Raw genomic sequence first — 72,089 nt, 5'->3', positions numbered from 1 at the left:
TACGGAGATAATGGGGAATCCCTAGAGATTATTGAAGGGTTGTATAGGGAACACTATGGACAGAGTGCCAGGACGGGAGTCAGGAAGATTCATCTTACAAAGTTCAAATCCAATCTCAGAAATTTACTACCTATGAGACCCTGGGAAAGTCACTTAACCCTGCTTGCCTCAATTTTCTAATCTATAAAATGAGGAAATATCAAACCACTCCAATGCCTTTGCTAAGAAAATCCCAAAGGCAGAGTTAAACATGACTGAAAATTGACCAAATAACAACAGAGATTATTGAGCTGGTTGGTGTCAGGGGTAAAGTTTGATATAACTATGCCTGTTCCTTAGGAAGGCAGCTGAGTGGAAGGAGTAGAGGAAGTGATAGGGCAGGAAGACCAATCAGAAGGCTGTAACATTAGTCTAGGCATGATTGATGATGAGAGCCTGGCTCTCGTAAGAGTGATGCCTTTGTAAATAGAGAGAATATATATATATATATATATATATATATATATATATATATATATATATATATAACAGATATTTTGAAGGTAGAAATGACAAGACTTGAAAAAACATTAGATAGGAAGGGTGAGTGTACATTAGTAGAGATGGATGATAGAGGAAGGTTGTTCCAATAGGAAAACTGGAAAAATGGAATTGGGGAAATAAATCCCAAGTTTTGCTTTGGACATGATAAGTTTGAAATGCCTAGAGATTACCCAGTGTAAAATGTTTGAAAGGTATTGTTAAGACAAGGTTGGTGCTCAGGAAAGAGTTTAAGAATATGTATTTGGATCTGAGAATAATCTATAAAGATGATGATTGAACCTAAGAAGAGCTTATGTGATCTCCAAAGGAGATTGTATAGAGAAGAAATTTTAGAAAATCATTTTGGCTGGTGTATGAAGAATGGGTTTGGGTAGAGGGAGAGACTTGATTAGAATACCAGATCAAAGACTAAAATAGCCTTTATGGGTTGCCCTACCTGAAGCTTTAATAACCTAAGTAATAAACCTTTTGAGACAAAGATTGGTTCTTGGATGAGAAGACATATATTTTGTCACAGAAGCCTTTCTATCTAGGTGCGATCTGCTAGTGTTTAGCACCCCTTCAAATACTCAGTTAATTCTATGCCAAGATGAGGCATCAGAAGCAGTTAGGGGATATCATACATACCAATTCTCTAAATGCTTCAAAGGTTTAACATTTTTGTCTCTTTAATCAGGCTGGGACCTGAGGTCACATTTAATATTATTTTAGTATAACCCACAATATCTAAAACAGTGTCAGATTTGAAATAACTGCTTAATATATACTTATTGATTGATTCACATTAAGAAAAGAAAGCTTAAATTCTCAGTTAATGAGATTTTGTAAGATATCTAGAGATTATTCTAAGAATAATCAATGGGTCTAAAAATGGGAGATTTGAACTGAAGATAGATAGGAAGAGTAGAAAATAAAAATTCCTGAAAGGGAGGATATAAGGTATTTAATTCTAAAAAAGAGGCGAGAAATTGAGAAAAATGATTGTTTTATACATACATAGCATATGTATATGTATATATATGCTGTATGTATGTTATATACATATGTATATTACACACACACATATATATATATATGTATATATGGACCCACAGAATTTAAAAATAAGAAAAGACTTTATCAACCACTTAGTTTAACTCAGACAGAAAATTATGTGTGCCTTGTGACACATTTGACTAGTGGTCATTCAGTTTCTGCTTGAAGACTTCTAGGGGAGATAAGGTGGAATCACTCCTCTAGCCAACAAGCATTTATTAAGCAATTACTACATACAAGGCACTGTGCTAAGTGCAAAGCAGCCAATTCCATTTCCTAATACCAAGCCAAAATTGGCCTATTTATACCTTCTACCAATTGCTTCTGATTCTCTCCTCTGGGACCTGACCAAACTAATACATTCCTTCTTCCCCATGGCAGGTCTTTAAATAGTTGAAGACAGCTATCCCCCTAGGTCTTCTCTTCTCCAGGCTAAACATATCCAGTTCCTGTACATGATAAAGGATTTCCCTCCTTTGGGTGGGACAGGGCTGTGGGAAAGGGAGAGTGTAAGAACCACTAGGTTTGTAGCACACTCTCTCTTTTCTAGTAGAAACACCATCATCTATCACAGAACTTCCACAAATATAAAATAAAGAAGAAATACAAAAATGCAGAAATTCTACTACTTTTTCCTTACCATTTACATATGCTATACACAGTGTTATTATCCTCAGTTGAAAGTACACTCAAAAAATGCACCAAAGGTTTACTAATGCGAGGTAAAAGGGGGTCAATTATTTCTCCTGCCCCCAGTGACTTCATCGGTTCACATATCACAGCACAAGAAAGGTAATTGCCATTATTTTAGCAAGCCAAAACTTGATAGATTATAAGAGCCTTCCAGTAGAAGTCTTAGTCACCCATTTGCAGTAATAAATCTATGGAGGCAATCCAAGCTAAGAATCTCTTCATTATTGAATTTGTGTTGAGAAAGTGACTTTATATATTAGCATTGCTTATGTTAGCACAGCTAATGGATATTACTACCTTATTAAAGAAAGAGCTTCTTAAGAATAATGCCAAATTCATTCAATTTGTGTTTGGCATGTTTAAAAAATAGAATGCCTTTGACCCATATGCGAGGATCCTTTATGCTTGAATATGCTGTTGTTAATCTTATGGAGTGTGATATGCCAAGCCCAATGTATGACCTTCATGACTAGGCAAGGAGAAAACATAGACTTCACTCTCTTTGCAATTTTGTCTTGATTGGATCTGCTTTACGCATGGGGCTAAATTTAAGCATTGAGGAATTACAAAGAGACAGAGAGCCTCAGAACACAGGCATAAAGGGAGAATTGATCTCTCATCTAGATATGGCACAGTAGAGCTAAAAAGAGTGCTAGACAAAGTCAGGAGGAAGTGGGGAATGTCTCTGATTTACAGCCTACCTTCCTTTGATGAAAGTTCTTCTTGGGAGAGATTAGGACTTCTCTCTGGGTAATCAACCAATCAGTGTTTATTAGGTGACTACTTAGTGCCAGGGACTGTGCATGGCCCTGGGGATAAAAGTGCAAAGAATAAAGTAATTTCTCCTAAAAAGGAGCTTCCATTCCAAAGGGGGAGACAGGTAAATATAAAATATATATACATATATACCATAAAAATAAAGTTAGTAAATATAAATATATACATAATAGTTCAATACAAAGTGGTTTGAAAAGAAGGGCATGAGGACTTTGGAGCATCAAGAAAAGCTTTCTGCAGAATGTCGTACTTGACCTATCTATTAAAAGAGAGAGAAACTTTATGAGCAAGAAGTAATGAAGGAGTAAATTCAAAGAATGTGGGAAAGGCAGGGCAAAGGCATGGTAATGGAAAATGAAAGGTCAAATGTAAGAACTAGAGAGAAGGCCAGGTTGGCAGGATCATATACTGAAGAAGGGAGACTAATGTCCAATGAGCCTGAAAAGATAGATTAAGGCAAAGTTTGTGTAGGGTTTTAAAAGCTACACAGAGGAGATTCTCATTTGTCCTGCAAGTAATACTATTAACTGCATAGTAGAATCACATGGTCAAATTTGCACACAAAGAAAATTACTTTGGTAATAGTAAATGGACTGAACTGATGAGAGACAGGGGTATATATTTATGAACTTTATATATATATATATATATATACATATATTTAAATTATATATTATATTAATAATATTTAAATATATTCCTGTTCAGGACTTATAACTTCAGTTCCCTCATCTGTGAAATAGAGATAATAATACTTGTCTGATATGATTATTGAGAGTATCAAATCAGATATTTAAAAATTGTTTTGCAAACTTTTATAGTATTATATGAATGTGAGCTATAATTATTCCATGGGATAAATTTTCAGAGATGGGCTCCTTTACTCACCAAAAGCAAAATAATTTTACTCAACCTTTTAGTCATTCATCATGTGTTCATGGGCTAATAAAGTGAGATACTAACTGTAAAACAGTGCAAAACTTAAAATGCTACAAAATTTTGGTGATGATAATGACAGGCAAAAAGTCTGTTCTCTCACAATAACTAACTATCGACTTTACAAATTATTTGTTTTGTTCTTTAACACTTCTCTAAAAATCTATAAGAATGAAATATGATAAAATAATTAAAATTGCCGGTCTTTGATATATTTGAAAGTAATGAGACTGAGTACTCTTCCTACTTTATAAAATAAAATATTCTAGTAAAAGTTTTTGCTGCAAAGTTCTTTTCCTGAACATTAAATCCATGCCTAATGATTTCTTTTTTATTTTAAACCCTTACCTTCCATTTTAGAATCAATACTCTACATTGGTTCCAAGGCAGAAGAGTGGGAAGAGCTAGGCAGTGGAGGTTCCAAGACTTGTCCAGGGTCAAACAACTAGGAAATGACTGAGGCCAGATTTAAACACAGAACCTCCTCTGTCCCTAATCCTCGATCTCAATCCACTGAGCTACCTAGCTGCTCTCTTCCTAAGGACTTCTGATCACTTTAGCAAACATATATTAAGCACCTATTCAGTACTAGGAATATAAAAATAAAAACTAAGGATCTTTGATGATGGCTTCTCTATCATTAATCTTTTGTGCTTATGGTCAATGCTTTATTTGAAACAGATTTTTTAATTGAAAAAAAACATAAATATATGACAATGATTTTGTCTCAAATCACAAACCTATTTGAAAGCTGTTCTAATTGTCTTTGTATAAAAATATTCTGGCACCTAACAATGACTAACAGAGAATCTGTGCAAACACCCCTCTTTGTCCTTGTTTTACACTGAATTTCCCAAAGAACTAACCAATCAAATGAAAACATCATTAACTAGATCTGCTCTATTCTAGGTGTCCTGAAGACCAGGAGATTAATATAACCAGCTGAAATTGAAAATTATTTAGTAGCAACAGATTAACACTGCCTAAGATATCTTTCAAATACATTTACTTGCATGCAAAACTATACAATTGATTGACCCTGGAAGGTGAATCATTCCAGTATGTTTCAGATTCCTTCCTCCTCTCTTTATACATATACATACCTTCCCTCTTTGTGTCAAATACACATATTCTCAATTCAGAACTTCTAGAAAGTTTTTAATCATGAAGAACAATAAGTAAAAAGTTTTATATTCTCAACTACATTTCTAAAGAATGAAAAGATCACCTCTCAGAAGAAAAAAAAGAAGTAAACAAAGTAGATTTCCAATGATTGAGAAAGAACTGAACAAATTGTGTAAATAGATGTAGTGATATATTATTGTAAAATAAGAATGGGTAAACAAGAAGAATTCTGGGTATAATCCAAGTTTCTAGCCAAGTTTGAAGCCCTTTGCCTGAAATACTGCTAACTGGTGGAGAGAATTCTGATACAACCCTATTTGATTGTGTAAAGAGCAGAGTTGAAGAAAGAGATCTAGAATGAAGTGAGACATTCTTCATGTCTTTGTGAGAAACACATGTAATTCCAAACATTTTTTTAAGAGCAACCAACTCTAGAGAAGAAAAAAATATCTTGGAGATAGGGGAAGCCAGACCTTCAAAATGTCCTGGATTTCCAGCTTGGCTTCCTTTGTGGAAATTCCCTCTTGGGTGAAATTGGGGCTTTTCTCTTGGTTGAGTGAGAGTTCATCTCCCTCCCACTTGAAGAACTCTTCACTCCATGCATTTTCTGGTATTTTCCAATTCCCATATATATTTTTTCTGGTATTTTCTAATTCCCAAATATATATGTATATATATATTGTATATATGTGTGTATATGTATACATATATATGTGTGTATATATATATATATATATATATATACACCTACATGTATATATTTATAGCTGAATGTCCTTGGCTTGTCTTTCTTAGTGAAAAGGGGCAAAGACTTTTTTGTGTGACTCTTATATTCCAGGATCTAGCAAAGTACCTAGAACATAGAAGGTCCTTGATAAATACTTGCTGATTGATTGATTGAAGATGTGGGAAAATTTAAATATGAGAGACTTGAAATTGATACAAGGAGAAAGCAATTACTAGATAAAATTTTAAGAGGAGAGTTAATCCTTAAGAGTTATAAAATGAAATTTAGTAGGTAGAATCATCTAGGAGCAGATCAAATATAATTTCAAGCCATTAAATTTTTTATAATTGATTATAACATTCCATGCCTTGGATATTTCTTGGCATGAATTCTGAGTTCTTGGAGTGCAAATTGTATGAAATGACATGATAGAAAATCACTTCAAAATGAGAAATTCAATATTGCCATCATTCCAACTGAAAAATAGGGACTAACAGCTGGCTCTTTACTTTTTGGCAGCTGGTCTTTTATCATTTGACACTTTGATTTCTTTTCTATTTCTACATTGGCTCATAGGTAAATAAAGTGAACTCACTTTTCTCAGTATCAATAAAACACTTAAGACAAGCAGGTAAATAAAATGTTAACTGTATTGTTTATAATCAAATCTTTGAATAAAATCTTGTATGATGATTATATTTGTAACAATTTTACTATATGATATATATTAAAATATATATATATATATATATAAAACATTGCCTGCCTAAATGTTTTCATATGGAGTTGTTTTACAAAATTATAGGAAAAGTATATTATATAAAATAACAGATGATTGGAAAAGCATCACAGAAATAACTGTTAGGACAGTTATTAGAATTACAATCCAGATGCCTTCAGGGGAAGAACAACAGCTACAAAGAAGAAAATCAAACAAGGGATAGTGCTACTACTTTATGAGAATGGGAACAAGATGATAGACAACTAGGAAAAGACAAAGCAACTCAATTTCTATTTTGTCAATATCCTCTATTAACTGTTCCATTTCAGTGTGGTATAGAAGTGTCCCTAAATCAGTGATGGTGAACCTTTTAGAGATGGAGTGCCAGGCCTCACCTCCACCCCACCCTCCCAGACCAATGCTATGCCTGCCCCACCAGAGACCACATGCTGTGCCTCCTCCCCTCCATTGCCACACACAGGGGAGGGAGAAAGCACTCCCATTGAACTGTTGGATGGAGGGGAGAGTGAAGTGAGGAATATCCTCAAAAGAGTGTAGAGAGGGGGAGGGGAGTAGCCTGAGCTCTCTGCTCCCATCCAGCTTTGCTGACTATGAGTCACCCACATCATCCCCTGTGTACTTCTATTGGCCTACTGGGAAGAGGGGAGGGGATGTGAAAAAATGTCCTCAGATACAGTGAAGGGGGGTGGGGAGGAGCAGCCCCATCTGAGTCCCCCTGCCTTTCTAGTAATGAACTGGGTGGGTGGGGTGGTTACATGCCCACAAATAACACTCTGTGTGTCAGCTTTGGCACCCATGCCATAGGTTCACCATCACTGCCCTAGATAGTCAAAGACTTATTTAAGTAGAGCAATAGCTCTAGTTTTTACCCATAAGGAAATTCTTGACTATATTCCTAGGAGAATGAATCTGTTGTCTGATAACCAGTCTAGTCAAGACTATACCCAAGGCATCTAATTTTTGGCCAACACAACTTATGCAACAGAAGAAATACAAAATAATTCTCAATATTATATGGTCCTAATGATTCCACATTGATGTTGATATAGACTGACAAAATATGTGATAGAGTTCTTAAACCAAATTTACTCATAGTAACTGTATTGTCAGTACAAATGTGACTTTTGTCCAAACACCTACAAATGCTTTACTAAAAGAATTGAATCACAAAGTAACATTCTTGTTTCAAGTAAACATAGAAGACATAAAGAAATTAAAGTTATATTTGATGGTGTTTCAAAGGTTCCCCTTGAAAGACAAAGAGCTCATATTGATGTGGAGTTCAAATGGCAGAGAAGAAGCAAATATTCCATCCAACCTCTCCCAACGTTGCTTTTCAAACAACTTTAAAATAATGAATCAAATTGAATTCTGGAGGAGAAAAGCTAAAAAAGGTCAGAATAAAACTTATTTCCAGTCCAAGACAACTTAGGATGTTGGCAAGAGATGTGTGTGACATTGGGGAAGAGGCTGTCCTAGAGCATATACTGCAATAATACCAGCTATAGACCTTAGAGGCAAATGAAGCAGTGGCAGCTTCAAGAACTTAAAAATCTCTGATTAAACAGCAAAAATGAAATCCTGAAAATCAAAGGAGAGATTAAGAGAATTGAAATGGAAAAATAAAATACTATTGAAGTAATAAATGAAACTGGAAGCTGGTTTTTTGAGAAAAAATAAATCTGATAAAACAAGTTACCAATATTAAAAATGAAAAGGGTGAACATACCACCTGGAAGGTGATAATAAAGTAACTTTGGAGCTAATTTATCCTGTTGTATACCAATAAAACTGACAATACTAAGTGAAATTGATTAATCTTTACACAAATATAAACTATCCAGTTTAACGAAATAGAAAATAGAATACTTATATAGCCCCATCTTAGAAATAGAAATTGAACAAGTTTAAATGAGCTCCCTAAGAAAAAACCCTAGGTCCACATGAATTTATAAGAGAATTCTAATAAAATATAAATTATTTGAAAATCTTTTCTGATGCAAATATGTTTTTTAAACCCTTACCTTCTGTCTTAAAATCAATACTAAGTATTTTTCAAAGGTAGAAGAGTGGTAAGGGACAGGCAATTGGGGTTAACTGACTTGTCTAGGATCTCATAGCTAGAGGGAATCTGAGGTCAAATTTGAACCTCTCATCTCTAAACCACCCATCCATTAAGCCACCTATCTGCCCTACAAATGTGATTTTGATACCTAATTTAGGCATAACAAAAACTGAAAAAGAAAACCAAAGACCAATTTCCTAAAAAATGCCAATGCAAAGCCTTTGAAGATAATACCAACAAGCAACATACTACAAAAAGAATATATTTTGATCAAGTGCATTTATGCCAGGAATGTAGGACTGCTTCAATATCATGAGAATTATAAGCATAATTGACCATATCAATAACAAAACAATTAAAATCATATAATTACATCAATAGATGCAAAAAAAAGCTTTGACAAAATACAAAACTTATTCCTATTACATCTCTAGAAAACATAAAAATAAATGGCACTTTGCTTAAAATGATAGGTAATGCCTAAAGCATTCCCAATAAGATTGGGGTGAAGCAAAGATGTATATTATCATGTCTACTGTTCAGTATTGTATTAAAAATGCTACCTATAGCAATAATGAAAAATAAATTGAAATAAGAATAAGCAACAAGAAAACAAAACCATCAGTCTTTGCAGATTATGTGATTGTATTCTTAGAGAACCCTAGAGAATCAATGAAAAATCTAATTAAAACAGTTAACAGCTTTAGCATATTTGCAGGATATAAAATAAGACCATGTAAATTATCAGCATTTTCATAAATTACCAACAAAACTCAGCAGGAAGAGATAAAGAAATTCCATTTGAAATAACTGCAGATAGTATAAATTACTTGAAAGTCTACCTAGAAAGACAAACCCAGGAACTATATGAATAAAATTACAAAACACTTTTCATACATAGACAGATCTAAATAATTGGAGAAATATTGACTGCTCATGAGTAGGCCAAACTAATATAATAAAAAATCACAATTCTTCCCTTGTTAATTTAATAATTTATGACATATCAATTCAACTACCAAAGAATTATTTGACACATATAGAAAAAACAACTAAATTCATCTGAAAGAACAAAAGCTAAGAGCATCAAGAGGAGGAAAAAAAGTGGAGGAAGGTAACCTAGTCATACTAGATTCTATATTTCAAATTATATATTATATGTCACTTATATAATTCAAAGCAGCATATATAACAACTATATTCAAACTATAATTATAATTCAAAGAAGGAACCATCAAAATAATTTATTATTGGCTATGAAATAGAGTTGTGGATCAGTGAAACAGATTAGGTACACAATACACAGCAGCAAATGACTATAGTAATCTAGATTTGATTAAACCAAAAGATTAAAGTTTGATAAAATTTCTGGGAAAACTGTTAAAAATTTTGGCCAAAACTAAACCAATATCTCACTGTACACCAAGATGGGGTCAAAACAGGTACATGATTTAAACATAAAGGGTGATACAATAAGCAAATTATGAGAGCATGGAAAATTTTCCTTTCAGTTCTATGGATAATGAAAGAGTTTAACCAAAGAAGAGATAGAGAGGTTCACAGGAAATAAGATGGTTAATTTTACTTTCTGATATTAAGAAACTTTTGTAAAATAAAACCAATGCAGCTGAAAATAGAAGGAAAGTATGAAATTGAGGAAGGGGAGAATATATCAGATTTCTTTAATATTGACCTGATTTCTCCAATATTGAGTGAATAGACCCAAATGTATAAAAATATGAGGCATTCCCCAATTGACAAATAGTTAATGATATAAATAGGTAGTTTTTAAGAAGAAGAAACCAAAGCTATCAATAGTCAGGGAAAATATTCTAATTCATTAATAAAAAGATAAATGAAAATTAAAACAACTCTAAGGTACTACCTTATGCTTTTCAGATTGGCTAAAATGATTTAAAAAAAAGGAAAATGAAGAATGCTGGAAGGTATGTAGAAAAATAGTACATTCATGTACTATTTGCATATTAGTGAACTGCTCCCACAATTCTGTAGCACAATTTGAAATTATGTCTGAAAGACTATAAAACTGCAAATACTCTCTGAGCAAATCAATACTAGATCTGTTTCCCTAGGAGATCAAAGAAAAGGGAGGGGTGAGAATCTACTTGTACAAAAAATATTTGTAGCAGCTCTTTTTGTGGCAGCAAAGAATTGAAAATTGAGAGAATGTTCATCAACTGGGAATGGCTGAATAAGTAATAGTAGATGATTTTGATAGAATTCTAATATGCTATAAGAAATAATGATCAGAATACTTTCAGAAAAACATGGGACTATATGAACTCATGCAAAGTAAAGTGAGCAGAACTCAGAAAAAATTTACTATACACAGTAATAGCAATAGTGTAATGATAATCATTTGTGAAAGGCTTAATTCTGATCAGCATAATGATCTAAGATAACTCTTAAACATTCATGATGAAAAATATTATCTATATACTGAAATTCTGAGTTCAGACTAAAGAATAACTTTTTTTTAATTTTCCTTTTTTTGCAACATGGTTAATATGAAAATATGTATTACATGTTACATGACTTTATATAACTTCACATATATAATGGTTATCATATTGTTTGCCTTCTCAATGGATGGTACAGGGGCTGAAGAGAGAATTTATAATTAAAATATTTTAAAATGGATGGTAAAAACAAATAAATAGGTATATCAAGTATTTATGTATAGATGAAAAGCATAATCATCTCAGGGGCAGCTAGTGCCAGTTCTGGAGTCAGTAAGATTCATCTTCCTGAGTTCAAATCTGGCCTCAGACTCTTACTAGTTCTGTGACCCTAGGCAAGTTGCCTAATACTGTTTGCCTCAGTTTCCTCACCTATAAAATGGGCTAGCAAAGAAAATTGTAAACCAACCCAAGTTTCTCTGCCCAGAAAATCTCAGAGGGTAATGAAGAAGCCGATAAAATTGAATAATGATTAAATAATGATCATCTCATCATATATTGCTTAAAAGGAACAAAAACTATCATGATGAAGATCATTACAGCTAAGAAAACAATATGTATCTTAAGGGAACAAGACATAGAGTAGATTCTATGAAGAAATTAACAAAATGCTCCAAATTAAGTCAACATTTATGTTGGTAAATGGTGACATCAGTAAGAAATGGACATAAAAGCCTGAGACTTTTCTTTTGGGATGGGGTCAGCATATAGGTTCATAAATTTATATTTTAGATAGATTAAAATCATGGATTTAGAGGGAACTTAGAAATTATAGATACTTATACCTTCATTTTATAGATGAGGAAACAGACAGAATTATCCATTCTGACACCAAAATGGACTGTAAGAGTCTCCCTAAGTCCTATACTATGACTAACTCAAAGAAATTATTCCAGGTTCAGGACATATCCCTTACTGTTGTTGTTCACTTGTTTTCACAATGGGCTCCCTTGATGAACAATATAATGGTAGAATTAAAGAACATTCATAAGCTGTTTTTGATGTTGGAAGGTATATATTCTCTTTAAATATCAGGGAAATGTGAAATTAGTTCTATCCTAGAATTTTATAAAGTATTTTGGGAATTTAGCCAATTAAATGGTACATATAGCCCAGAATTTGCTAAGATGGTTTAGTTTAATGTATTTTGCTCTTCCTTTCTTCTTAGATCTAATGAATATATAAAAAAAAAAACTTCAACATGGATCCAAGGAATGCAACTTTCTATATTCTGTTTATAAAAGGATCTCCTCGGGAGATTTGCTGTGCTTTCAGTAGGCAGAAAGTGAAAATGTGTGTGTGTGTGTGTGTGTATGTATATATATATATATATATATATATATATATATAATGGAGGTAATCAAGAGCTTAACATTCTTTTTTCCAATTTGGCTCATTTAGACTTGAATAAATGTGACCTAACTTCCTGAACTTTAAGGAAATGAGAGCATGTAGAGAACTATGTACATTTTTTTACCTCAAAACTCTGAGATTAGAGGAAAGGTTCAAAGCACTGGTAAATAAAGCTTCTTTGATGCTCTTTAGGAAAGAAAATAAACAGATCGGAAAATGTTGATTTAGCAAACAAAGTCTAACAATACTAAAAAGCAACTGGACTGATTATGAGGCATTTGATGTATTGGAAAATGAAGCAGTATGGGAGAGATTAAAACCATTTTCCCACAGAATGAGGTAACTTCCTCTTTTACCTTATGTAAAAGGTTAACTTGTTGGAGGACTTGATATTATTTAAGTTCTGAAAGAATATGGTAAAATATGGTAAAAAATGAAGAATATGGTTAAAATATGGTAAAAATATGGTTGTCTCTATCAAAAAGAGAAAATTACTGCTTATACCAATGCTAGGAAATACTATAATTCATTTATTGCCGTTTTTTTTCTTTTCAGTATTGCAAAAAAAAAAAATCAAAAACCACTTAATCACAGTGGAACAATTCATGAATTAGTACTAGGATGTGGACTAGGAATAGAATAGTGTTACACACTTCACAAAGTGATACACAATGCCTGTGTTAACATTTTTTGCTCCCAAATAGGATTATCTCAATACTCTAAATTCAATTTATAATAGTTTTCGGTCTTTTTAAATTATCTATCAATTAGGTAGGAAGATCAACAGCTGTGGGTTTCATCTGGATGGCAGAGTACCTTCAGGCTTTCTCTCACCTGAAGGTACTATGAAACCAGTAGCATGATTGGCCACCCTATTATTGAGAGGAATAGTAACAGTTTCAACAATGGCCTCCTCCTCCTTTCAGCTGCTCATCTCCCCACCTTGGCCATTTACATGGTGCCCCTGAATTCAGATGACTGTGCTTTGCCTCTGTTGTTCAGGGTCTTGGAGGAATCTAGGACTCAGCTGAGACCTTGTGAGTTTTGACAGAGAGAGCTGACAGTGGTTCAGAAACTGAAGTTCATGCCAGATTTTGTGGAGAGCCAAGCTGGGTGAGGTGAGAAGCCCTTTGGGACCTGCTTGACCACTTAGCATAGAAGCATGTTGAAGGTATCCAAGAGGGAGTGACTGAGACTCATGGCTGGCTCTGCCAGATTTAGAAGTGAACCTGATTTGAACCCTCTCTCTCTAGGGATCACAGTAGTATAGAGGAACTTGTGCCCTCTGGATAAGGGGAAGAATTTATACTTTTGTTCTTATTGTATCTTCTCAGTAAATAAATAATACTGTTGTGGTTTGTGTTTTTTGTGGGGTTTTTTGGTTTGTTTGTTGTTTTTTATAGAGAGAGAAGATAAGGACAAAGAAAAAAGAGAAACAAAGAGACCAAGTTAAAAAGAGAGAGATTTGAATAAGAACAAACCCTGGCCAAAAAAAAATGGCATAAGGGGATGGAAAAGCCATTAAGATAGTTCATCTGTATAGATGTCTCATATAGAGAGAATATTCATTTGGATGAAATCATGTATCCTCTGAAACATATCTACCAATCAGAAAAATACTGAAATATACTTATATAATATTGAAATAAAAGTATCTCTGTGCTGAAAAGAACTTCAGAAATCATCTTGCCCACCTCCTAAATTGAAAAAAAATTATCTTGTACACCTCAGAGATGTAATTATCCAATTTCAATTGACAAGAACACTAAATATGTATTAATTGTCTATGTTTCAAATATTGTGTTAGACAATGGTGATACAAAAATAAAAAATCAGTCCTTGGCCTCAGAGTACTTACATTATTTAAGTATGCATATGTGGAGGATACAAACTATATATGTATATATATATATGCATATATATGCACATACACATATAAATTCAAAAAAATTTGGTGGAGATGGCAGTAATAGATAAGGGGATCAAGAAAGGTTTCATGTAGAAAGTAGGAATTGAGTTGTTTTGAGGTAAACATGCACTCTTGAGATTAGCATGGGAGAAAATTTGTGAATGATATGATATGGGGAATATAGGAGAAGAGGGATCTCATGGAGAATGGCTTTAATTTTTTGTGTAAAATATGACACAAGTTTCTCAGCTAAGAGAGGAGAGGAAACTGAATGGATGTCCAGCTGAAGGAAGGGCTGAACAAATTGTAGTACATGATTGTACTGGTGGTTTCTAGGACCCACAAGATATTCTCTAATTATATCTTTTTATTCAATTCAGTTCCCCTTTTCTCGTCAGAATGTAAGTACTTTCTTGACCATCTTTAGTCACTTCACTCTTGATTTAAGAACTAAGAATTCAAGCTGTTTTAGAGTGGAATAGGAAGTTTTTAGAAGTAGAGTTGCTCATCACTTAAGGCCTTTAAGTGGAGGTCATGTTTATACATACACACACACACACACACACACACACACACACACACACACACCCCCCAAATTGTTATGGCTACCTCTGGAGGAATCCTCCATTTCTGATATTATGTAATTCATGTATCAGAGTATCAGAGAGCTGCAATTTAGTCTGAATTTAATTAATTTCCTACTAAGAACTTCCACTTCTTTCTTTATACATACTTTCAAAAAAAGTATGCATAAAAATAACTCCTCATCCATCTTTAGTTTCATTAATCTATTATTTAAAAGATGGTCAGTTTTGGTCAGTGGAATCAAACCCAGATTCTCTTTCTTAAGCAGGACAATATTTCTCTTCTTAGATGATGCTTTCCTTGAAAATGAAACACTATGCAAGCATTTCTTAGGAGTTCCTAAACAGGAAGGAAATGGTACATAATGATGAACCATTCTACCCAGCCCACTCCCACTATTATCTATAATATAATAATAATATTATTATTATTATTCAAAACTTCTGTGTTCTTGGGAATACCTTTTTTAAGATTAGCCTCGGTATTTAAAATAAGTTGTCATATGTGCTATCTTTGACCACCTTTAGGATTCTGAGTCTATTAAGAAGCAGAATATAAAAGCAAGGTAGGCTAAAGTTGAAACTAAAAATCCTGAGGTATGGGATTCACTTGGGCTAGCAATGGCTTCTTATCCAAAGTCATCTGGAAAAACATTAGTTATAGTTAGACTATTTTGCATGACCAGATAAAATGCTGCAAAGATGCCTGCAGATTAAAAACATGAACCTTTTGGGGAACTCTGTACTCTATCAAGAGAGAGAGAGCTGCAGCCTGTTTTACCTAATCTTGGCACAAAGCCTGGATCACTATCGTAGTAACACTATGAGCTTATGAACTGGAAAGGGAAATCTTGTAAGGAACACTTAATTTCCCTTAGGAGATGAAAGACTTGCAAAGGTACCTGGCCAGAATTTGGGGGGCCTCAGAGAATTGTAGCCCATATCAACACAGGATGATACCAATACACTGGACTGGTGTGTATTGAAACTAGGAGCTCCTTCTCCTCTTAGCTAGACAGAGATAGTATTTGAAAAGTCTTTTTTTTAGATTTGTAATGTTTGGTGGCATCTGGCTGATAGAAAGTGTAACTGTGAAGATCAGGTAAACATGCCCCTCTCTCTAAGAGGGCCTGACAACAGTGAATGATCACTAAACACAGCGTTTATTCAACCAAAGAGGTCCTACAAATGGTATAATTTAATTAATACCACTTAGAATGAAGTCCTCAAAGTAGGCAAGGAAAAGCACAGCCATTATCAGTTTCTAGTTTTCTGGGTAAGAATGTTTTAATGCCTTTACTTTTCTCATAGCTCACCCTCTGAGATTTAGTAATAATAAAAGCTCTCATAGAGCAGAGAAAAATAGAATATATCCCATCATGCAAAGGATCTTAATAAAGGTCCCAGCTCTATTATTTGATCTAATGGATTATATTTTTAAATCTATGACCGTCCAGGATGCACACATGTACATAATGCTCCTTGGAAGAAAAGCAGTTTTGTCTCACATTATGAATATTGAAAAAAGAAACAAAGTCTTCAGCCCTTTATCATTCTTTTTAGAGCTGTCTATTTTTCAGCCTATACAATTAGGTCAATAAAATCAACCAGAAGGATTAAGAAAAGTGTTTTGACTTCCTAGTCCAACTATATGTCTTCAATGTAGTCTGTATTTAATATTTACAAATTTATTACTAGTAATAGTCACTGGTTAGGAAAGTGAAGAAAGGCAGGACCTTGTTGTGTCCTGACAAGTTCTTTGAATTTTGCAGACTTGGGTAGTTTTTTGTTTGTTTTTTTTTTGCCTTTATTTCTAAATAAGCTTCTGAGTTTCTTGATATTAATGAAGAAATAAAGAATTATGCCAGTCTAGGATCATGTAATAAATAATTCCTTTCAAAATCTTTAGTTTGCAGAAAGGGTAAGACTAGCCATGTTTCATTCCCTCCTCAGATATGTCTCTTACTCTCTGGACTTTGCTGCCATTCTCCACTGTACATCATATACAAAGTATAAAAGGTACTTTCCTCCCTCCAGTTATTAGTTCCATTTTATTTATTTTCTTCCACATTAAAAATAAGCTACATGAGGACAGGGATTGTCTTTCTTTTTGCTTGTATTTGTATCTCTGGTGGTTAGCACAGTGACTGACATATAATGAATGCACAATAAATAATAGACATAATAAATTCTTGTTGCCTGACTATTTTTTGTGTGATTCCAAAAACTCCCTTGTACTTATCCTGTAAATTATGAAAGTGGTAGTTTGCATTGACTTGGGTGGATGGAACTTCCACAATGGGAATTTCCCAGACTGGTGAAATCATAGCATTTTATATTTAAGTATGTAGGTGTATTGGTGAAAGGGACTTTGAAAAGGAGGAACTCAAAGTCCAGCTGTTTGGGGATTGAATACTACATGATACTTTATCCCCCCTAACCCCAAGCTGAATCAGTCAGACTAGACTAAAAGGTAAGTCAGATTTTCCTTCAGCCTCCTTCTTGAAATGATGGAATTTGAAGCTCCCCTCCTAACACATAGACTCTGATTCAAATTCTATTATAAATCATGATATCTAATTTATTTGGATATAAAAGATTGAAAGGGTAATGGAAAAGGACAGTGGGAAGAGGAGATCCCTAAAATATTTTCCCTATATAGCTTTTGAGGGTTTTGACCTAAGTAATATTCTTCAGAAATAAGTTCTGGGTTCCCCTAAGGGAAAAAGAGAGTCCTTATCCCAAAGATTGGTTCCAGTTGAGAATTGAGATCTTCTTCTGTTCAAGCAAAGTAATGAGATTTTGTATATATTCCCAGCCAAGTAGTTCTCCCTCCCAGCTCCAAAGAGTCTAAGATCAGAAGAACTTTTGTTTTCCTCCTCCAACTGCTTTTGAGCCTGGCTGTAATTCCATTCCATTCGCCCAGGTCTTGTGGAGGTTCCATCTGGTCCTTTTCTGTTGCATTTCTTCAAATTTTCAAATTTCCTTCTTTCTGGTCATTCCCTTGTACACATAGGGTGCTCCAGATTTTAGGGATACCTGATATTAAAAAACAAAACAAAACAAGCAAACAATATTTGAGGAGAAAGATCATTTTGACTGAATCTCTTTCAGGTATTATTCACTGAAAGAGATGACCCAATTTGGATTTTAGAGAATGGGCAGAAGAAGGAAAAATTCCCTAGATGTAGTAAATGCAAAGCTAAGGAAGTAAAAAATTATATATACAGGGTATGTAAATATTTATGGGAATGGAAAGGAGTGAGCAATATATTTTGAATTGATTATATACTATATGCATGGCAGTGGGAAATTGTAGAGTGTGGAGGAAGAGATAAATGCTTGTTAATGGAAAAAAATAACTACTTTTTGGGGGTAAGATAGCATGACCCCAAATTGAGGAAAGTCTTAATTTCTAGGCAAACGAGTTTGAAATGTACTGGTTGGGGATGAAGGTTCTATGAAGAGTTTAAGCATAGCAACAATACATCTAAATCCATGGGTAATGAAGATAAAGGTGACATGGATTAAATGGTGTTGATAATAGATATGGCAAGATTCATTCCCAAAAATCTAGGCCAGTGTCAACAAAGGCCTATACTCTTAGTAATAAAGGATGGGCATGAAGAGATCTATTAGGTCGTAGCTGCAGGAAATCTTGGTGCTCACTGAGGGCAAAGACTATTTTTCATTTTATCTTTGCTTACCATAATACTCTCCACATAGTAGGTATTTCATAAATGCCTATTAAATTTAATGTGAGAGGTGAGAAAATTTGAAGTCAAAGATAATAGCAAGGTTCCACATGTTTGAGTAAATGTCTTAATTGATTTTATATGACTCTAATGATTTTTTTCTTCTATCATGGTGTTAGCCAAAAGTTCAAGAAGATATTATATCAAAATCCTTTTTCATACTGTTGTAGCTTTTTATATCTATTTTATGCCAGGTACTTTTCATTCTGAATCCCAGATCTTCAGCTTTTCTAACAAATAAACTCATATTGTTCTAAGTGTAGTATACCAAAGAACTTTGCCTTTCTGCTTCTTATTTTTAGTTGAGCTCCTCTGTCTATACTGTCTCTCTAAGACATTAAAACGTATCTTTGTCTGTCAATGAGAAAAAAAAAACAGAATTATGGCTCTTTAAGCAACTCTGTCTAGCAATGCAGAAAATCAGAAATATAATTGATTTTTCCTTCAAAATTCCCCATTTCTTAAAAGCCACAAATATTGCCTGACAGTATCTTGGTTTTCAATTTCTAATATTCTTTGGTGATAGAAATATGAAAAAAGTTTCTACATTCATAACTACTTAGTGACCATGGAAGAAAAATTCACTATGCATGTGTTAGTAAAGCAACTTTTCAAATCTTTATGGAAAAAAGATTTAGGAAAATTACACTTTTTAAAAACCCTTACCTTGTGTCTAGAATCAATGCTGTGTATTGGTTCTAAGTCAGAAGAGTGCTAAAAGCTAGGCAATGGGGGTTATGTGACTTGCCCAGGGTCACATAGCCAAGATGTGTCCTGTGAATTTTAAAAGTCTCCATCTTGGTCTAGCACCCAAAAATTGTGCACACCCACACTACACGGGCATGTGCTAGTCAATGACAAATCAGAAATAACTAACTGCCCACCTGGGCTGTCCTAAGCCAAGCTAGAGCCAACCATTGGATTTTGTGAGACACAGGAAGTGAGGTAGGGAACAGCCTCGAGAATTCGCTCACTTCCTGTGGGGAGAGGGAGACGCCAGTTGGTGTTAGGAAGAGTTGGTGTTAGGAGCTTGGAGAGGGAGGACGCCCGCAGACAGCTTTCCTTCAGATTGGTCACGTGAGTTAAGGACTGACTCTTTCCACCTGGGCCTTTGGGCCTAAAACTCCCTCTGCCTTGATCAGAGGTTGAGTAGCCCCTTTCCCTTTTTCTCTTCTCTCCTTCTCTCCCTATCCTTTTCCCTACTCCCAGTGTGATTAAACCTCCATAAACTTCATTCTGACTTGAGTGTTTCATTTTTAGGAATTTTATAAGTAAATTCCTTGGCGGCCATTGTTTAATATTACATAAATCCTGTAGCCACACTTTAACCATTACAATATTATAACCTCTCCTTCTCCCAGAAGCCTTAAATTTCCCCATTACAGTCCGAGGTCACATTTGAACCCAGGACCTCCTGTCTCTGGTCCTGACTGTCAATCCATGGAGCCACCTAGAAGCCATTAGGAAAATTGTACTTTTGAATCAACAACAAATTCCCAAACTAATGAAACTTTTGTCTATAACCTATTCTTTTTTTGAAATGGATTCACTTAATAGAATTTATTTCCAATTATCTCAGCCCATCCCTGCCCTCCCCACATCACAGAAGATACTCCTTGACAAAAAGATATGAATATATAGATTGTGTCTTTCATGTTTCTATTCTTCACTTCATTCTCCTGAGGTGGGCATTCACCAGTTATTCTTCATATATTAATTCAATAGCTGTATATAATCTCTCTTGGTTTTATTCATTTCACAATTCATTACTTCTTGTAGCTCTTTTAAAGTTTTTTTTTTTTAAAAATTGCCTACTCATTGTTTCTTAAAAGGCAGTGATATACCATCATAATCATATACTATAATTTGTCCAGCCATTTCCCAAATGATGGACATACCTTCACTTTCCAGTTCTTTGCCACCTCAAAGAAAACTGCTATAAATATTTTGGAACATATAAGTTATTTTCCTTTTCCCTGTTCTCCTTGGGAAACCAAGGGTTTTATAACTCTCTGGGCATAATTCCAAAGTGTTCTCCAAAGTGGTTAGATCGGTTTATAGTTCCCCCTACATTTCATTAGTATTTTCCACATCCCCTCCAACATTTGTCATCTTGTTCTTTTATCATTTTAGCCAATCCGATAGGTGAGAGATGATAGTATAACCTTTTCTGCTAACTACATTGAGCTGTTAGAACTAAATGAGAGGTGAGGAGTGGATAAAGTGGGATATTAATTTCAAAGAAGAGCTAGAAATACAAAATGCTGACAGCATTATCAGATGCTTTGAAACAAAATGAATGAGTAAACCAAAACTACTCATCTTCACTCCTGAAATTATTAGACACAAAATCAGTGTAGCATTCAATCATGAAGAGGAAATCATCATGTTTTGTCTTTCTTTTCCCCAACACCAGGCCTGTAACACTTCCCTACACTTATTCACATATTGATGGAATAAAAGTAAAACTTTCAATTGATACACATGGAAATTTCTGAGACTGATACATGGACTTTTGTCAAAATGAACAACCAAAAATTTCCTCTTCTTCCTCCAGAGTCTTGAAATGGTTATAATAACTTTGGTGGGAAATGGCACATATACAAAAAAAATGTGACACCTCAGCTAAAGTTGATAGAAGAGGAGGGAATGTGATAGAAAACAATTTCCATAGAAAGAGTAAGTGAAAAAATCCTGGCTAACCAACATGGTCTCATTGTTTCTTCTCTCTGGTCCATTTCTTTCTTACTTTGGGTTTCACTGTTATGACAGAAATGGGCTTTTTTCACACTGTTGCATGGAGATCCTGTTAATTTATACATTCCCAAATGCAGAATTTATAAGCACCAAGAATATCAAGCAGGCTTATTTTTCTTACAATTTTAGTAATTACACTTGCCAGATGTGGTGGATGATTCATATTCTGGTTTCAAGAGTTAACTCTCTTTTACATCTTTCCTATAAAATTCTCTTTGGCTTTTAAATCCCTTTATAACCCAGTTCCTGCCAATCTTTCTGGTCTTCTTATACTTTGCTCCCCACACTCAATCACCCCCCACACCCCCACATGTGCTCTGTGATCCAATGACATTGGCTTCCTTACTGCTCCTTAAAGTAGACATTCTATCTCCCTCTTCTAGGAATATTCAATATCCTCAATTCCTGGAATGATATCCCTCCTCATTTATGCCTCTTAGATTTCCTGGTTTCATTAATGGCTCAATTAAAATGTAACCTTTCCTGATCCCTCAAAATGCTACTTCCTCTCTCTATGATTTCCAACTTATTTTGTATACAGCACTTATATAATTGTTTTAATGCTATCTTTATCATTAGACTACTGGCCCTTTGAAGGTAGGACCTAGCTTGTCCCTTACTTTGCATCTCAGCACTTAGAGTATCTAATATAGAGTAGATGTTTAGTAAATGCCTATTGTTGACTTATTCGTGTCAATCAATATTTTTGTGCAAGTTTATTACTTTTTGTATAGATGTTCTTGCTATTATACAGAAAAGGAATGGGAGCTCTATGCTGAGAAATTATATTTTAAAGAATTGATTCATTCAACAAACATTTATTGTTTATTCTGAGAACATAGTCTAGACACTGGGATTGATACAAATTTTGGATAAGATCAAGTCATTGACCTCACTGAGTACACACACACACACACACACACACACACACACACACACACACAAAACCATAATTTATATTATGTGAGAAGTTGATTGCAAAATAAAGATCATATCAAATCAATGGGTAAGGTTATGATTTTTTGGAGACATCAGAAAGATTCTTTAGAGAAGGTGACTTTTTTTTTTTACTTTAAAGAATAGATTGGAAAGGAGATAATATAAATTGTCATTTCAAAAATGTTTGTTTCTTAAACAAGTAGACTGATCTATAAGGAAATTTAAACCCTTACCTTCTGTCTTAGAATCAATACTAGGTATCAATTCCAAGGCATAAGAATGAATGGTAAAACCTAGGTAATTGGGGTTCAGTGACTTGCCCAGGGTCACATAGCTAGGAAGTGTCTATGGTCAGATTTGAACTTACAACCCCTCATCTCCAGACTTGGCTCTCTATCCACTGAGCCATCTAGCTGTTCTAGATTTAAGTTTTTAATGTTAAGAGGGAAATGCAATGAAAAAGCTGCTTGTTCCAAACATGAAACATTGATTCAAAGAGAAACAAGTCTGAGGATAGGTTCATTTGACTGAATTAAAGTGGGAAAAAGTTCATGAAGATAAGATTGGTAATGTGGCAAGACTAGTCTTACAAAAGAAAGATACAAACTCCAAAGCAGTCTCAGCTATCTGAATGAGGGATGGGGGAATGTCACCTACAACTGGTAGGTAATAGGAAAGAGAGAAGAGAGAATAAATCATTTGACAGGTAGAGATAGGTGATGATATGAAGAGTGTCAGAATCACAGTAACCCACAAAGCCTATATATCTGATCATAGCAGTCTAAATGAAGGTTTAAGTGAAGAATTGGGAAGAGGAAATGAAGTCTAAGAAGGGAATCAGGAAGCATACTATTGTCCTTCATTTTCAGAAGTTTCCCAATAAATTTAGTCTCAGAACCCCATAAATTATAAAGATTATATCACAACAATTTTCCATTCAATAATCTGCCATGAATAACATATCAGACCAATTTTAAGGTTTTAACTTTCTCTTTTAAGTCTTGAATGGGGCATCTATCTCTCTGCTAGTTAAGATTTCACAAATATCAACCTTCTTTACCCTTGAGAATTTCCTTTATTTAAAACAAATTACCTATTTCACCCCATGATATAAGTCAGCAATCTCTAGTTATGACTGGTTCTTTATACCACCTTCTCACAATAAGATAGAAGGATACAAATTGCTAGACTCTTGTCAAGTATACAGGAACCAGTCAAAGTATCAGCAATGGCAGTTTCTATACCAATTGATTCTCTGGCACATCGAAAATGCTTAACATGTGTTTGTTGACTGACTGACAGATCAACTCTCCCATCCTATCTACTACTATAATCCATAACAGGCAAGACTAGTAGAAGTTTCCAGAAACTCTTCTACTAATGGTATAATACACAGAGAGGGCAAACCTCTATTATTACAATCCCACATGGGTGATTTAAGATGCAGAGTCACACAATTTACTTATAAAGTTTAAAAGCTAGAAATTGTTTAAATTTTTATATGGTCGGACTTAATATTTAATTTGTGGTCACCAGGGATTTTATTTCTAAATCCCAAAATGAATTACTAACATGTAATTTATGGTAGTTTATTTATAATAGAGGGGAGATATTAAGGAAGAGATAAAAGAGGTTAGAGAGAGAGAGAGAAAGCTCTGGCTTCCTCTGAGTCAGGTAGAAATTCTCAGGCCCCAGCCAGGGGAAAGTAGTCTCAAGATGGTTTCTTGGAGGTTCACACCTCCAGAAAGGCAAGGAAACTAAGTCAGCCTTTCACTCACCATGGTGACCATCTAAAAAGAAAGCAGTTTGAGGTCTCCTGCATGAGCTCCTCCAAGGGTCCAGTTCCATAGTCAAGTGTCTTCACTCCAAGTCTGAGTATCTGTCTTCCAGTCTCTCCTCAAGTTTCTGTCTTCCAGTCTCTCCTCCAAGTGACTCTTCTTCATTCTTGATTGAGCATCTATCCATCCTTATGTGTTTCTGTTTCCTCTATTTAAAGATCTTTTTCTCTTGTCACCTTCCCTAAATTTTACATCTACCAATCACAGCAGAGGCTCCTCTTCAGGACTGCCCATTCTTGCACATGTGTGTCACAGACCTCCCACTGGATGTATGAAATGGGCGTTCACACCTTTTTGCGGTTAAACTGAGTAGATCTACTTTAAATACTGGGTTTACACTTTGGGGGATTAAAATCTAAAAATAGACCAGGGATTTACAATTTAATCTTCCCAATAAAGGAAGAGCTAAGTACCTTCATTGTTATAATCAAGAGATAGCCAAATCCAATTTTCACAAAACACATCAACTTGGGCTGTGGTTGATATCCCTAGTCTTTATCTAGATACTAAGTTACTGTTATTAATCATCATGAATATAAAGTTCCCTCACATTCAAGTTCTGAAGAACTAATGGTACAATCTATATCATATTACCAACCATTTGGGGAGGAGGGAAGGATGTAAGGAAAGGAGAGAACATGGATTGCATAATATCAGGAAACAATTATTAAAAATTATATTGGCACAATCTGGTAAAATATTTTAACTAATGTTTAAAAGAATAACTAATGAAGTCTTTTTCACAATCACCAGCACTAGTATATTCTTGATACTGCTTTTTAAACATTGGCTGTGAAGAGTTGCAATACTATAGAGCTTATCCAGGCTTTTTTCTTATATCTGTATACTTACTGGTAATACTGAAAGTTATTATGATCCCCAATTGGGGACAAGAGACAGCTAAGTGAGGCAGGGGATAGAGTGCCGGACCAGGAGTTAAGAAAACTCATCTTCCTGAGCCAGATCTGGTCAGAGATGCTTACTAGCTGTGACTCAGGACGAGTCATTTAACCCTGTTTGCCTCAGTTTCTTCACCTATAAATTGAGCTGGAGAAGAAAGTGACAAAACACTCCAATATCTTTTCCAAGAAAACCTCAGATGGGGTCAAGAAGAGTCAGGGATGACAGAAAATAACTGAACTGAATCTGGAAACAAAGTTCTATTTCATTGCTATTACTTGACATGCCAGCTACCATTTCATTAGCAACAACACTAACTCTTCTCTTTCCACTGAGTTCTCAGTTCTTCAAAAGTCTATCCAGAATCAACTTTTAAATTTGGTCCAATTGGATGACAGGACAAGGCAGTGAAGGACTTTCAGTGTGTAAAAAATAGACTTGAATACAGGACTATAATCCCCACAAGCCTTTGCTCCACTTCCCCAGAATGCCTTGTAATCTCACCTGGGCCGAGATCGAGAAGGTATTTAAGCTGATCCAAAGGCTTTTGAGAGGCTCGCTTTTTTGGACTTCCATTTTGGAGCAGACGTGGCTTTTTTTCATAATGTAGGTGAGGTTGTGTCTAGGCCACTCTATGGCCTGGACACGTTTTTCTTATCCTGTATTTTCTTTAATCCTTAATCTTCAATAAACCTCTAAAAAATATAATACTCCTTGTAGAGAGAAACTAATTTCTACCTGCCTCAGATGCCTCAGTCTCTCCAGTCTCCCCTAAATTTTAATCTTTACAAGTGTCAATTTGCTTTTGCCATTACTAGACTTGCATGAATCATAAGATTCTAGATTTAGAGGTAGAAGGGCTAAACTTATCTCTCTATTGTTTTTCACACATGTTACACTAAAATTTAGGGGTATAACCTTAGGCAAGTCCTTAATCTCCCTGAGCCAAAGTTTATTTATCATTAAAATTAAGGGATTGGACTAGATGATATCTAAAGTTCCAGCTCAAAATCCTATGATCCAATGACCTTTAGCATCTCTGTTTCCATGATTCTTCATAAGAAGCATTGACAATCCCCCAAGAAGTGGGAACAAGAAAGGCAGAATCTGAAACCTACTTTCCTCTTTCCTGCATTCTCCAACAGCCAAACCATTCCTTCTAGTAGCCAGAGTTCTTTAGACAACTAGAATATATTAACAGAAAAGAAAGTCAGAGGCAAATAGGACAGCCAGTCATGGTGCCTGGAGTATAGGGGTTACATGAGTTTTTCACTGTATAACCCACTTCCAGAACATATCTTAACACTATTATTCAACCTGATACTGGTTCAAATACATATATACATAATCACGTAAAAATAATAAATGTCTTTACTGTAAACTTCTAACTTTCTCTTTTACAGGTTCATTAAATACAAAAGAAAAAAACTGCCTTGACCCATAAAATATGGAGTGACATTGAACTCTTCTCCTGTGAGAATCTTAGTGACTACATTTTTCCCATTTTATCAATCCTCCTCTAAGATATATTTTCCCCACTTTAAAATGCCTATCTGTCATTCTAGGAAGAAGGAGATAAACTCCTGAGTCTTCAGAGTTTCAATTCCCCCCTTACTTATAGGTTATCTTGGGATTGTTGAAGCTTTTGATGTGTCATTACAAAGTTTACTGTGGGATTTTGCCCCATTTTAATCTTAAACTCCTCAAACAGCTTTATCAGGACAGAGAGATTCTATTAAAATGTTATGAAGGATGTCAAGATCATTATCAGATCCTAAGATAATCTGGCAAAAGGGGATGTGAGCTGAAGTTATATTTCAGTGTTCCTGCCTGTTCTTGGTTTAAGAAAACCTTTCAGCTTTACTTTGGAGTAAACTCTATCAGGATCTATCAAAAAGTCAATGCATTTTTGGTGTGTGTGTTTTTGTTTGATCTTAAATACAAGTAGTCACCTGCCAGAAAAACCTGCTTCTGATTAATGTGCAGCCATGACATCTTAAACCATGGTCACAAAGGTGAGGTGAATCCATCCTGATCCTAAGGACAGGTAGATATGAATAGCAGGAAGATACTTTGGATTCTATACAACCAGATCCGTTTATTCAGCAAAGGTCACTGGCTACTCAAATCAACCCTGAATTACTCTTTCAGAACATATGAGGACAGTGCAGTGTTGCCAAGGAATAATGGAAACGCTTGAAATTCATCTTGCATACAGAATTTCTGGCTATTTGTGATTATTAAAGATCCCTTGGCATTTTTCATAAGAGACGGCAGGTTTAGCCCTGATGTCTTGTCTAAATTCTATTTTAGCTAATTGCCTTCAGATGACCTGAAATTCACCTTCTTCTTCCACTCATTCTCCTCTGTGTCCTAGGCTGCCATTCAGCATTACTGAACACTTATATAGAAGTTATCTCCTTTTTTTCTTTTCTCACCTGAAGGGCCTGCATTTCAGTCTTGCATGGTGTCATTCTATATTTTTCAGATTTTATAATGTGTTTGGGGACAGCAAAGACTAACACAAATGCACAGGTGAATTTTTATTATAATAATTATTATTATGGTAATAATATATATCCTGCAAGCACTTTCTTAATAGAAACTGGAATGCCTCCCCAGGGCTTCCATTCCCTTTCTTCAAAGAAGAGTTTGGAGTTTTTAATCAATGCTGAAAATGAAATATCAACTTTCTGCAGGCTTTGACGTTTGCTTTGACAAAGAAATCCACTACATTCCTCATGATTGTTCTCTTCCCTCAACCTTATTCAGAAATGCCAATTAGTTTTCTCCCAAATCCAGCTGTCTGTAAGAAACTTGCAAATATCTTGGTTTCCCTGGTGATGTGTATGGATTTCTCTGCATCACACAGGGAGATTAAACAAGGTCTCTAGAGGATTCACACTATCTTTAGCTTTTGGTCAACCCAGAAGAATTTCTCTTGGGAACCCATTAAAAAGCATACACTATTAAAGGCCACCATTCAGCTCCCTGATAAAGAATGAGACTGTGGTTACTAGCTCATCCAGCATCTTGCCCTGTAATCTGAATTCTGTCCTACATGAAATGACATTTGTCCTACAGCCTCATCCCTTATTGCTCTCCTGGGATTTCTAGAAGTTCCTGTTTGCCTTTAGCATCTCTTTAAACCAATTTAAAGGCTGATATCACTGCTTTTGCTTTTTCTCCCCCTCTCCGGCTAATGATTTTCAAAGCCATTCATTTTACTCCACATTTGACATGAAAGGAAAAGCAAGAACTCTTTAAAATACCTGTTGGGCAGGTAATAAAATTTCTGAGCCATTAAATTCACATACTTTTTTGGGAAGACTTCACCAAGTCTGAACAATTACATGGGGTAAAACAATTTAACTGTCTTTAAACAGCTCTGATTGTTGACTAACGGTAGAAAAAAATGCTCCTCAGACATCCTGATTACATTACACAGAGAGACTGTATTAAATACATATTATTTTTGTATACCTAGTTACATTCTAAAATTACGGGACCTTGGATTATTACTTGTAGCCTAGGGTTGACAACAAAATAAAGTTTCTAACTATATTAGATTCCCATTGTGGTGTAGCAGCTGCTGGTTGTCTTCCACCCCCCACATGCCTTGCAGCTAGACCTTGGCAACATGAAACTCCCTCCTCCCCTAATCTCCTTGGGAACAGAGCCTTCAATCTCCAATCCTCCTCCCTAGCCCCCCCCCCCCCCCCCGCCCTGTGACTCATAGTAAATCATACCAACAGTCACACACCCAGACCAATCTTCAAGAATGCAGTAATAGCCAATTACTTTGTTCCAGACAGCTAAAGCAGAAGAGCCCTAAACTATTTATTAGTTAAGCAGCTATAGATACTTTGGGTAGATTTAAAGTCCAGTCTTGGAGTTGGTGTTTATAGATTTCCTTACTCCATCTGAATAACCTTCTCATCCTTCAAGGCTCAGCTTATATACATTCTTCACTCAACTAAAAAATGATCTCAGCATGGTGTAGTACAATTGATTGGACACAGAAAAGAAGACTTAAGGAGGACATAGTAACTCTGAGTATTTGAAGAATTATTTAATAGAAGAGGGATTAGAACTATTATTCAAAGGTAGTACAGGATAGAGATTTCATAGCAGCCCTCAACACTCCTGAATGCTGACCACACAAAATTAAAATGTAATTGATGGGACAACTAGGTGTCTCAGTGAATAGAGCACCAGACCTTTATTTGGGGGGACCTGGATTGAAATCTAACCTCAAACAGGTCCTTTGTGTGACACTGGGAAAATCTTAAAATTCACTTAACCCCATTTGCTTAGTTCTTGCCCTTCTATCTTAGAGTTGTTACTAAGACAGAAAATAATGGTTCTAAAAATTGTAATTCAGAAATATTTAACCAAATAAATAAAAATACAATAAAATATAGCTAATGTTAATATTTGGATTTTAAGTCCAAATTTTCCTCATGGGAACCATATTTATTATGCAATTAAACTAGTTGTTCCCATTTCAATTTGAGTTTGACACCACCAGCATAGTGAATAGAAAGTTGGTCTAGAACTCATGAGGATTTGGGTTCAGATTCTTTCCCTTGTATATATTGGCTGTGAGGTTGTGCAATAAGTTAAGCAAGATATTCTGGGCTCTAAATTAAAATTTGTAGAAAAGGTGCTGACCTCCACTGGTGGAGGGACTTATCCTTGTCAAAGAGTCCACTGAATCATTAAATCATGGGTCCCGTTCTTATTCCTATTCCTAGCCTCAGCTGGAAAACTGGGAGCCATAGAAGTTGTCAAGAAGCAAATTTGGGCATAAAATAAGGGGGAAAAAACTTGCAACAATTAGAGTCATCCTAAACTGACCCTCCACATCATTTGTTACCTGTTGCTAAAGATCATCAAAGCTGATCTTTAACTGATACAGTGTAGAGATCCTATTTAATAATAGTAACAAAAAAACAATAATCTTAATAGCTAAAATTCTATAGCACATTAATGTTTACAAAGACACACACACACACACATATATATATATATATAAAATTCAATTCTTACAACAACCCCATGAGTTATGTGCTATTATTATTTCTGATATAGGGAAACCAAGGCTAGGAAGTCAAGTGATTTCCCAGGGTCACACGACTATTACGAGTCTGAATCAGGATTTGAGTTCAGATCTTCTGGACTCCATTTTCAGTGTACCTTTGTATATAGCTATATAAGCGTAGGTTGAACTAGATGGCCTCTGAAATAACACTGAGATTCTATGATTCTGAAATCTGGGGCCAATTCCTAGCCTTGTCATGTATGCCTTCAGTGAGCCATTTTAATTTTTCTGAACTTCAATTTTCTTGTAAATTGAGGTGGTTAATTTAGATGGTTTTTAAAAACTATTTCCAACTCTTAGGCTTAGGTTCCTGAGATAATCATGGGGAGAGATGAAATACTTCCCTACCATTCAGAGCAGTTTTACATCATTGACAAACTTTTGATTTCAGAGTTTTGACCAGGATAGCCAAATTTAATGATAGGTGTGAATGTCCATGGTAGTTATAAGCCTTGTGGGGTATGATTATATAGTGGTATGGAGGGCATAGACATCCATTAACTTAAATTAATCTGGGATTAGAGACATTCCCTAGTTATATGGCTTGCCCAGGGTCATATAGTTAGTAAGGATTTGAAGCTGGATGTGAACTCAAGGCTTCTTTAGCCTTGGCTCAGGGTCTCTATCCATTAAGGCCCATGATGTGCCAGATTCTGGTGATAGATAAAAATGAAACATATGCAGGTAGTGTTAAAGAATTCTTATTCTTCTATAAGAAGAGATATGTAATATATACAAGAATATTTTTTTTAAATATAAGACAGTTAAAATAGGCAAAGAAGGGAACTAGTAATTCAAGGATTAAGAACTTATTTAGGCAGAAGATGGTTCTATATTCTTAAGGAAAGTTGGGTATTTTATGAGGGATATATGAGGACATAGCTCAAGGAAGACAATCATTACAAAAGCACTGTATTGGAATATGAAATTCTTTGTGGGAAAACTCAAATTGAAATGGGAACAACTAGTTTAATTGCATAAATAATGTCTACTTGGGTAAGATTGTGGAGTGAAGGAAGGAGTAGGGGATAACATGATAAGACTGGAAAGATGGGTTAGAGCCAAGTTTGGAAGGCTCTGAAAGCAAAAGAAAGGAATTTATATTTTATCCCAGAGGTATTAGGCATGCTTTGGTTAGATCTGTGCTTAAGGAAAATGACTGGAAGCTATTGGAAGATGCAAGGAAGTGAGAAAGAACTTGAAGTAGGGAGGTAACTGCTACAATGGGGAAACCATCACAATCTAAGTAAACAGTAATGATGGCCTGACCTAAGTCTGAGGGTACGGGAGTAAAGAAAAATGGAAATATGCAAAAGGTATTGAAAAAATAGAAATGGCAAGATTTAGCAACTGGTTGGACACATGGGATGAAGACGAGTAGCGAAGGGGCAACAAGACAACCAAAGCTATGACTCTGAGAGACTCTGAGAATAGTAATAAACTTGACTGAAGTGGGAAAGTTTATGGTAGAGGTGAGGTTTGGGAAGAAAGAGAATACGTTAAATGCTAAATGTCTCTTAATTTCAGTTTGAAATACCCAATAGGCATTTGGTAACAGGGGAATGGAGCTTAAGAAAGAAAACTGAACATACAGAACTGTGAGCAATCTGCATCTATATGATAATTAAATCCATGGGAGCTGATGAGGTCACTGAGAGGAAGAATGTATATAAAAGGAAGGGAGTGCAGGGAGAAACTTAGAGGACCCTGTGGTTAGACTTTCACATTCAATTTCATCAACAATTTGGCTTTGATCTACCATCCCAGTTTTTTTTTTTTTCGCAAAATACTGTACTTTGCATGTCATTTGTTCCCATCAAATCAAATTACTTTCCTTTCTCAAAAGCCTATCATATTTGCCTGATCTATGCCTCTGGTAAATACTGTTCCTTCTACATACAGTGATTTAACCACCTATGCTCCAGTTTCTACCTTTTGAAATCTAATGCATCTTTTAAAGTAGTAACTTAAATATGCTTCCATAACAACTTCCCTGATCTATCCAGCCAATCATGGTTGCTCCCTCCTTAACTCCCAAAGCATTTTGTTCCTACTATGTCTGTTACTATATTACACCTTGAAATATTGATACTGATTTGCATTTCATGTACATAAATACAGTATAATGGGAGGGGGAATGAAATACAAAGGAAAAAGATTGAACAACAAAACAGCTTATGATTAAGTGCTGCTGAACTTAGTGAATACAGATGGTAAATGCTTCTTGCTTTGGGACAAGCCAAACACTGACTTTCTGAGCAGAGGACATTATATATCTGCCATCTCTTATTTTCACATTAAACTCTGGTTAGATACAGAGACCGGAATGGCAACTAATTCTTTGTTTTTGTTATTGTACATTTGCTAAAGAAATGAGATTATGATTTAAAAATAAACTAATATTCTGGTAATATTTTATTGTATCAAAAGCCTAATTCAAAAATCTTTTCTGTTTAGGAGCTTAATCAATGCATTATGTCTTTAAATGAAGAAGTAGGCCAAAAGGGGAATGAAGAGAAATACAAATTGCATTCTTGATTCTTTTTATATCATATAGTTTCCCATTCTCTGACTTAAGGTAAAGACTAAACTGTTGAATTCTGGTGAACTTTTACAAATAAAATATTAATGAAGTTCATGTTGAAAGTTTCCTCTGTAAAACTTTTATAATTACTCTCATTATTTGACAGTAATGAGTTCTTGAACTGAAAACCAGAAGAAATCATTCCCGACTAAGTCACAAATAATAACTCTAAGACTTTGTATAGTTAATTATACATTTTTTTTTATTTTAGTCAACATTCAATTTACTGACACAAAAAAATGATTTGGACTGACACTTCTTAACTATATTTTTATTTTTAAAATTCTATTGTGTATGATTATTGAAAGCATTTTTGACCAGGTTATCACACATTAGCAAAAGGTTTGATAGGAAATGCTTTTATTTTGAATTAGTTTTCATATTTATAGATAGGAAAAGAATTTATGAATGTACAAGAGATAGAAAATATTGCTAAATGAAAAATAGATGATTTCAAATATATTAAAGTCAAGAGTTTTGTACAAAAATAAAACTAATATCAAAATTAGAAGGAAAGCAATAAGTTGGGGTACAAATTTTTAAAGTTTCTTGGATAAAAGTTTCATATAAAAATATGTAGAAAATTTTGTCAAATATATGAGAATATGAGCTATTCTCTGATTGATAAATTGCCAAAGGATATGAACAGATCATTTTTAGATAAAGCAATTAAAGTTATAAAACTATAAGAAAAATTGCTCTAAATCATAATTGTTTAAATATACACCTGTCTCACACCTATCAAATTGGCTAAAATGATAAAGGGCAAAATGCAAAAATGTTGGAGGGGATATGTAAAAATGGGAACACTGCTACATTATTGGTGGAACTATGAACTTATCCAGCCATTTTGTAGAGCAATATAGAATTACACTAGCTACTATTAGGTTTAGGTAATCGAGGAAAAAGGGGAAAAAACTATATGTTATAAAGTAAGTTTAGCAACTTTTTTGGGATGGCAAAGAATTAGAATCCAAATAGTTGTTCATCCATTCTCCAATTGATGGACAAGTTGTAGCACATGATTGTAAAGGAATACTATTGTGGAGTAAGAAATGACAAACAAGATGATCACAAAAAATAATAAAACCTAGAAAGACTTATATGAAGTGATGCCAAGTGAAGTGAGCAGAATCAGAAGAACTTTCTAGATAGTAACAATAATAAAGTATGATGGTCAACTGTGAATGACTTTACTATGATCAACAAGGCAAGGATTTGGGCCAACTCCAAGAGACTCATGTTGAAAACAGATATCCAGTGCTATAAAAAGGAGAGACTGCTCAGTGGATTGAGAGCCAGGCCTAGAGATGGGAGGTCCTAGGTCCAAATCTGGCCTCAGACACTTCCCAGCTGTGTGACCCTGGGCAAGTCACTTGACCCCCATTGCCCAGCCCTTACCACTCTTCTGCCTTGTAGCCAATACACAGTATTGACTCCAAGATGGAAGGTAAGGGTTTAAAAAAAAAAAAAAGGAGAGACTGAGTCCAAATACAGATTGAAACATACTTTTCTTCAGTTTATTTTCTTCTTTTTTTCTCTAATATAAGCAATCTGTTTCTTGTTTTACAATATAATGAACACCAAAATATGTATTTTATGATAATATATGTACAAGTATTACCTGTCTTCTTTGGAAGGAGGGAGGGTTGGGAGAGGAAGGGATAAGATGAAGGAAGAAAACATGGATTGAAAAATGTCAGAAAAATGTAATCTGGAAAACATTAAAATAAGAAAAAGAAGCAACCTCTTAGCAGAGATATGATATAGGAGGGGTCCAGAGTTGGACATTTTCAAACATGGACAATGTTTTGATTTGTTTTGTTGGACAAAACTTATTTGTTATATGGGGTAGACTTTTATCTAGATGAGCATTTTTAGGTTGGTGGAAACTGATACATAGACCAACAAAAAGAGCTTCAATAAAATAGCTTTGAAAATTCACAGAAGAAAACAAAAAAGTAGAAAAGGAGCAAATAAATAATACTTTTGTTGCTACTTTGTTAAATTTTACATATTTATGTCATATTTCTTAAATATTATACATTAAAGTTCACATTTTCTCAGAAAATCTTATTATATGTGTATTCAAAAACATGTTGATTAAATTCATAATAAAAAAGAAAACTAAGTTAAAAAAAGAATTAGACATTTTAATAAGTCACTAAGTGATTAGTGTGTAAATAATTAAACCATGTATTTAAATCAATTGATGTGGAAATTACTTTTATCGAAATAAAACACTTATTTTAGATAAAAAGTATAGAAACATTGTTTCAAAGAGTCTTTCCTTAACATGATCAAAATTATATATCTAAAGCTAATAGCTAGCATTATCTTCAATGGAGAAACACTGGAAATTTTCCAGGAAATTTCAGAGAAAAAACAAAGATGCTATTATTTCTCATTATTATTTTACCTAGGGTTAGAAATACTCTAAAGAAATGAAAAAAAATAAACTTCATCAAAGAGAAAGCAAAATTATCCCTATCCAAAGACTATATGATAGTTTACTTAAAAGGGTACAAAGAATCAGTAAAGAAACCGAGATGACTAATAGCTTTAACAAAGTAACAGAATATAAAATAGTCTCTCAGCATAATCAGCTTTTCTATATAGTGCTAACAAAACCCAGAAGGAAGAGGCAAAAAGAAAGTCCAAACTTACCAAGATTTATACAAGCTCCTATATCAACAACTACAAAACACTCAAAAAATTTTAATGGAGAGTTATTTATCATAGTTAAGCTAACATAAATAAAATTATATGATTGATCTTAATTTGTAATATAGTACGATTCCAGCAAAACTACCAGGGGACTACTTTATGAACTAAATAAAATAAAAGCAAAACTCATTTGACCCAAAATATTCAAAGAATTTCAAGAGAAATAATAAAAAATAAAAACATAAGAGAAGGGAAGCTAACTTTACCAGATATCAGATTAAGCCATAAAATAGTAAACAACATAAATATTTAGTATTTATCAAAAATAGAAAGAGATCAGTGAAAGAGATTAAACAATACCCAGATGTTTGCAAACAAAAGCACCAGCTTAACATTCAATAAACCCAAAGACAAAAGCTACTGGGAGAAAGACAAGAATTTAAAGGAAGATAAAATTGATTTGATAAAAAATAGGTTCACTTGAGCATCCACTATATTTTACAATAATCTCCAAACAAATAGGTGATCTTATTACCAAAATTTATCTTTAAACATTCAAATAGATCTATGATCTTAACAATTTTGAAGCAACACTAAAGATAACAAACCTCCATGCAGACCCATCCTTTGTAATGCTTGTCGTGTCTACCCATGGAGGAATCCAGGTTATCCACCCATTATGCTTTCCCAGACTACCAGAGGGGGACACTGGCCCCCAAGTAATCAATTAATTACTCAATTAACTATTTTTATAAACAATAAAAAAGTACAGTGTGATCTTATATAGTGTACTTCTTTCATCCATTTTTCAAATTATAAATATATGGTTCATTGTAGCATATTATTTTTTATATTTATACCTTCATTAAAAATGCCTTCAGTTTATATATAAATGACATACAAAGATTTTTAATAAATCAAAAAGCAAATAAAGAGATTAGTAATTATTGATATTCTCTTGATTTCTTTTTTGTAGTAATAATAAGGATTGTTTCTACAGCTTAGTATCTTCTCTTTCGGATATCTTGTAATATCATTCCTCACCACCCTCATAATTGTCATCTTCAGTGTGGATCTTCCTGACCCAGTTCTCCTTATATTGCCATTTGTGCTTCTCCTATGAGCACATCCAGGATATATATAGCACCTCTACTGTGATTGGTAGAGGAACAGTATGTTATCACTGTGTACAAAAATTCTCCATTTTAGGTTTTTTTTTTTCCCCTTCACTTTCATACTTGGATGCCCTTAGCCTAACTTCACTTGGTTACACATCTTGCCATAAACTTAAAAAAAATGCTTTCTTTCTATTATTGTAAAGTTGTCAAACCAGCAAACGTGAAAATTTCCATACATAAAGAACAGAAAAAGACTACATATGAAACCATGAATCTTCCACTACATAGAATGGAAGTGGTTTTTTTGCATGTTTAATATATTTCTAACACTACTTTGTTAGTAGTCCAATCTGATTATCTTTCTAACCTTATTGGTTTATTTTTCAATGATTCAATGATGCCATTTTTTTAATTTTTTGTATCATAGTCTACATTCATCTCCAACTCCACAACCCCTCCCCACCCTGACCACAAAAAGTCTTCAATTGAAGCAATTCCACATGTTGGGTCATGTCTGGAAATGCATGCCTTGTTCTGTACATCTCTCTGACAAGATGTGGAAAGCATGGTCCATTAGTCTCTCATAATCCTGAATGATCATCATTTTGATCATAGTTCTGAAATCTTTTGTAACTTTTCTTTATACTCTCTTGGTCGTTGCAATTTGTGCTCCTGATTCTGCTGATTTAGCTCCATTTTAGATCCTAGAAGTCTTCCTGAGTTACTTTGAATCTATTTCACTTGTAATTTCTTGTAGAGAAATAATATTCCATGCAGATTTCTTATTGTATTTTTCAACTATTCTCTAATTATATATTTCTCTCAGTTCCCACAATTTTTGTTTCCTTTTCTTTGCTATAAAAATATACCATGATAAACTGATATGTATTTTGGACCTCTTCTATTTTCTTTGATCTCTATGGTTTCTCATAGTTAGTGACTATATTAATAAGACTACACTTATTTAAGTAATTTTTTTAAACCCTTACCCACCATGTTGGAGTCAATACAGGCAGAAGAGGCTAGGCAATGAGGGTTAAGTGACCGCTGGGAAGTGTCTGAGGCCAGATTTGAACCTAGGACTTCCCCTCTCTAGGCCTGGCTCTCAATCCACTTAGCTACCCAGCTGCCCCCATGTTTAAGCAGTTTTTAAGGTATATTTCCAAATTATTTTCTGGAATTTTCTGGAACCTACAATACTACCAATAATGCCTTAGTCTTCCTTACAGCTTCTTCAGCTGTTATTTTACTTTTTTTTTCTTTTGGGGGAATGTCATTGATTCAAAGTAGGATCTCAGATTTATTTTCAACTTTTTGAAATAAATTTGTTTTTATATTCATTTTAAAATTATGTACTTCTGGCAAAAAACATGGCAATCTAAGTGATATGGATGAATACTTACAAAAATATAAATTGCCTAGATTAAAAGACGAAGAAATAAATTACCTAAACAACCCCATATCAGAAAAAGAAATTGAATAAGCCATCAAAGAACTCCCTAAGAAAAAATCCCTGGTCCAGACGGATTCAAAAATGAATTCTATCAAACATTCAAAGAACAGCTAACCCCAATACTATACAAACTATTTGACAGAATAAGCCAAGAAGGGGTTCTACCAAATTCTTTTTATGACACAAACATGGTACTGATCCCAAAGCCAGGCAGGTTAAAAACAGAGAAAGAAAACTATAGGCCAATCTCCTTAATGAATATAGATGCAAAAATCTTAAATAGGATACTAGCAAAAAGACTCCAGCAAGTCATCACAAGGGTTATCCACTATAATCAGGTAGGATTTATACCAGGAATGCAAGGATGGTTCAATATTAGGAAAACCATCCACATAATTGACCATATAAACAAGCAAACCAACAAAAATCACATGATTATCTCAATAGATGCAGAAAAAGCCTTTGACAAAATACAACACCCATTCCTATTGAAAACACTAGAAAGTATAGGAATAAAAGGGCCTTTCCTAAAAATAATAAACAGTATATACCTAAAACCATCAGCAAACATCATCTGCAATGGGGAAAAACTCAAAGCCTTCCCAATAAGACCAGGAGTCAAGCAAGGATGTCCATTATCACTTTTATTATTTAATATTGTACTAGAAACACTAGCAGTAGCAATTAGAGAAGAAAAAGAAATTGAAGGTATTAAAATTGGCAATGAGGAGACCAAGCTGTCACTCTTTGCGGATGATATGATGGTCTACTTAAAGAATCCTAGAGATTCAACCAAAAAGCTAATTGAAATAATCAACAACTTTAGCAAAGTTGCAGGATACAAAATAAACCCACATAAGTCATCAGCATTTCTATATATCTCCAACCCAGTTCATCAGCAAGAATTAGAAAGAGAAATTCCATTTAAAGTCACCCGAGACAATATAAAATACTTAGGAATCTATCTGCCGAGACAAACACAGGAACTATATGAACACAACTACAAAACACTCTCCACACAATTAAAACTAGATCTAAACAATTGGAAAAACATTGATTGCTAATGGGTGGGACAAGCTAACATAAAAATGACCATCCTACCCAAACTTATCTATTTATTTAGTGCCATACCCATTGAACTACCAAAAAAGTATTTTACTGAATTAGAGAAAACCATAACAAAGTTCATTTGGAAGAATAAAGGATCAAGGATATCCAGGGAAATAATGAAAAAAAAATACAAAGGAAGATGGCCTTGCAGTCCCAGATCTCAAACTATATTACAAAGCAGCGGTTATCAAAACAATTTGGTACTGGCTAAGAGACAGAAAGGAGGATCAGTGGAATAGACTTGGGGTAAATGACCTCAGTAAGACAGTCTTTGACAAATCCAAAGATCCCAGCTTTGGGGACAAAAACCCAGTATTTGATAAAAAACTGCTGGGAAAATTGGAAGACAGTATGGGAGAGATTAGGTTTGGATCAACACCTCACACCCTACACCAAGATAAACTCAGAATGGGCGAATGACTTGAATATAAAGAAGGAAACTATAAGTAAATTAGGTGAACACAGAATAGTATATATGTCAGACCTGTGGGAAGGGAAAGATTTTAAAACCAAGCAAGACTTAGAAAGAGTCACAAAATGCAAGATAAATAATTTTGACTACATCAAATTAAAAAGGTTTTGCACAAACAAAACCAATGTAACTAAAATTAGAAGGAAAGCAACAAATTGGGAAACAATCTTCATAACAAAAACCTCTGACAAAGGTCTAATTACTCAAATCTATAAAGAGCTAAACTGTACAAAAAATCAAGCCATTCTCCAATTGAAAAATGGGCAAGGGACATGAATAGGCAATTTTCAGTTAAAGAAATCAAGACTATTAATAAGCACATGAAAAAATGTTCTAGATCTCTTATAATCAGAGAGATGCAAATCAAAACAACTTTGAGGTATCACCTCACACCTAGCAGATTGTTCAACATGACAGCAAAGGAAAGTAATGAATGCTGGAGGGGATGTGGCAAAGTAGGGACATTAATGCATTGCTGGTGGAGTTTTGAATTGATCCAACCATTCTGGTGGGTGATTTGGAACAATGCCCAAAGGGCGATAAAAGATTGTCTACCCTTTGATCCAGCCATAGCACTGCTGGGTTTGTACCCCAAAGAGATAATAAGGAAAAAAGACCTGTACATGAATATTCATAGCTTCGGCCTTTGTGGTGGCCAAAAATTGGAAAATGAGGAGATGCCCTTCAATTGGAGAATGGCTGAACAAATTGTGGTATATGTTGGTGATGGAATACTGTTGTGCTAAAAGGAATAATAAAGTGGAGGAATTCCATGGAGACTGGAACAACCTCCAGGAAGTGATGCAGAGCGAGAGGAGCAGAACCAGGAGAACATTGTGCACAGAGACTGACACATTGTGGTACAAGAGAATGTAATGGACTTCTCCAGTAATGGCTTTACAATGTCCCTGAACAACCTGCAGCGATCTACGAGGAAAAAAATAAACAAAAAAACTATCCTAAATCAGAGGACAAACTGAGGGAGTAAAAACACCTAGGAAAAGCAACTGCTTGACTACAGAGGTTGAGGGGACATGATCGAGGAGAGATGCTAAATGAGAGCCCTAATGCAAATACCAACAACAAGGAAATGGGTTCAGAGCAAGGACACATGTGATACCCAGACGAATTGCACTTCAGCTAGGGAAGGGGGGGGGGGAGGGGGAGTTGGGGGGGAGGAAAAGAAAATGATCTGTTTCCAATGAACAATGTATGAAAATGACCAAATAAAATAATGTTTTAAAAACTAAAAAAAAAAATTATGTACTTCTGAATTCTCTCCCTTCTTTCGACTCCCCCTCCCCCACTCATTGAGAAGGCAAGAAATGTGATATCAATTATATGTGTGAAATTGTGTAAAATATATCTCCAGATGAGCCATATTGCAAAAGAAAAAGAAAGTAAAAAGAATCATTTTTTAATCTACACTCAAATTTCATCAGTTTTTCTCTGTGGAAAGATATAGTATTTGTCATCATGAGTCCCTTGGAATTATTTTGGATCACTGTATTGAGCAGAGTAGCTAGATATTGTGGTGAGTGAAAGAAGGATTGAGTGAGGGTAAAAAATATTTGAACCCCCAAACATTTTGATTTATTAAGCAATGCATTGGCCCATTTCTCAAATTAGGGCTAAACCCTGAATACAGAGGAAGACATACTTTTTATTCATTAAAAACAAATAATGAAATGAGGGCATAATATACCATTAGGAAATCTGATTTCTAATTTTATAAAAGATTAGGGACTTTTTTAGTTGGCTTACCTTAGAAAATAGGTAAAATTCCTGAATTAAGCAAAAGAGGTATTCCACTCCCTGCAAATGTCTATAGACAATGAAAGGAACATTGAAACAATAACTAATTGATCAGGATAGGGGCAGTTTTCAGTTAAGATATATGAGTTGCTTGAGATGTACAGTTGTGAGAACACTTCCTGCATTAATCTTTGGATCTGACCTTGTTTTTGGTCATTAGATAAGGGACTCTAAACAGCAAGTAGAGGTGATCCATTTTCGAAGCTACACAGAGCTAGGTTTAAACAATGCAGTAAGATTTTTTTCCCCCAATTCCCACAACTGAATACATTTAATTCACATTACAGAAATTTGACTAGACACATCGTTGAATAGAAAGAAGTGATCTAGATGGAGAATTGAGTCACAAGATGGAATAAATGTGGCTCACTACATCCCCATGATTATAACCACTTGCTGACCTCATCCCTTCAATTCCTTCATCTTTCACAGTTGATCATCCTAGCAATTTTTTTTTCTGTTACCATGTACAATGTTTTCCTGGTTATAATGACTTTGTTTTTCATCAGTTCATATAAGTTTTCAGAAGTTTTATTTTAAACTATCCTGTTCATCATTTCTTATAACATAATAGTACAGTATTCCATCATAATAATATACCACAACTTGTTCAGCCTTTCCTTAATTGATAGGCATCCCCTCAATTTCTAATTTTTTGCCATCACAAAAGAAAGCTGTTACAAATATTTTTATAAATATTTAAATATGAATAATAAATTTTATAAATGAAATATTTCCCCCTTAATATCTTTGGCATACAATGCTAGTAGTTATATCAATGGATATAAGATCACACAGTTTTATAGCCCTTGACAGCTTTCCAAATTATTCTCCAGAATGGTTGAACAAGTTCACAATTCCACCAACAGAGTAACAGGATCCCTAATATTCTACATCCCCTTCAGCATGTCCTTTTCTTTTTCTGCTATTAGCAACTCCGGCAGATGAAATAGTGTACTTCAAAAGTGGTTTTAATTTGCATTTCTCTAATCAATAGTAATTTCGAAAATTTTATATGTTTACAAATAGTTTTGATTTCTTCTTCTGAAAACTTCTTGTTCATATCCTCTGACCATTTATCAATTGGGGAATGCCTTATGTTTTTTTATAAATTTGACTCATTTCCTTATATATTTCAGAAAGGAAGCCTTTATCAGAGAAATTTGCTTTAGAAATCTTTTCCCAGTCTTCTGGTTTTCTTCTGAGTTTGGCTACATTGACTTTTTGTATGTGTGTAAAACTTTTAAGATTTTGTATTATGATTAAGGAATGTTAATAATTATTCTTATTAATTATTATATTATGTAGCATATGCTATAGCATCTTCTAATATTGAACATTAATTATAATATAAATAAATTATATTGATAATGAAATTATATTAATCAAAATTATGCATTTTACCTCTTATGATTTTCTCTCTCATTTGGTCATAAACTCTTCCCTTATCCACAGATCTAGCAGGTAAAATTTTTCCTGCTCCCCAACTGCTTTTGATATTACCTTTTATGTCTAAATTATGTACCCATTTTGACCTTTTCTTGTACCCATTTGACCTTGTACCCATCCCTTCCTTCATATTTTTTTTCATTGGTTCCCTTGATATTCTTGATATTTTGTTCTTCCAAATGAATTTTATTATTTCTAACTCATCAAATAATTCTTTGGTAGTTTGATTGTTCTAGCATTGAATCAGTAAATGAATTCAGATAGAATTGCCTCTTTATTATATTGGCTCAGCCTACCCATGAGCTATTAATATTCTCCTTTTGTTTAGATCTGTCTATTTGTTTGAAAAGTATTTTATAACTGTTTACATAGTTCTGGCAGCTAAACAATGAAGTGGATAGAGTGTCAGGTTTGTAGTTTGAAAAACCTAAATTCAAATCTGGTTTCAGACAAGGCAAGTTACTTAATTCTGTTTCCCTCCTCATTTGTAGAATAAGCTAGAGAAAGAAATGGCAAACCACTCTAATATCTTGGCCAAGAAACCTTTTCTCCCTCCACAAACAAAAAACAAAAACAAAAGGCTTCATAAAGGGTCAGATATGACTTAAAATGACAAAAACAACATCAACAAATGTCTGGTTTTCTCTTGGCAGCTTAACCCATCAATGTTTTATAATATCTGTAGTTATTTTCAATGAAAATTTCCTTCAGTCTCTTCCTGATTGATTTTGCTGTTAATAAATAGAAAAGATGCTGGCTTTTGTGGGTTTATTTTCTTCCAGTAACTTTGCTCATGTTGTCCATTGTTTCAACTAGTTCTTTTGACAATTTTTCCAATTCAGGTTGTTTTCATTTGAATTTTTGTATTGTGGATAATTTGGAGAATGTTTTCATCTGTCTATTAAGCTGTCTTTATTTTTCCCCAAGAGCTGTTTGTACATATTTTCTGATTATTCATCAATTGCAAAAATAGTACTTGTTTTTATAGTTGGATCAAATACCTATATAGTCTAAATATCAGATGTTCATCAGAGAAATTTACTGTAAATATTTGTAGTTAACCATTTCCCTTCTGACTCCTTTAATTTTGTGCAAAAACTTTTCAGTTCATTAACTAAAACTGTCCATTTTAACTTTTATGATCTTCTTTATCTCCTTCTTGGTCAAGAAATGAAATTTCATCAACAATCACATGAAAACTTATCCAAATCCTTAATTATAAGAAAAAGCCAAATTGAAACAACACTTATATATCACCTCACACCCTTTAAATTGGCAAAAATAATGAATTGTGTCAATGTCAAAGAGATTGAGGGAAGACATGCAAACTAACACACTCTTGAGGGAAAAATAAATTCATTGAAACAATTATGAAAACAAATAAGTTATTTTAAAAGAAAAGTTACTAAATTTATCTCACTCTTTTAATATAATAATCCCAGTTTGGGGCTTTATATTTCTTGGATTTCAATGAAAAACTTCACCACATTAACAAAATGCTAGAAATAGATTAGATATTCATTGGTTTAAGATTGAACAAGTTGAAATATATGATTTTAACAGAATCCTAGGTTTTTAGAAATTACGAATGTGGACAATTCAGAAGAATATGAGGGGGCAGCTGGGTAGCTCAGTGGATTGAGAGTCAAGCCTAGAGACAGGAGGTCGTAGGTTCAAATCTGGCCTCAGACACTTCCTAGCTGTGTGACCCTTGGCAAGTCACTTGATCCCCATTACCTAGCCCTTACCCACTCTTCTGCCTTGGAGCCAATTGGCTCCAAGATGGAGGTAAGGGTTTAAAAAAAAAAGAAAGAAAGAAAAAGAAAAATATGGGGAAACGTCTATGAGTTGATACAGAAGGGGGAAAGTGAGACAAAAACCAATACACTATGACTGCAGTGTTGTAAATGAAGGCAACACTAAATGATGAAATGCTTACCTCATCTTCAGTGGCCAATCTCCATTCTAGATGACTCATTTTAAAACACACTTTCTTAAGAAATGTAATACTGTCAAAGCAGAAAATTCATTGTACTATTAGATGTAACTCTTACATTAGACTATTCTCCTTATTGTTTTAGGAAAGGTACTTTTGGAGCCTTGTTTTGGAGGGGAGAAGCATTTGTTATATTAAAATGTATCAACAAAATGAAAATTCATGTAAACTAGATCTGTAGTGTCTTCCTTCATTTTTCAGTCTACTAACACTATCAGAAAAAGGAAATAAGATTTGTCCTATATATCTGTTTCTTAATGAAGTCAGTCAGCTAGGTCATTATGTCCAGCAAAAATAGCAAACATCTAGATTATCACTCACCAGTCCATCCCATTTTCCCCAGAAAGTGAAATTTAAGGCATATAATTTACAAATTTCATTCTCTCCTTTTTTTCTTTTGTTTCAAGCAGAATAATGTTTGCCCTTCTCAAAGCCTTTGGTTCCTCTTTAGTTCTCCACAAATGATCTTTCAAAGTTTATTGACAGTGGTTTAGGAATTGTATGTGCCAGTTGCTGTAGTACCCCAAAATGAAAGTAGAGCCACTCCCATAACTTAGACCTTTATCTCCTCTTTTATTGGAATAGTCTTCTGATTGGTTTATCTGAATCCACTTGCGCACACTCTGAGCCATGGGGCTTTGATAATGCTAAAGTAAAAAATCTGGTCTCTTCCCTGTTCAATGGGATCTAAGTGGCTCTCTCCCTTATAATTTAATATAATCTCCTTAGTTCATAATACAAAGTTCTTCAATCTAGTGCTATCCCATTTTTTCAGGTTCATTTCCCATTGCTGTCCCTCACAAATGCTAAACTTCCAAAATACTGACCTTTCATTTCTCCAAACATCTCCTGCCTTCTTTGCATGGGTTGTTTATGTAGAATTCTGACACTCCTCTACTCACCTTCCTTTCTTACTCTTATCTCTGATAATGCTCTGCTGAAGAAGCCTTTGCTGTCCTCACCCTTCCTTGGGGAGGGAAAAAAGGTCATTTTGTGTTTGTTAGTATGTATTTAAAGATAATTCCTGTAGGTATCCTAGTACAAAGATTCTTAACTGTTCATGGATCTTTTTGTCAGTCTGGTGAAGCCCATGGGCCTATTTTCAGTTACATTTTTGAATGAATAAAATAGAATGCATAAGATTATAAAGGAAACCAACTATACTGCAATGCAGTTTTCAAAATATCTTTTTTTTTTAAGTTTAAAAACCTCAGGTTCAGAACCTCTTTCCTAATGAAATAAAAGTTCCTTGAGGGGAGCTTCTGTATCACTTCTGTATTTATAACTCTTTTACTTAACACTCTGGCTGACTTATAATGGTCACTTAATAAAGTAACTGATTAATTGATTCATGTCGTTCATATTGGTCTGGTGACAAATTCATCAAGGGCAGCCAAGTGCTTTTTTACTAACCTACTTTTGATGTGTATTAGCTTCCTATTGGGCACTTTTTCTGTTCTTTCCAGTCTATCATTCTTATCATTGATGATTCTGAAATAAGAATTAGACAGATTTAATTTTATTTGTTACCAGTTTTCCCCGTCTTTTTCTCCTTAAACATGTGTCCTATCCCTTCTTTGATGGGGGGGGGGGGGGTTCCCCTGAGTAAAGCATTTTTTTAAATGACCATTTTATATAAGGCCTTTAGCTTTTATGTCCAACCTTTGTTCATCTGAGGTTTAACACACAAGACACTATCCACATAGGACTTTGCATGTTTTGGTATTTGCCTTCCATCATCTGTCCTTGCCTCTATCTTCTATCTTCAATAATTTAGTTATTGATTGCCCTCTGTATCATATTAGTCTCTTTAGACAAAGCCCCCTTTCCCTTCCATAACACTGGCCAACCTCACTGTGGCCTTGGAGAGCCAGTATTTGATCCATTCTTCTTTATCCTCCTTGAATGGAAGAGGATGAGTTGAATCCTTCCCAGAGATACCACTTTCTTCTTCACCTTCTTCTACCTCAATCCCCACTCAGATTTTAACTTTGTTACAATAATTACCATATTTGTAGCCAAGGGCAATTAAACCCTCAGATCTACATGGTCTCTTTTCCAGCTGTTTTGATGTATTTATAAAAGCTAAAAAGTTATTAGTAAAATCACAATAACTCAAAGCCCCAGCTAAGAAAATTATTAACATTCATACAGCAATTTGGATTTCTACTCTACCTTAAATTTTTATATATCACCAGATAACATCTGGCCTTACCTCAGAGCTTTAGAGGCAGCAAGACTCTTGGGATCCACTAAATGTGTTATGCAATTTTCCAAGAAGAATGAATACTCAGTGATTTCCTCCCCATAATCAATTCATGGACCATTTCAATGTCTATTGGCTGTGCCTGTCCAAGTTATGGGTATTGATGGACTAATTTCATGTACTGTCCATCTAATTGCATGTTATAATATGGACACTATACATTTTTAATTCATTATGTTTTCCATTTGAGGTTGAAAATTCTGATCCCTTTTGAACAACCATAGCTTTTTTTGACAGGACCCTGTTATAATCTGAGGGTTCATATAATAAGCACAGCTCTTTTCAAGAAGGAACATTTGAAGAACCATACCAATGATAGGAAATATCTCTTTATATGATTCTACACAAAAATCTCCTCATGATTCTGTTGAATACTTAGGTCAGGACATACCTGTTTGTAGCTGTTTTAATTCTGAAGCTGAAAGAATTATTGAACAAAGTATATATATATATATATATACATATATATATATGTGTGTGTGTGTGTGTGTATAATCAGAATCTTATATAATTTTAATATATGCATATTGCTGTTCAGTTATTTCATTTGTGCCCAATTCTTTATGACCCCATTGAAGCTTTCTTGACAGAGATACTGAGATGCTTTTCCATGTCCTCCAGCTCATTTTATAGATGAGTAAACAGAGGCAAACAAGATTAAGAGTATTCCCTAGAGTTAAACAGTTAGTATGTATCTGAGGCCAGAGTTGAAGTCATGAGGAAGAATCTTCTTGATTCCAAGCATAATGCTTTATCTACTGGATCACTTGGCTTTTTGAAGCAGAGCTCTTAATTTGACTAAAAATATTTTTATGGAAGATTCCTGATGGAGCCAAGATGGAGGAGTAACAAGGAGAGAAACTTGCCATTTCACCATGAAAATCCTCTCTGACCAAGAGTAAAATATTGCCACAAAACAAATACAGGAACTAAAGAACCAACAGAAACAGAAGGAAACAACCTCCAAAATAAGAAAAACTCAAAAGGTAGGCAGAGATCATGTGAGGAACTGTGGTGAGAGAGTAGCAAAGCTAGGAGGAAGCATAGCAGTGAGTGAAGAGCAAGCCAAGAGCAAACCCCACCACCCATCTGCTGTTACAGGTTCCAAACTTAATCCCAAGCTAAATCAGACCCCAAGATCCTGCCAGGGAATTAGTGGTCCAAGCCAACTCACACCCCTTGAAATTGCAAACCTGTGAAGAAGTCCAGAGTCCCAGCCCAAGTAAATCTGGACTTAAGGGGTTTGATTCGCTAAGGCTCAAAGTGAAGCCAAGAATCCCAGTCTGGGCGTGGGGTAAGGGCTGTTAAGATAGGATTTGGGGTAAAGGAAAAACAAGAGGAAAACATATAAATAAATTCTGCTTAATTGCTTAGAAAGGGTAGGAAAGGAATAAGGGGTTAGGAATATGCTTATTCTTATACTTACTTTAAAAGATTATAACTTACTAAGCTATATTACTAAACTAAAACATTTGCTTCCCAAATATCCCAATCTCACATCAGGAGTCCAAATCAAATGGGGCCAGGATCTGATGTTGTTAAATGTCCAAGTAAGTCCAGACTGATGCTGCCTTTAACGTTTGCCTTGCAAATCTTTTCACTCTTTATCACATTGCTCAGTTCTCAGGAGCAATCTCACTGGGATCTTTTTGCCCAAAACAAAGGGTGGAGCTCCAGAACAGGGCAATCAGGGTGTGCCTGATTGAATCAAGAACACCTTGAGATCAAAAAAGGTGAGCCTAAGCCTTGGGCTAGAATCTGATTAGCACTTGACTGGATCAAGTTTATAACTATGCCTGAGGAAAGTCTTTAAGCTATCAGCATCTCAAGGGTCAATTGAATCAGCAAGGGGAGGGGACTCTCAGAGCTCTCAACCCTCAGAATGACCATCAGATAAACTAGTAACAACCCATAAAATAAACTGAAAATAACATCAAGGAAGAACTGAAGTTAAGAGGGTACCCCAACTTTCCAAAATCAGAGCCTGCCTATAATTAGATAGGAAAAATGAGCAAATAATCAAAAAAGCACCTAATTCTAAAGACTTTTTAATAGAGACAAAGAGCAAAGTACAGACACAGAAGGGGACAGTGAAAGCAAAAGAAATACACTAAAAGTCCAAAAGAAAATTATGGATTGGACACAGATTCTGGAAGAGCTCAAAAAAGACTTCAAAAAACAATTATTAGAGGTAGAGGAAAAGTGAGGAAAAGAAACAAAAGTCATGCAAGAAGAAATGGGGCATTTGAAAAAGGAGAACAAAAAAACCGACAAAAGAAAACCAGGTATTAAAAATCAGAATTGACCATATAGAAACTAATCTTTTCATTAGAAATCAAGAAACAATAAAGCCAAATCAAATGACTGAAAAAAAACCGGAGGAAAATATGAAATAGTTATTGAAAAAATGACTGAACTAGAAAATAGATCTAGGAGAGACAATCTGAAAATTATTGGATTACATGAAAGCTATGATGAAGAAAAAATTTTATCCTTGAACAAGAAAATAAAATTGAAATTAAAAGAATTCACAGATCACCTCCTTAATGAAATCCTCAACTGACAACTTCCAGGAATATAATAGCCAAATTCAAGAGCCACCAAGCCAAGGAAAAAAATACAGCAGCCAGAAAGAAAGCATTCAAATACCATTGAGCTACAATTGGGATCATTCAGGACACAGCGGTTTCTACATTAAGGGATGTAAGGCATGGAATATGATATTGAGAAGTGCAAAAGATTTGGGTTTACACCCCAGAGTATACTCTTTCAGGGGGAAACATGGCCATTCAATAAGAGAGAAGATTTCCAAGCATTACTGAGGAATAAGCCAGACCTAAGCCAAAAATTTGAAGGCCAAATTCAAGACATAAGAGAAGTTCAGAAAGGTAAATAAGAAAGAGAAAATTTAAGGGACTCATTAAGGTAAAAAATGTCTATATGTCTACATGGAAAGAAGATTTCTATAATTCTCAAAAATTGCTCTCAGTAATAGAGAAGATAGAATGAATTTACTCAGAAAGAGGGTGGAAAAGTAAGCTGATTCTGATATGATGTATATGATGATATATGATTTATATGTAAATGTAATGATATGGAACAATATGTACATATGATATGATATGTTTCTATATGAATGACATGTAAAAATCAATCAAGGGCTGGAAGAGGTGCACTGGGAGAAAAGGGAAGTGAGACATAGAAGGGGGTAAATTATATAACATAAAGAGGTAAGAAAAATCAATAAAGAGAGAGGAGGATAAGAACAGTGATGGACAATGCTTAAACTTTACTCTCTTTGTAACTGGATCAGAGAGGGGAAAATGAGTATACTCAGTTGGGCATAGAATTTCATCTTACCCTACAGAGACATAGAAGGGGAACAAAGCAAGGGAAGAGGGGGCTAATTGAAGGGAGGGGGAATTGGAGGGGGGTGACAAAAAGCAATAGAGAATGATCCAAGGGGGATAATACAATGGAGAGCAATATACAGTCAGTAATCATAACACTTAATGTGACTGATATAAACTCACCCATTAAATGGAAATAGATAGCAGAGTGGATTAAAAACCAGAATTCCACTATATGTTGTTTACAAGAAATACATTTGAGGCAGGGTGACACATACAGATTCAAGGTAAAATCCTGGAGCAGAATATATTATGCATCATCTAAAGTAAGAAAAATCAGGAGTAGCAATCATGATACCAGACAAAGCCAAAGTAGAAACTTATCTGATTAAAAGAGATGAGGAAGAAAATTACATTTTGCTAAAATGTACTATAAACTATGAAGTGACATCATTACTAAACATTGATGCACCAAATGGCATAGCATCTAGATTTCTAAAGGAAAAATTGAAGGAGTTCAAGGAGGAAATAGATAGTAAGACTATACTAGTGGGGAATCTTAACCTTCTCCTTTCAGAACTAGATAAATTGAACCAAAAAAAAAAAATAAGAAAGAAATAAGGGAAGTAAATGAAATGCTAGAAAAATTAGAGTTAATAGATATCTGGAGAAAACTGAACAGGGATAAAAAGGAATGCACCTTCTCAGCAGTACGTGGTACAAATACAAAGATCAACCATGTACAAAGGCATAGAAATATTATAAACAAATGCAGAAAAGCAGAAATAATAAGTGCCACTTTTTCAGATCATAATGTGGTAAAAATTATAATTAACAAGGGTCCATGGAAAGGCAAATTTAAAGTTAATTAGAAACTAAATAATCTAATAGTTCAAAACAGGTCAAAGAATAAATCATGGAAACAATTAATGACTTCATTAAAGAGAATGATAATGAGGAGACATAATATCAAAACCTATCAAATACAGTCAAAGCAGTACACGGGGGGGGGGGGGGGGGAATGTATATCTCTGAGTGCCTATAGCAATAAAATCAAGAAGGAAAAGATCAATGAATTGGGCTTGTGACTGAAAAATGCAAAAAAGAACAAATTTCTTTGTTAGATAAAAATTAAGTTGGAAATCCTATAATTAAAGAAGAAATTGATCAAATTGAAAGTAAAGGAACTATTGAACTAATTAATAAGACTAGGAGCTTGTCCTTTGGGGGGGGAAACAAATAAAATAAAGTACTAGTCAATATAATAAAAAGAGAAGAAAATAAAATTAACAGTATACAATATGAAAAGAGCAATCTCACCGCTAATGAAGAGGAAATTAAGGCAATTATTAAGAACTACTTTGTTCAATTATATGGCAATAAATATGACATGTGAAATGGATAAATATTTACAAAAATATAAATTGCCTAGATTAACAAAAGAGGAAATAGAATAATTAAACAATTCCATCTCAGAAAAAAAGAAATTAAACAAGCCATCAAGGAATTTCCTAAAAAAAATTCCCAGGGCCAGATGGATTCACAAGTGAATTCTATCAAACATTTAAAGAACAACTAATCCCAATAGTATACACATTATTTGACAAAATAAGCAAAGGAGTTTTCCCAAATTCCTTTTATGACACAAATATTATGATACCAAAGCCAGGCAGACCAAAAACTGAGAAAGAAAACTACAGACCAATCTCCTTAATGAATACATATGTAACAAAACTTAAATAGAATGCTAGCAAAAAGACTCTAGCAAATGAAATTAAGAATTATTCATTATGATCAGGTGGGATTTATACCAGAAATTAAGAAAACCATCCACAATGTTGACCATATCAATAATAATACCAACAGAAATCACATGATTGTCTCAATAGATGCAGAAAAAGCCTTTGAAAAAATACAACACCTAATCCTATTGAAAACACTAGAAAGTATGGTACTAGAAGGGCCATTCCTCAAAATAATGAATAATATATCTTTAAAACCATCAGCAAGTACCATCTGCAATGGGGACAAGTTAGAAGCCTTCCCAATAAGATCAGTAGTGAAGCAAGGATGCCCATTATCACTTCTTTTATTCAATATTGTACTAGAAATGCTAGCAGTAGCAAGTAGAGCAGAAAAAGAAATTGAAGGGATTAAAAAGTAGGCAATGAGGAAACTAAACCATCACTCTTTTGAAGATTATATGATGGTATACTTAAGGAACCCCAGAGAATCAACTAAAAGGCTAGTGGAAATAATTAACAACTTCAGTAAAGTTGCAGGGTACAAAATAAACCAACATAAATCATCAGCATTTCTACATATTTCCAACAAAACTCAGTAGCAGAAATTAGAAAGAGAAACTCCACTTAAAAATCACTCTAGACAATATAAAATATTTAGAAATCTGTCTGCCAAGACAAACACAGGAATTATATGAACACAACTACAAAACACTTTTCACACAATTAAAACTAGATCTAAACAACTGGAAAAACATCAATTACTCATGGGTAGGATAAGCTAATATAATAAAAATGACAATCCTACCCAAATTAATCTATTTATTCAGTGCCATACCTATCAAACTACCAAAAAAAATTTTATAGAATTAGAAAAAATATAACAAAGTTCATCTGGAAGAATAAGACATCAAGAATATCAAAGTAAACAATTTTTAAAAATGTGTAGGATGAGGGCCTAGCAGGACCAGATCTTAAGCTGTACTATAAAGCAGTGGTCATCAAAACAATATGATACTGGCTAAGTGACAGAAGGATGAATCAATGGAATAGACTAGGGGTAAATCACCTCAGCAAGATTGTGTGCGATAAACCCAAAGACCCCAACTTTTGGGACAAGAACTCACTATTTGACAAAAAACTGCTAGGATAATTGGACAACAGTATGGGGAAAATTAGGTTTAGATCAATATCTTATGCCCAATAGATTCAAAATAGGTAAATGATTTAAACATAAAGAGTGAAATAATAAATAAATTAGGCAAACATAGATTAGTATACCTGTCAGATCTGTGGGAAAGGAAGGAATTTAAGACCAAGCAAGAGATAAAGAGCATTGCAAAATGTAAAATGAATGACTGATTATATCAAATTAAAAGGTTTTGTACAAATAAAAGCAATGCAACTCAAATTAGAAGGAAAGCTATGAACTGGGAGAACCTTTTATAACAAAACTCTCTGGCAAAGGTTTAATTTCCCAAATATATAAGGAACTGAGTCAAATTTACAAAAAATCAAGCCATTCCCCAATTGATAAATAATCAAAGGATATGAATAGGCAATTTTTACATGATGAAATTGAAACTATCAACAAGCACATAAAAAGTGTTCTAAATCACTCCTTATTAGAGAAATGCACATTATAACAACTCTGAGGTACCACCTCACACATAGCAGATTGGCCAATATGACAGCAAAGGAAAATGATAAATGTTGGAGAAATTGTGGCAAAATTTGGACTCTAATAGACTGCTGGTGGAGTTATGAATTGGTCCAACCATTTTGGAGAGCAATTTGGAATTATACACAAAGGGCTTAAAAGAATGCCTACCTTTTGACCCAGCTTTCCACTGCTGGGTTCGTATCCCAAAGAGATAATAAGGAAAAAAGATTTGTACAAAAATATTTATAGCAGTACTCTTTGTGGTGGCAAAAAAATTGGAAAATGAGGGGGTGTCCATCAATTGGGAAATGGCTGAATAAATTGCGGTATATGTTGGTGATGGAATACTATTGCACTAAAAGGAATAAGAAATGGAGGAATTCCATGTGAATGGCCCCCAGGAATTGATGCAGAGTGAAAGGAGCAGAACCAGGAGAACATTGTACACAGAGACTGATACACTGTGGCACAATCGAATGTGATCCAGGACAATCCAAAGGAATTTGCAAGAAAGAATGCTATCCACATCCAGAGAAACAACTGTGGAACCAAAAATGCATTAGAAAAATATATGATCAATCATATAGTGCGATAGGGATTGATTAGAATTTTGATGTTAAAAGATCACTCTACTGCACGAATAACATAGAAATAGGTTTTGAACAATGATACATGTATAACCCAGTGGAACTGCTTGTTGGATTTGGGAGGGGGTAAGGAAGAGTATGGGGAGGGGACATCATGAATTATGTAATCATGGGAAAATGTTCTAAATAAAATACTTTTATGAAATCAACCGAAAGTGTTAAAAGACTTATTTCAGATCTCTACACATTTATACAGATATGCACCACAGTAATTTGGCTGGGGAGATCAAGTTTACTTTACAAAATAACCTCCCTTTTTCATCAATAATTCTCTTGACCATATTAGTGGCAATTCTCATAAAATGATAGAGTAGTATAAAGTTAAAATGTTGCTGTCTCCTCACTATTTTTGTAAAAATAGTACCTGAGTGATATTACATATTTTTATTCTTTAGCATCCTCTCTTTTTGTTAAGATAACTTAAAAATCCATTGCTTAGTGGTTTTTTGACTATGTTTACCCAAGCACTGATTTAGTCCCTCTCTCCCTTCCTCCCTCCCTCCTTCTTTTCCTTTCTCTATCTCTCTGTCTCTCTTTGTCTCTCTCCCTTTGTCTATCTGTCTGTCTCTCTCTCCCTCTCCCTCTCTCTCTCCCTATGTCTGTCTCTCCCTCTCCTTCTCTCTCTCCCTATGTCTATCTGTGTCTGTCTGTCTCTGTCTCTCCCTCTCTCTCTCCCTCTCCCTTTCTTTCTCTCCCTCTAACTCAATTTCACCTCTTAGAATCCTATATTTCCTGTCATTTATATTTTGGTGTATATAAAACCAGATCGAGGCAACCCCCAAAAGAAGTAACTAGGTACTCCTGGAGGGTGAAAAATGCCCTAATGGAGAAGTTGTAGGTAGTAAAACTTTTAACTTTGCCCACTTTGATTTTTCCTGGGGTGATTCCTGTCTCTCTTCCTCCCTAACATACATATAACACACACACACACACACACACACACACACACACCTTGCTTAAAGAGTCCCAATTAAAATGAACTGTTCTATGGAAACCAATACAAACAAAACAAAAATGCTTATGATATTGTATGAAATCATATTTCCCTCTCTAAAAGGTAGCTAACTGAGCCCTAAAAATCTGAAGATGGAACAATTAAAGTAAACCAGTCCTTCTCTTGGAGTAGAATTGCTTCCTTTCTTTCCCTCAATATTATCTCCATTTCTGTCTGTCAAGAATAAGAAAGAGGAAAGAATACCTTTTCAAGTTCATCTGAGAACCAATTAACACCTGACATCAAAGTAATAAATCACATCAGAGAGTTTATTGACAACCAGGGAAAATAACCTTTGCAGTGACTCATGGCATGACCTTTCACTCCAAAGAGAGTAAGAGAAGTTCAAGCCTAGCTATTCAGAGATATCAGAATCCCCATTCATGACACATTCTAGGCTAACAGTTAAGAAGAGTCAAGCACTGAATTGAAAGGGCATACATAACTGAAAACACAATTATTCATGATTAAGTATCATCTAATATTTCATGCATACACAGTCTATTTTAATATGCATATTTTAAGTCCAATTGAACTGACTTTCCTTTTCAAGGGTTCATTATTACTATCTCCTTTTCCACAGGGGGTAAAGAAAAAAAAAGCAAATGTTCCATAATGTATCATATGTTGAAATGACAGGGGGAAAATGCTGTTCTATCACTACAGCAAATTCCGTTAAATGTCAAAAGAATTTAAAGCCTTGTTGTTGCAAATCTCAAGCTCAGAATGTTATGAGTATTTAGATCTTTGGCAGCTTTAATATCAAATGAATGTGGAAATCCTTCGGAAATCTGTTTGGTCTTAGAACAGACCATGATTACTAGTTTGTTTAAAGAGAAGTTCATAATGATAAATGGGATTGAGGAAACAAGGGAAAGAGGCGGAATTGTTTATATTTTGTAAAAAAAAAACTTTTATTATAAATATATATATATTTTTTTTTTTTCTGTTTTCACTGGATAGAAGAGCCTCCATTTCCCATACTATTGAGACAACTAGGTGACACAACAAATAGAGCACTGGACCTAGAATAAGGAAGATTTGAGTTCAAATAATTGCTTACCAGCTATGTGACCCTAGGAAAGTTGCAACCTCTGTCAGCCTTGGTTTCCTCATTTATAAGATGAAGATAATAATAGCACCTACCTCCAAGGGTGTTTGTAAGGATAGGGAAATATTTATAAAGAAGCCTTTTCTAGTCCTCTTACTCTTAGTGCATTCCCTCTGAAACTATTTCCAGTTTTCCTTTATTATTGTCTTGTTTGTATATACTTGTTAGCTTGTTGATTCTTCCATTAGGCTGTGAGCTTCAGAGTAAGGATTGTTTTTTGCCTCTCTTTGCATACCTAGCACTTAACACAGTTCCTGATGCTGTTCAGTCATTTCAATTGTAGCCAACTTTTTGTGACTCCATTTAGGGTTTTCTTCATAAAGATGCAGAAGAGGTTTGTCATTTCCTTCTCCAGATCATTTTGCAGATGAAGAAATTGATGCAGTATTAAATAATTTGTCCAGGATCACAGCTGGCAAGTATCTGAGATAAAACTTTCCTAACTCCAGGTCTGACCCTGCATTACCTAACTAGAAAGAAGATCAGATTATATCAGAAAACCTGAATTCAAATTCTATTTCCACCATTTAGCCACTATCTGCCTTTAAACAAATAACTTGGCTTCTTTGAACTTATTTCTTCTTAAATTCTAAAAATTTATGGAAAGTCAATTATTAAATAAGTAAGTAGATGAGCAGAAGCATTGAGTCACCTGAGAGGGATAGTATAAAAGTATGCATGCTTGACTTAAGTGGTGAACATATGCCAAGGCTAACCAGCAGATGAGAGCTGGGATAAAACTCAGGTCAGTCTCATCAAGCCCTCTTCTCATTCCACTGTCCTTGACATGCAATGAATTTGGATGACATCCACCCAAATTCTTTGACTGGGCTTATCTCCTGGGTATCCAAGCAGCTATCTCACTGTTAATATATTTAGCTGAGTAGCAACAAAGACTCTGATGAAAGAAATTCTTGTCACCAAACAAACTCTTAATATTACCAACACTGAAGCTGAAGCTACAAAATCTGATCATTTCTGCACAATAGTTTTAATGTTACTTCTTAGTTTTTAAAATTCATGCTATTAATTTAAAAAAACCATCCTCTGAAATTATGAAGTCAGAATAATGTACCACATTTTCCCATGAATAAATTAAATAAGTCCTGCTACCCACAATCTGCTGATTATGATCCAATGACAGCAGAATCTATTTTCTAATTTAGTCAAAGGAGGAAAAAAATTATATTATTCAATTCCATTTGAAAAATATTTATTAAATCTTTACTATGTCCAGAGTACTGAGCTAAGCAGTCAAGGAGACTCAAAACTGAGAGAGGGCATAGTGCCTGCTTTTTATGGAGTTTATAATTAAACTAAAGAAAAAAAAAGGACACATGCTCATATGACTCAAGTTCTATAGTATTTCAGTTGACTGATGATCTTATTAGGGTAGGTATTCCATGCATTCCTCAATAACGATCATAGCCTGACCATGCCTTCTCATCTGAATTCTCTCTACTTCCCATGTCTGCCACAGATGGTTTTTAAAACATGCTTGTGTAGACATCTTCCAGTTCTCTTTACATTGTGAGAGTGCCAATGGAGCTTGTGGGTCATCAATCTTTCTTGTTACATGACATCTGAAGAAGAAAAGTTGGGGAAAGCAGCTGGAAAATCTTTTTGCAACCTGTCCTCAATTTGCTTTTTCAATCTTTGGAACATTACTAGTTTCCATGCATATTTATTGTTGTTTGTCTTTTGTTTGAAAAAAAGACCAATGGCATCATGGGATAAGGTCTTGACTTATGCATGAATTAGATTTAAGTAAGGCAGAGCCACACAAAGTCTTCAGCCTCACTCTTTCTTCCAGTTATCAAATTCCACTGACAAGACGAAAGTTCAAACAACTAATGATGGCCCAAAATATAGTGAATGACTTTAGAGGATGTTTGACCAAAATTAAGTTCTCCATAATGCCAGCTTCAGCTGCCATTCTAGGCTATTGGAATAAATCATTCTCATTAATCCATTCTAATGAGAGAAGTCTTCAAACTTTCTGTATACTCCAGCAGAGCTGGTTTTCTTGCTGTTCCTCATTTCCAGGACTTCATGTTTTCCCCTTCTATGATTTAAAAAATATATGTTCATTTATGTTTTTAATATTTTTCCAGATTATCTGTCAGTACAATATCCAATAGTCATTTTCTCACATTTTGTGATCCATGTTTTTTCTCCCTCCCTCTTCTCCTCCCTCCCCAAGACAGCAGGTAATGAAGTATAGGTTGTGCACATTATTATACAATATATATTTACATATTCATCATGTTGCTATAGAGCACACATATTCATAGAGATAATAAAGTGAAGAATGACATGCTTCAATCTGCATTCAGACCTTACCAGTTCCTTCTATGGCAGTGTATAGCCTTTTTTAATCATGAGTCCCTTGAAGTTGTCCTGGATCCTTGCATTGCTGATAATAGTTAAATCATTCACAGTTGATCATTGTACTTTATTGCTTTTACTATGTACAACATTTTCCTGGTTCTGCTCACTTCACTTTGAATCAGTTCATGTAAGTCTTTCCAGGTTTTTTTGTGATCTTGTTCATCATTTTTTATGGCACAATAGTATTCCATCACAATCATATACTGCAACTTGTTTAAACATTCCCCAATCAATAGAAATTCCTTCAGTTTCCAGTTCTTTGCCACCATAAAAAAAAAAAAGAGTTGCTATAGATATTTTGAGTATAATTAGGTCCTTTCCCCTTATCTCTGGGCTCTTTGGGATACAGACCTAGTAGTGGTATTTCTTAGTTAAATAGTATACGCAGTTTGATGAACCTTTAGGCATGGTTGTAGATTGTTCTCCAAAATGGCTATATCATTTCTCAGTTCCACCAACCATGTATTAATGTTCCAAATTTTCCACATTCTCTCCAACATATATTATTTTCCTTTTTTTTTGTCATTTTAGACATTCTATATATGTCACTATAAAGTGACACCTCAAAGTTAATTTAATTTAATTTACATATCTCTGAGTAATATTGATTTGGACCATTTTTTCATATGACTAAAGATATTTTTAATTTCTTCATATAAGAATTGTCTGTCCCTTTATGCTTTTAAATTTATTATAATCTATATATCTAGAATTCCTTTCTTCTCTTCATCTTTAGACTCTCTAGTTTCCTTTGAGGGTTAGATTAAGCATCATTTTCTATGAGACCTTTTTCTGTTGTCTCCATATGCTACTGTCTTCCCCTCCAAATCATGTTGTAACATAATTATATTTTGCATATATTTAATATACCTACTGTGAATTTCAAAACTACTCAACCCTGTTCAAACCATTCTTTAGAGGATGGGATTTGGCTATTTCCTGATCAATAACAACAGAGATACTTGGAATGACAGAATCAGGTCTTGGAAACTACAATCTCCACCCTACTCAGGGTAACAGGATTTAGGAAGGGCTGCAGCAAAGCTCAAGATTTAATTATTTGAGAATATGACCTTCAACAGACATGTGCAAAGGGAACAGACCTCTGGGCAGTCCTGGGTTAAGCTAGAGCCACCATTGGCACAGGGGAGACACAGGAAGTGAGGTAGAAGACAGCTGAGGAGTCTGGGGACTTCCTGTGTGGAGGAAAGGAGGTTGTTGGAGGCTGGTTGCTTGGAGTGGAGGCCCTGAGACTGTTTCTCCATTTTGGTCACATGAGTGATAGGGGCTGGTCTCTTTTCTTTGCCTCGGCTATCCAAGGCCTTGGGCCTTTGGCCCAACCTAAGCAGAGGGGGTATTTAAGCCCTATTCCCTTCTCTCCCCTTTCTCTCTCTCTCTCTCTCTCTCTCTCTCTCTCTCTCTCTCTCTCTCTCTCTCTCTCTCTCTCTCTCTCTCTCTCTCATTCCTTTCTTCCTCCTGTTTGTAATTAAACTCTATAAAAGGTTGACGGCTGACTTGAGTTTTCATTTAGGAATTACATAGCTGAATTCCTTGGTGACCTTAAATTAATATATATCAGTCTTTTAAAGTGATTTCCATATCACACTACAAAAGAGCATCTCTTTCCTGCTATGTAAACTTTTTGAAAGTAGGGATTATTTTTTTTTTGCCTTTGTATTCCAAGTGCTTATTATAGTACCTAGAACATCAGAGATACCAAATGGATTTTGGTGATTGACTAATAAAGAGGAGCTTCAGGATGGAGACAATCTAGTTTTGAGGGACTTGAGAGATAGATAGAATCTCAAAGTATCTGATAGAGAATAAGATCCAAAAGTATGAAGAAAAAATATTGGACCTTATTATTAATAGTGTTTATGTAATTCTAAGTTTTGCAAAACATTATGTAACATCTCATTGGATCCTCACAACAACCCCATGAGATTGCCGTTATTATCCAATTTTTACAGATGAAGAAATTGAGGCTGATAAAGGGTTTTTGTCATTGTTTTGATTTTCAAATTTAAATTCAAATCTTCTGACCCTAACTCCAACACAGTACCATTTAGTTAACAAAAAGTTACAAATGATAATAATTACTACCAACCAATATTCTAACTTTCATAAGATATAGATATTGATATTTTATATCAAAAGATACAGTCTTTTGCAAGTGGTATTCTGCAATTTATTTTATTGTTAACATGACATAACTGAAAGGCACAGAGAATACAAGATTCTTCTTTTCTTATTTTGGAGGGACTACTAAAAAGAATTAAAAATAAATAAAACAAAAATTTTCCCCTTAAGGTTTCTCTTTCAATAACTTGTCTTCAAAGGCTATGGCAAACAGAGAACAGCTAGAGCTCAAAGCAAAAAGGGTCAGACCTAGAGACGGAAAGTCATTGGTTCAAATTTAACCTCAGACACTTTCTAGCTGGGTGATTCTGAGCAAGTCACTTAACCCCAATTGCCTAGCCCTTACTACTTTTCTGCTTTGGGACCAATACTTAGTACTGATTCTAAAAATGGAAGATAAGAATAAAAAATAACTAGTACATCAGAGATAACTGTGTGCAACTCCTTCCTGAACACGATGAACAAAGAAGGCGTAAAGTAGAGGGTTCACCAAAGGGGCTCAACACTTTTATAGTCCAAAGCAGGGCTCAAATTGAAGAGATATACCCTATAGATAATGAGGTCTTTCAGAGACTTGTGTTCACAAATGATGTTACACTGGATGTAAATAATTACAATAAGAAAAAATTACCTGAAATGCATATTTTAAGTACTATATATAAAGTCCAAATAAAGAATAATCTTAGCAGACTGGGTAATCGCCCTAATAACTGACATTTATATAACACCTTAAAATTGGCAAAGGACATTACAGTTTTTAATTCTTCTGATTCTCAGAATACTCAAGGGCCATGCTATTTTTATTCCTATTATACAGATCCAGAAACTGAGGCTCACAAGGGATTAAATAACTTATCTAAGGTTACACAGCCAGAAAGTGTTTCAGGCAAAATTTGAATCCAGGTCTCCTTGATTCCCTTGATTCCTCTGTATTATGAAGACTTTCCAGTGGAGACAGGATTTAAGCCTGAGCATTTAATTATGCAGAATTTTTAATACTTTATATTATACTATGTGTGTGTTGTATTTGTTTTATAATATTTCTTATACGTCAGGCATCAAAGTGGCTTAGTAGATGGAGTGTTAGGCATGGATTCAGGAAGACTTGATTTCAAATTCAACCTCAGACATTTACTAGTTATGTGGCTCTGGGCAAGTCACTTAATCTCTGTTTGTCACAGTTTCCCCCTCTATGAAATGGGGATAATAACAGTATCTATGTCCCAGGGTTGTTGTGAAGATCAAAATAAATTATTTACAAATATCTTAGCACAGTGCTTGTCACATAGTAGGCATAATCTAAATGCTAGCTATTATCAGCTTTATTTTTGCTTTCTTACTAAAACTAGATAATGAGAGAGGAATTACAATAGGAATTATGTTTTCTATTTCTTTGTATCACTCCTTCATAGCTCCCTCCTTCATCCTTTATAGAAAGAAGCGAATTTTCTTTATAGAACGCCTTTGTAGCATCTGCCTCCCAAAGTGACATAAATTTCCTATAGTAATATTTGCCACAATGTGAAGCCAAATATCCCACCACTTCATGTTTAGCCTTTGCCTTCAAGCAAGGACTAATGGAAAATATAGAAATGTCCTACCTCCCCTTCAGCCAGCGGCCCCCATCCTACTGTGTCCTGGGAGGATGAGCGGATGAGGGTTCCAAGTCAAGGGCATGAATGATCACAGCTGCCATAGGTTATTAACAACAAACTAAAAGCTTCTACAAAGTATCTCAAGGTTTACAAGTGTTTTCATAAAAATAGCTAACATTTAATGTCGATAAAGCACTTAACTTTCATTTTCTCCTCATCATAACCCTAGGAGGGAGGTATATTATTATCCCTATTTTACAGATGGGGCACATACTTAGTGTCTGAGGGTATTTAAACTCAGAACTCTCTGCCTATGGGTCACTGATGCTTTCTCTCCCCCCGAAACAACCACATAAACTAGATGTGCCAGGCATATATTCTCTCCATTTTAAGGATGAGGAAACAGACAGAGCCATCACTGGATTTGCTGATGGCTATATTATGGAGAAGTATTGAGGCTGGCATTCCAAAACTTATCTGCACATTCTTTCTTGTAGAGAAGAGCAAAGCCTAGGGATGCGCAGAATACCATTAGACCAGTCTCTAGCCTCCAGGAAACAAAGCATTTTCTATCTCTTGCAGGTTTCAGCCAGGACTAATGATGCATTTGGTTTAGAAGCTGGTTCCCTTAAAACACACATGCTCGACCTCCAGAAGTTCCCTTAAAAGAAAGGGGATGCCCTAGCAGAGGGAGGGAAGCTGCTCGTAGCCATAACAACACAGTCCCTGGTCCAGGTGATACAGATTGTAGGTATGCCAAGAAGGTAGTCACTGAAACTTGAAAAGCAGGTGATTTGTATTAGGAGAAAACAGTTAACTGACAGCAGCTAAGAGCTAAAGGATTCAAATATGCTTTTGTCTAATGGAGGAATGAATATAAGCTACATAAATAGAATTTAACACACACACACTTGCGCATACAAAGTTTAATTAGGAATATTTTCAACTGGGGAAAAACTCTGAGGGGCAAGAATAGAAATCTTAAATGGGTGGCAGTCCCACCAGACACCTAAGGTCTACTGTGGATTATCACTCACCTTTAGTGGTCAGACTGGCCTGGGCTACTGCCTCTCCCCACCACATCTCCATCCTAATTTTGCTAATTTTTCTAGCTGAAAGTATTCCTAGTATTAGCTGACCACTCAGCCTCACATGAGTTGGAAGGTAGTGTAGGAGACAAGCCATGCAAAGGGAGAATTCATTGTGATGGAACCCCAAGTGGCTTAGGGCAACCCAATCATGAGTTGATACAGCTGAGTGAGGTGAGAAAAGAGAAAAACAACAGCCACAGTGAGGGAGTTCCTTCCACAGTGACACCATGGAGGAGGGTAAAGGGGGTGGAGGAAACAGACTTATTTTGCTCATTTTTCTCCCATCAGAACCCTGGACTCTTCCCTTGGGTCACCTGGCCCTAATAGATAAGATTTCCCCCTATATTTCAGGGGCCTAGACCTTAAAGCTACTCTTCAATGTGAACCATTCTATACTATTTTCCATAATCCTTTTATGCTATCTTCCTCCATCAGTACATATATGCCTCAAGGACAGATCTATTTTGCTGCTATATTTGTATCTCCAGCACTTAACCCGATGCCCTGCACAGAGTAAGCATTTAATAAATGCATTATCTATCTGCCTGTGGTAGATACGGCTCTGAATACATATCAGTATTCACAAAAATGCACTTATAAGGAGACAAAATGAAAAAAAAAACAATTTACTCAGACCTTGGTGCTCACTACATTCACTTTGTTTATTGTAAATGAATTCTTGGAACTTCATTTTGACTTATATGTTTACTTATATGTCCCTTTCCCTCCCTGAAACTTGGACTTTTCTCCTTAATCTGCTCCTGTCTCCCTCTTCATTATTAACATTCTGCTCCAAGCCAATGTTTTCCCAGAAAGCTATGAAGGTAGGAGAGAGGCTTTCTCATTGAGAAGCACCTTTATGGTGGATTGTACTATCAAAGAGACTCAAATGTTATCTGCTTTGCTAATGGGCTGCCTCTCATAAGGCAAAGGTCTCTGTTCTTTAAGAGTTCCTGTTCTCTAATTTCCAAATTTCTAGCTCTCTAGGCGAGTCTGTTTTTCCTCTGGGACTAGTTCCACAGAGGATTCAATCACATCTCTGAAGGTATGTCCCCACCTCAGATAGAGAAATTCCTATTTTGAGAATGTTAAGGAGTTTGACATGCTGCCTTCAGGTTATTTTGAGCTGTGAGGACTTTGGGATTTTTTTTTTTAAGCCAGAGAACAGTACAGGATAAAAAACTGCCAAGCGCCAGTCAGCTGCAACTGCACATAGTAAGCATGCACTCCATAGTTTAATGCTATAGTCCTGATTAAAAATAGATTTTAATTCGCCAGTGGGTTTTAAACTAAGACTATGCACCTGTGTTTTCCCATTTCCTTTCGTGAACCCTGTCACCCAGTTGCCAACGTGCTCTTCAGCTAAGTTGATGTCTCTACCTGTGCTCATCTACATCTCTGCTCAGACTTGGAGAAAGACTTCAGGGGCATTGTCTACGAAGAGCAGTTTTTGTGGTCATTAAAAGGTGTCTTGACATGAATTTTTGAGCTGCTTGTTAAAAGCATCCTTGGGGGGGGGGTAAATGTTATAAAAAACTGAGTTCCAAAGGAATAGATGACAATATTACTTTTTTTTTTCATTTTCTTTCTTTCCCTTTAAAAAAAATTGGCAGAGGGAAGCCTCAGTGGTGCTCTGGCTAATAGGGAAAGGCATTCCAACCCCACCCAGCACTCAAACACTGGATTCTTTATGCTAAAATTAGAACACAGCTCTGGCATTTCGCCTCGTGCTCTAGTTTTCTCCTTTAGATCCTGGGTGTGTCTTTGGAAGTTTATAGCAGCAAGCAGTCTAACACTAGTAACACGTGACTGGTTTTTTGGCCATAGTCTAACTGTGAGACTAGAAGAATGGTTTCAGCTGTAGTGCATTACCAGTTTAGTTTCTTCCAAAGTCCTCTCCTAGAATGTAAGCTCCTAGAGGGCAAGAACTACTTTTTTGTGCCCCCTGACCATTGCTGAGATGACCAAGTTGCTGGAGCTACAAGAAGGGAGCCTACAGAAAGGTGAAGATGAAGCAGGTGAATAGCTGATGCAGGGGGGACTCTGAAAGGCTAAAAAAGAGTGAACAGAGAGGGGCTACAGAGACTTATGATGTATGAGGCTCAATAAAGGGAACTGAGCATGGTAGCCTGAAGAAGAAAAGACAGGAGGGGTGATTGGGGATAGAAAAAGGAACCCTTCAAATGTTTGAAGGACCACTACGTAGATGATGGGTTAGACTGGTTTTACTTGACCTCAGGAACAATGGTATAGAAAGAAGACCACATTGGTCTTGATATTAGGAAATCTTCCTATTACACATTCTCCAGAGGTAAAGTTTTCCCCTCCTAGGAAATTTTTGAGCAAAGACTGGACAGCTAATTGTCTGGTGATGTTATAGCAAGGATTCCCATTATGTTTGTGCTAGACTACATGGACACAGCTTCCTTGGAACTCTTCAATTCCATGATTCTGTGCTGGCAATGCAACTTCATGTACATAGTAAATATTTTATAAATGATGTTTTGATGAATGATGAATAAATTGTCAGCAGAGAGACTGGACTCATGAAAAACCTGTGTAACAGACAGATAAATGATTTTTATTTTGTTTTTCCTCTCTTTGCTCCATGGTACCATCACCCTTCTTCCATATTTCCCTGGGGTTCAGATGTATGAACTCCCACATATCCTTCTAATCAAAGCCCCCTGACTTGCTGAGAAGACCAAGTTGCTAGAGCTGCAGGGAGAGAGCATATGGGAAGAAGGAAATGCTGTAAGTGAACAGCTGGTGCTGGGGGAATAAAGAAAGGCAGGAGGCTTATATGCATGTAATCAGTGAATAAAGGAAGAATTGGATCTACCTGTCTATAAAGAACTGCTTCTCCCCATCCATTCTCAACTTTCTTCTTTTTTAACATCTATCACCTTGTTTTGACACCTCTTTCCTTTTCAAGCTGATCTTAATATTAATTTTTAATCATACTCCCCCATGTACATTAACTGAAAGAAATAATATCATAGAGAGACCCACTCTGTGACTTACCCTAGTCTTTAGCCCCAAATCCACCTTGCTGCTGGGAGTGAAAGGGTTAGAAGTGCTCCTTTGCTCCTAGGCGTGCAGCAACAGCTTACATGTCATTCTCTTACCTCATTCATTAAGGTACTTCTCTTTGTTACTCAGAAGAGTGCAAAGCTGAAAGGTGAAGAGGCTGCTGATTAGGAGATTGTGAAGATAGGGTAGGTAGGTGGGTCAAGAGGAAGAAGCTTCTCTCTCTACTCTGTGTTCAAGAAAGACATATTCTGTGGTATAGAATTCCATTAAATGTTGCCTTGCTAGATATTTGGACTCCCTGAGAACAAACACTGTATGTTTTAAATGACTTTCTTTCTATTGTACAGCAGCACATCATTCCTTGTATATCACTTAGAATAATAATTAAGTACCTAGTATATGTATGACTCTGGTCAAATGTTTATATTTTATAGAATCGGTAGTGCCTATTGATTCTCAGTCATATAACTTCTTTATAGAATAATCTTGGATAATTAATGTGCTTTCTCTATGTCACTACTTAACAAATAAAATGGATATGGGAGTGAAAACTCAGATACTCATGAATAAGGAATATAAATTACTGCTTTTAAACTATTTCTACTCAAGTTAAAAGCTATCAAACCATAATGTTCTGGCCAAAAAAAATCGACAAACAAGCAAAGCAATCCTCCCCCCAAAATAATAGTAATAATAATCAAGGCTATTCCTTCAATAAAATTGGTCTCTATCACCCATGAGAAGGGAAATAAAGAGATATGAATGGAATCACCACCACTACTTAGGAAAGATATTATGCTGGAGAAAAAAAAAATCCATGGAACAACCCTTAGACCTAGAAATAGTACTTCCTCTTTCTGAAAGAGTAATTATAATTATTTAATATTGTTTAGCCACAAAGATAAAAATAACAAATGTATAGCATATTATGGGTAAGTACATATTATCCCATTTTTTCTCAAAAAGCAGGAGAAAGATACAGTACAGTAATCTATGACTCGTTTTCTAGATGGGGAAACCTATATCCAAAAAGGTTGACTGACCCACCCCAAGGGTGTCTAGTGCTTCTAAATTTAAGTCTAGTGTTCTTTCCTTTACATATAATTCTAATTACTTTTCCTGTAGTAGAGGTAACCTGGTACAGTACAAAGAATATGGACTTTGGAGTCCAAGAACCAGAGATCCAATCCTGGCTCGAATAATACCAATGTGACCTTGGAAAAGTCATTTTAATTCTCTAGCTCTAAATTTCCTCATCTGTAAAATGAGATGGTTATACCCAATGGCCTCTGAAGTTCCATAATAGCAGTGTGATAGATTTGAGTCAGTAATGCTCACCTTTACCTTGTCCCCTTTCTCCCTGCCCCCATAGCTGCATGCATTTCCAGAATGACCCCTCCAAGGTTAAAAGAACAGTTTGCATCCAGGGAATAGAGTCCATAAAACAGGCAGCCAAGAAATACCTGGAGCTGTACTTAAACCTAAGCCTCATGTTGTCAACATGCTTTACATGAACTGAAATGACTCTAGATCAGCTGTTCCACCTTGCAATTTCTCACATTGCTTGTTGAGGATCACCTGAGTAATAACCTAAACTAAGAGTCAAGAGCCTATAAGATCTCCAATGCTTGTTCAGTAAGCATTGTTTATATTAAAAAAAAAAAGTCTGGAAACTAGATAACTGCCTCCTCACTGACTTTCCTCTGCATCTGTTCCAAATGCCCTAAATAAAGAGATTGTGCACATAGCTCCCAAGAGTGCCCTTGTTGTGGATGGAAAAAGAGGTGTTCCTGGCACACCACAGACCCAAATTCCCACTCTTATCCTCTTCATGAAGAAGTCCTCAGGAAAAGATTAGCTTTTCCAAGTGTGATCCTGATAATGCTTAGTCCTGGGAAACCAGAGAATGTCTAATCTTAGGGAAGAGGATGATAAGAATGGTAGAGAAAAGGGAAAAAAGAGAAAGGGAAGGAAGGAAGGAAGGAAGGAAGGAAGGAAGGAAGGAAGGAAGGAAGGAAGGAAGGAAGGAAGGAAGGAAGAAAGGAAGGAAGGAAGGAAGGAAGGAAGGAAGGAAGGAAGGAAGGAAGGAAGGAAGGAAGGAAGGAAGGAAGGAAGGAAGGAAGGAAGGAAGGAAGGAAGGAAGGAAGGAAGGAAGGAAGGAAGGAAGGAAGGAAGGAAGGAAGGAAGGAAGGGAGGGAGGGAGGAAGGGAAGGAGAGGTGAGAGAGATAAAAAAGGAAGGAGGAAAGTAAAACAAACAGAAAGGATGAAAAAGAAAGAAGAGAGGGGCTGGGGAGTGGCTCTAGCAAGAAGCAGCAGTGCTGTCAAAAATCTCAAAGTAAAGGAAAAGAGAATAAACAAGATCTTGAAATGCCTTGTTTCATAAAATGCTGTACTAACAAGCTGAAAGCCAGCGATTTGAAGATCACTCATCTAAATACCTCCCAGGATGTCTTCTCTGATTAAGGATTTGTGAGGGTTATTGAGTTTTGAATTAAATGCACTTTAATAAAACAGTGGAATGTTCTTATCTGATTGCACCTGTATTGATTGTGTTAAAGAGGTCTATCCTCGGATTGGGGTCAATGATTTTACATAAACTACACTAGCAGCACAGGGCTGGGTGTTCACCCTTAGAAACCTTGTTGGCTGACCAGCTTGTAAGATTGGATAATTTAGGAGTCTTAAAAGCAAACTTCTCCAATTGTGCTGCTTCTTTTCACTCAGACTTCTGAAACATTTACTCAGTTGTGTTGCTTTAACAATTAATAATAATAATTTCATTAAAAATTAATAATAATAAATTCATTATTTATTATATTTTTATTATTACTACTCCTTTAAAGAATAACACTTCAATCCAATTTTGTGAAACTCTCAAGCAAACAGTATTTCTAGGACCATGCCCAGGGAACTGGGCAGTATATAATATATAAATAAATAAATAAATAAAAAGAATGTTCAAGGTGGGGCCCAGCTCTTGTCTGGAAAGCCAAGTCAATGGAATTATAAATATTCATTCAGAATTTGCTTCAGAGTTTTTCCATTAGTTTTCTTGTTCCTGAGATTACTGTGAGAACTTCCACACCCACCATTAACTCTGGAGTAGCAAAAGACAAGATATTTTGTCTTAAAAAAACCAACAACTTTACCCTCATTTCTATAAGCAGGCAATTATTAATCAAGTTATTTTTCAGAAACTTGAAAATTACCACTTATTAACCAGGCTATTAAGTATGTAAATCTGAACATATTAGTAAACTAACTCATAGTGGGCATATTTCCAGGGTTGTTTTTTTTTTCTAAAAAAAATTATAGAGATAAGCTTTAAGCAGTTTTTCCCCCTCTAGAAACATGGAACAGGAAAACTAGCTTCCAAGAGTTCAAACACAAGTAAGGAAAATCTCCTAGGCAGAACAAAAAACTTTAGCTCACATCCTTGAGAAGAAAAACAAGAAACCGAGGGAATGTTTAGATCAGTGCCTGAAATCTTTTCTAGATTTTAAAACAGTAAGAACAATTTCAGGGGGGAGAAGAGATAAATTATTCTATCAACATCATAAATAGACTTCTAAGCAAGAACAGTTGACAGTCAAAGACAGGAGAGCCACCCGGTCATCATTTCCTTTGCAACTCCTAGGGGAAGTTCTGTGAGGTCAGGATCAGAGCATATTGTGGTCAAAGTATTCATTTTGTACTGGAGCCAATGCCTTATGTCTTTCCTGCTGATAAGGAAAGACCTTCAGATTACATGTTGTATTAGCTTGGGAAGGGCTGGAATTATCCTTATTAGGAGTCACCCTACATGAATGTGGAGCCCAGAGACAGTGCAGAAAAGAAGCCATTCAGAATAATTCACATTTCCATATGTGCTAAGATTTATAAAATACAGAATGCCCCCAAAGTCTATTTACTAAGTCTACTGCACTAAGACTTTTGGGACATCCTATATTTCCCTTACAACAACTCTGTCAGGTAGATTAAATGCACACACTTATACACATGCACGCCCACAATTAATGTCATTCGTTGCAGATGGGAAAACTTCATATTCAAATTAAGGAAATGAGTTTTCTAACTTCAAACAATAAAGAATGGAATCTCAACCTTTAATTTCTTTGGTATAAGGGACTCCTAGATAGGAAATTCCCTCTATCAATGGAGGTAGGTACCTTCTTGACAATTTAGAGGCCTAATTACCCTAATTATTGTCTAGAAAACCAAGAGGTTAAGTGAGTAGCCTGTGACTACCCAGGGAATATATGTCAGAAGTGAGTCTTGAATCCCCTGCTTCTTATTTCTGAGACCAGTTCTCTACCCATTACTTCATGTTGCCTCAAATACAATTATTATTATTCATAATAATAACAATTTATATAACACTTCCATGTTTACAAAGTGGTTTCCATTCCATTTGAACCTTACCATTTAATATAAAGATGTTAGAACTAGGATTTGAACTCATTTTTATTCAAGATTCCCTATCCTAGTGCTATATCATTCTTCTATTAAATTATATATACATATATAAGCAGATATGTATATATACTTTTAGAATTAGAAAACCTTTGAGACCCAGTGATAACAGAGATCAGATATTAGTCCTTTGTAACCAACACACAAAAACAAATATATCATAGGTAGCAGGGGAACCAATTTACTAGGTGAGATACTGTATCATCATTTTTATTTTTCAAGAGACCCCAAATCATTAGAACAGAGAGTTCTGGAAGTGTAAGGGACCTAGAAAAAGGGTAATCATGCATTCAAACTTTATTCTGGGAATTCTACACAGACTGTACTTTAGCAGATTTGATTTATCTATTTCCTTATTGTAACAATGGAGATACTTGGTCTAACAGAATCAGGAATGTATTGTGAATTTGGAAATTACTCCACCCTAATTAGACATACTTTAGGAGAAGATAAAGTTGTAAATTCCTGATTGAACAATGAAGGTACTTAACTCATACCTTATAGTAAAGCTAAAACTTAAGCTAAGTCTATATTTAGATCTAATACACAAAGGTGTTAAGTACCTATAAAGGTTAAGTTAAACTGTGTTAAGTACACAAAAAGGTCAAGTAACTCACAAAAGGTAAGCTTAACAAAGAAGTGTGAAGTATCTCAGAAGATATAATCT

At 35.0% G+C, this 72,089-nt stretch overlaps 1 long non-coding RNA gene across 1 annotated transcript; it reads right to left on the bottom strand.

Annotated features, from left to right (window-relative positions):
- Positions 1 to 17,524: 17,524 nt before the first annotated feature.
- LOC103099731 (uncharacterized) lies at positions 17,525 to 67,485 on the bottom strand. Its single transcript, XR_463151.3, has 2 exons — positions 66,940 to 67,485; positions 17,525 to 18,008 (listed from the first exon to the last, which is right to left on the bottom strand). It is a non-coding gene; the product is annotated as an uncharacterized LOC103099731 (long non-coding RNA).
- Positions 67,486 to 72,089: the final 4,604 nt, after the last annotated feature.

This window comes from Monodelphis domestica, chromosome 2, assembly GCF_027887165.1.
Source record: "Monodelphis domestica isolate mMonDom1 chromosome 2, mMonDom1.pri, whole genome shotgun sequence".
Lineage (NCBI taxonomy): Eukaryota > Metazoa > Chordata > Mammalia > Didelphimorphia > Didelphidae > Monodelphis > Monodelphis domestica.
The sequence above is the reverse complement of the archived record's forward strand: the minus strand, read 5'-3'. Positions and strand labels throughout refer to the sequence as shown.